Below are 69,426 nucleotides of genomic sequence, written 5' to 3' on the forward strand. Positions count from 1 at the left end.
TCTTGCATTTGGTGTCACCTCCTGCAAGGGTTTGCTTCCCTGCTGGAAGGGGAGGCTACGGAGCATCGTTGCAGTTGCTAGAGGCAACTACTCTGCAAAATCTTTTTATAAAATATATTTATCTAATTAGAAATCTTTTAACAACACTATGCCTGTAGGATCAAATATCCCATTGCTGCTGCACGGGGCGTTTGCTGTTTTGGTAGAGCAGGGAAACAGCGAACAGAGGGGCATGAAATGGCTGCTCCAACCCCACTAACATTAAAGCACCTTTTGCAATAAGATAAGGGAGACCTCAGACCTCTCTACTTTATTACTGGAAGAGAAGTACCGGGGAGGGGGAGGCCACAAACCTCTAATGGAGTCAGCGGCGTTGGCAGCGCCGGCGGAACAGCCTTGCAGCAGTGACATTTTCCAGTGAAACAAACCTGTTGTACAGAGAACAATTTTTAATTAACTCTGTATCTCGTGTGTCGGGAAACGTGAGCAAACTTCTCTATGACTTTACTTTTGGCTGCAAAGTATATTCCCGTTTTTATTCTCCAAGAATAGATCCAGGAGGTGAGTGGCAGGGAGGAGAGGGTTTCTAAATATGCGAGTGAAACTCGGTACAAAGCAAATTTTGCAAACACCTTACTTTTTCTTTTTTCTTTTTTTTCCCCAATCTTCTACTTTTCCCTGGTGGAGAGCACAGCCTATTAAGCATTAAAGGGCGCTGACAGAGCCGGGGAGGATGATGAAGGAGGGGTTGAAGCTTGCAGGACTGGGTGCTTGCTCGGCCCTGATGAAAAGCGGCGCCAGCCTCACCTGGGGGCTTCCTCCCTCTTGTCTTTTGTTTATTCCTATATAAACAAATATCCATGTCCTGAGGCTCTCCGAGCGCGGGGGTTTGTCCTGTGCTTGGCCGGGGATCCCGTCCCCTGCTCCGCCTCATCGGGGAGCCCAATCTGTTTGCTTGAGCACAAATCAGATCGCGCTCCTAAAATCCTAATAAGCACAAAGAAGGATCCAGAGGGATTGTTACAAACCAAGCCAGAATAATAATCTCATGCTGAATTTAGCTCATGGGCAAGAGGAGAGGCGGCTCTCGAATAATGGGCGCATCGAGGGAGCCAAAGGGCATCTAACCACGACGAGATGCGATCCTGTCCCGGGATGTGGGGCTGTGCTCGGCGCGGAGGAGCCCTGCGGATCGGAGCAGGGTTGGAGATGCCCAGAGTGGTTCGCAGGCTCGCCCTAAAACACCAGAGTCAAGGAAGTACTTTATGTATGGATGAATAATTGCTTTTCTGAGGCCAAGTCCTCCATTGAAGCTAATGGAAAATTTGTCATTGACTTCAATGGGATCGGCACTAGACCCATAACGAGAAAATAATAATGGTCTTGTCTGCTATGCAAAGCCAAAAAACGTGGGGAAAAAAAAAGCGAGACAGCATTCACAGCAGCCAAGCGCCTTCTGCGTGGATCTAGGAACACTGTACTCGGTGAATCATTTCTCTGTTAGATAGAGCATTTGTTCTGTACCTGATTTATCTCCAAGCAAATTCAGACTGCTCAGAATGGGTTTGCTCGTTATAATTTGTGCAGTGCCTATGGGCAAACTCCCGGTCTCTGCCGCTTCCCATGGTTCTTCCCACGGAGCCGTGGGCTGCCCGGCCCCCGCGGCTCGGCACGAGGGTGAGCGGAGGGCTGCAAACCCTGAGGGTGGATGGAGGGCTCCAACCCCGGGTGGGCAGAGGGCTCCAACCCCGGTGTGGACAGAGGGCTCCAACCCCGGGTGGACAGAGGGCTCCAACCCCGGGGTGGGCAGAGGGCTCCAACCCCGGTGTGGACAGAGGGCTCCAACCCCGGGTGGACAGAGGGCTCCAACCCCGGGTGGGCAGAGGGCTCCAACCCCAGTGTGGACAGAGGGCTCCAACCCCCGGGCGGGCAGAGGGCTCCAACCCCAGTGTGGACAGAGGGCTCCAACCCCCGGGCGGGCAGAGGGCTCCAACCCCAGTGTGGGCAGAGGGCTCCAACCCCAGCGTGGACAGAGGGCTCCAACCCCCGGGCGGGCAGAGGGCTCCAACCTCAGTGTGGGCAGAGGGCTCCAACCCCAGGGTGGACAGAGGGCTCCAATCCCGGTGTGGGCAGAGGGCTCCAACCTCAGTGTGGACAGAGGGCTCCAACCCCCAGGTGGGCAGAGGGCTCCAACCTCAGTGTGGACAGAGGGCTCCAACCCCAGTGTGGGCAGAGGGCTCCAACCCCAGGGTGGACAGAGGGCTCCAACCCCAGTGTGGGCAGAGGGCTCCAACCCCGGGTGAGCAGAGGGCTCCAACCCCAGTGTGGACAGAGGGCTCCAACCCCAGTGTGGACAGAGGGCTCCAACCCCAGGTGGACAGAGGGCTCCAACCTCAGGGTGGACAGAGGGCTCCAACCCCAGTGTGGACAGAGGGCTCCAACCCCAGTGTGGACAGAGGGCTCCAACCCCAGGTGGACAGAGGGCTCCAACCTCAGGGTGGACAGAGGGCTCCAACCCCAGTGTGGACAGAGGGCTCCAACCCCAGTGTGGACAGAGGGCTCCAACCCCAGGGCGGGCAGAGGGCTCCAACCCCGGGTGGACAGAGGGCTCCAACCCCCGGGCGGGCAGAGGGCTCCAACCCCAGTGTGGGCAGAGGGCTCCAACCCCAGGGCGGGCAGAGGGCTCCAACCCCGGGTGAGCAGAGGGCTCCAACCTCAGTGTGGGCAGAGGGCTCCAACCCCAAGTGTGGACAGAGGACTCCAACCCCAGGGCGGGCAGAGGGCTCCAACCCCAGTGTGGACAGAGGGCTCCAACCCCAGGGTGAGCAGAGGGCTCCAACCCCAGTGTGGACAGAGGACTCCAACCCCAGTGTGGACAGAGGGCTCCAACCTCAGTGTGGGCAGAGGGCTCCAACCCCAGGGTGGGCAGAGGGCTCCAACCCCAGTGTGGGCAGAGGGCTCCAACCCCGGGCGGGCAGAGGGCTCCAACCCCCGGGTGGGCAGAGGGCTCCAACCCCAGTGTGGGCAGAGGGCTCCAACCCCAGGGTGGGCAGAGGGCTCCAACCCCAGTGTGGGCAGAGGGCTCCAACCCCGGGCGGGCAGAGGGCTCCAACCCCAGTGTGGGCAGAGGGCTCCAACCCCGGGCGGGCAGAGGGCTCCAACCCCCGGGCGGGCAGAGGGCTCCAACCCCAGTGTGGACAGAGGGCTCCAACCCCAGTGTGGGCAGAGGGCTCCAACCCCAGTGTGGGCAGAGGGCTCCAACCCCGGGCGGGCAGGGGCTGGCAGGGGGCTCCAGCCCCACGCGCTGCGCAGGGGCCACACGGGCTCCCCTGGCTGCTGCCCCCGGCCGCGTCCCGCGCGGGGCCCGCTGGTCGCACGAGGCTGCCGCGGGTCTCGCCGCTGTTTCCAGAGGGCCCTGAGCAGCGCCCGTGGGACCCTGCGTTCGCTAAAGGCCTCCGGCTGCTTCCACAGGGGCTGCCGCTTACCCGGGAATTTCACTGAGGATCTCGCACCCGGCCTCCCCGTTCACCGCCCTGTTGTGCTCTCCCGTGCAGCCGCGCTCGGTTTTGCTGTGCGCTGTTAAACACACTCAGAATGGCCCCAGTGGCTGTTCCCGTTCCTGTAACCTGGGCGGTCTCAGGGTTGCCGCCCGCGCGGGATCCGTCCCGCGATCCCGAGGCCACGCGGACGCTCCGCTCCGCTCCGCTCCGCAGCGGGGTCACCCGGCTCCCCGCGCGCCAGCGCGGCGGCTCCGCGCGCGGCGGAGAGCGGGCCCGGCCCCGGCGGACCAGGGAAGCAGCCGGGAGTCGGGTTTAGCCACCCGGCCTCCATCGGCAGCACCCTGCACCGAGGGCGCCTTCTTGGAAATGCTCAAAAGCTGCAGGATATTAAAATGCGTGTTCCGTTGGGCTTTCCAGTTAATTTTTTTCTTTCTAACAAATAGGGCTCAGTTTTACCATTGTTCTCTTTTTTTTTTTTTTCTTTAAAGCAAAATTCAGCCATTCGGAGCCTCTGCTGAGATTTTTCTTTCATTACTTTATGGCAGATGAAAGTTAAGAGGTCCAATTACTAACATTTTATGATAGCGCGGAATATTATTAAAGCACTTAAGAGGTTATTAACACCTTTTATGTACCTCATTATTTAAAAGCCTGCCATATTTAATCATTTTAGCACCATTAAATTGGCATTAACAACAACCCTATGACTTACACCCAGAAATGTCACAATTTGACAACACTAATGCAGTGAAACATCTCCCAGCAACCTGGAAGCCCCAGGTGAACGGGAATGCTCTGGAAAACGGGCCGTTTGGAGCGGCGCTGCCCCGGGGTGGCTGCGGCTGGACGAGGGGCCGGGAGCAGCCCCGGACCCTGCGGATCCCCCGTCCCCTGCTGCGCGGTGCCGCTGCCGCCTGTACAGATTGTCCTCAGTGTGCGCCTCGTCTTGGGTCTTTTCCCCTCATTGTTAATCCCTTTGCTCTGGAGCCTTGAAGCTCAAATGCAGCGGAGCCTTTAGCGGTTCTGAACTTAACGGCAGCCTCTGCGCAGCGGCTCCCAGGACAGAGGGCAGCGCAGCGGGGCGGCCGCGCGGAGCATCGCGTTGGCCAGGCCACGGCCCTGGGTTTGCAGCCTCCTGATCACACTCCCCAACCCGCCAAAGGCCAGGGGGCTGCGTGGACCGGAGAAGAGCCGGGACCGTTGGGGCATCCCAGCTCACCATGGGAAGCCATGGGAGCAAAGTTCAATTTATAGGGGACTTTTACCACTAAAATATGGGCTGAATTGTGTGTGTTGTTTCTTTAAAGCCTACAAACAAATCCCTTGCCTGTAATCCTGATTTTTGCAGATGAGCATTGCTAATATAGTTTGGCTGTTTAAAACACATCCTCATACTCTGGCAACAGGGGCTCTCCAGCCAAACACAAAATTGGGCAAATCTGCTGCGTCCCTGCTCTGCCCTGACTTCCACGGTGTTCCCATCCGTTTGTTGGGATTGTCTAGCAGGAACATGGGAAAGGTCCCAAAGTCTGAAGCCGTAAGGGGCCTCCTGAGCTTCTCGCAGGCGCTGGCACTCACACGAGCGCCCGTGTCCAAACCCCCAGCAGGGCTCAGCACAGAGCAGATCCGTCCCGTGTGCTGGCCGGGAGCCACGGCCGCTGTCGGGGTGTTAGTTCAGCCGCCCGGGAGAGCAAACGCCCGTGTCTGCAACGCGGCCGGGCCAGGGCGCTGCTGCTAATGACACTGTCTGGCCACAAAACCCCCTGTTTGGGTTGATCACCCGCTTTTCCCTCCCGCCCTTGTCCTTCGGGGAAGCGTTAATGCCCCCCTGCCGTGCGGGCCGGCGCTGGCCTTGCTGTTGGGCTGCAGCTGGATCTGCAGTTGATGCCGGCGGGATGAATCCCGGAGCGTCGGTGCCCCGTGAGCCCCGGCCGGAGCAGCAGGAGGCCCTGCAGCTCCGTGGGGACCTTCCCGGCGGCTCCTCAGCGCCCGGGAGCCGTGACCTCGGCGCAGAGCCAACGCGTCCCGTCCGCGTCGCTGCACGGCGCTGTGGGGATGGCGCCTCCTCGGAGGACACGTCCGCATCATTCATCGCCCAGGCTGCAGACGGGGCGGCCGCGGTCCCCCCGCTGGAACAACCCCATCTCCCCCTTGGCAGCCCAGCAGAGAGGCCGGGGCAGCTCTCGGGGCACCTTCTCATCCCTACAGCTCGGTGCAGGCTCCGCGTTGCAGGTTAGGAGTTAGCCCTGGCTTTTAAGGTCTATTCCAACCCATTTAACTCCTGAGCTTTTTGTGAAAAACAAGATGGGAAATGTAAAAGCCTACACGAGCCCAGCTTCCGTGACTCCCCGAGTAAACAGGGAAGGCTGCAGCAAATTTGCAGCCAGGAGAGAGAAGAGCTGCTCTTTATGTAAACTCCCACTTTGCTCGGAGACAGCTGATCAGCAAAGAAAAAGCTTGCGTGGTGCTTGTTGCTGGGGTATTTTGTGCCGTTTTTTCCCTTTTTTTCCTGTTTCCTCACGCAGTATGATTCTTGAACAGCTACTGAAACAAGCAGGATTGGCTCATCATCCCTCTTTAATTCCACACCATGTCACTTTGGAAGGGAAATGGCTTGGTAAAAGCCAGAGAGTTCAGATACGATGCTGGCAGATCGTTATGAAATATTCACAAGACATTTAGTTTAACTTGGTGCTAATTGAACACTGACAGCATAAGTTACTCCTGCCTGCAGCAATAGTCTATCACGTTTAGGAGGTGAGATGCCTTCCCCTTCGGTGCTCCCCGGATCGGCGACGGGGAGGCAGCGGGGAGCGCCGGCCGGGACGGGCCCCGCGCAGGGAGGAATGTTCACTGGAAATAGGAAATATTTTCAGTATTTCAGAATATTTTCATAGGAAAATATTCAGTGTTATGGAAGGGGTGAGCTGAAGTGGGTGCAGGTGTCCCGGGACACCCTCCTCAGCCGGGGCGATAGAGGGAGACCCGGCAGTTCCGCTCCTGGCCTTCCCGATCCATCCCTGTCCCCACGGGAGGCGCTGGGCTGGGGAGGCCGCAGCGAGGGGGACGCGGTGACACGGAGGGACCTCGTTCCACACCTGCATCGCGGGCCACGTCACGGCGCTCAGCGCGGCTGAGGGCTCCAGGTCTTCCCGCAGACGGGTGCCGGGAAGGTGACGGTAACGCAAAACGTCCCCCGGCGCCACCGTAACCGACTGGGAAATTCCTATTGCTGCTGCCGCAGCGCATAGGGAGCGTCTGGGAGCTGCAGCCGCCGAAAGGACCAAAGCGGCTTGTGCAAACAGGGGGAAAACAGACCCATCCTCTCCAGAGCGCCCGTGGGAAACAACAGATGGACAAAGACAGCCATGGAAGACAAGGACACGTGTGCAGGGTTGCACGGGCAGCAGGCACGGCACGCCACAGCTCCCGCCTCGCTCCTCCCGTTCGTGCGGAGGTCACGGGGAAGGGGAATGGGTTTAAGAACAGCGGGACTTTTCTGAGATTGGAGAGGTGGACGGGGGGACTTGTCCGGACACACGGAGGGTGCCAGGTTAAAGGACAGGGATCGGGAAGGGATCTCGGCTCTGCTCGGCCATGAGAGGGCAAGGGGACAGCGCACGAGGGAAGGGCTGGAGATGCCTCGGGGAGCAGAAGGGAGAATTCCAGCTGCCTGAACGCGCAGGAAGGGCCACGCGGCAGAGACGCTGTGAGGAAAGGACCCAAAACACCAAGACTCGCATGGATGCAAGAGTGTAACAGAGCTGGAACCTGCACCTCCCCTGCCCTGGGCTGATGCGGAGGTGGAATCGGAGGAACCTGCTGGCAAAGCCCAGCCCGGCTGCAGCGAAGCCCTGGCCCTCAACGTCCCCTCAACGGCAAAGGACGCGAAACCAGACCGAGAAAGGGCTTCTTGGGCCCTGTCCGTGCCCTGCCCACGGCGCCATCGCCGAGCGTCGCCCTGCAGGCCCCGCTGCGTCGGGAGGAGGGGGCTGGACAAGGCCACAGCCCCGGGGGCTGCAGGAAACGCTCTGCGCCGGGAGCATCCCCATCCCGCATGGTGTCGGGAGCATCCCCATCCTGCGCGGCATCGGGAGCATCCCCGTCCTGCGCGGCGTCGGGAGCATCCCCGTCCCGCACGGCATCGGGAGCATCCCCGTCCCGCACGGCGCCGGGAGCATCCCCGTCCTCCGTGGCGTCGGGAGCATCCCCGTCCCGCGTGGCATCGGGAGCATCCCCGTCCTCTGCAGCGCCGGGAGCATCCCTGTCCCGCGCGGCGTCGGGAGCATCCCCGTCCCGCGTGGCATCCAGCCGGCTGCACCAGGAGCATCCCCATCCTCCGCAGCATCCAGCCGGCTGCGCCGGGCCGGCCCTTCAGGAGGAAAAACAAACGAGGCTTTGAAATTGTTTTACTTGATTCATTCCATTCTGGGCTAGAGCAAGGCAAATAGACAGTGGGAGGACTTCCCTGATAAAGTATTTCTTTCCAAAGCGGAGAATACCAGAAGATAACACAACAGCAAATTACTGCATATTTTAAACCCTTGTAGCTAAACATTCCGTTTTGGGGCTGCGCCAGGTATCTCGTGGTGCCAATGAAAATGGGATACAGATGTTCACTTGTTTGGATGGAGACACTGCAATAATTCATGCCTGCTACAAATTATATGAATACGTCGTGCTCGCAAAAGAATACCCCAACTTTTTTTTTTTTTTGTAATAAACTATATTCTCTCTACTTGTATTAAAGAAAATAAGGCCTGTGAAAAGTGTAAACCTCGCAGTCCAAACCGTTACTGCCGTTATAGGGAGAAAGGCCAAAGTGCTGAAGGCGCGAACGTGGCTGCGCATCAAACGGCGCCAGCGGGAGCCAAGCAGCGCCCGGGGCAGGTAGGACCGTGCTGACTGCAGGGTGTGAGCGCATTGTGATTGCCCTGGGCTTCAGGAGAGCAAAGGCTTGGGACATTGTGTCCGAGACAGAAATTTTACATGTAAGCTTTGAAGAGCCTGTTGTTTTATAAGAATTTAGGTGCTTTTGAACACTACCTCTGATTTTGAACTCGTGTGTGATGAAAATGGTCCCGCTGAAGACCACAGCAACAGAGCGTTCATGGATTTTGATCCGTGCATCTCGCTGTTACTAAAACAGCAGCTGCATCCGCCAAAGACACGCGGGGCTGGAGCGGCCGATCCCGTCGCACGGAGCCAGAGCAGCCGATCCCGTTGCACGGAGCCGGAGCGGCCGATCCCGTCGCACCGGGACAGAGAGGCCGATCCCGTCGCACGGAGCCAGAGCAGCCGATCCCGTCGCACCGGGACGGAGCCCGCACGCTCCCGGTGCCGCCCCCGCAGCAGGATCCCGCGCAGCCCCTCGGCCCAGGAGGGCGAGCGGGGCCGGCGCCTTCCCCGCTGCCGCCGCACTCGGAGCCGCCGGCCGCGGCGCTCCCAACGCGTCACCGCGTCACCGCGTCACCGCGCTCCCGGCCTGCGCTGCTGCTCCTGCTCCTCCTGCCATGCCCATGTTAAAGGGAATTTGTTCTTCTTGGTTCGCTTTAACAGCGGAGCCAGAACTAAAGCACAAATCAGACCTGCGGGGAGCTAGAACCAGTTGTGTGAATTCCTCAGGAGTGTGCAAAGTTCTCGCTCCCTGAATTTTCCTTTCTCCTTAATTTTGAGGGCATGATATGGGCTTGACAGAGCTGATACCATTTGGGATGTAATGACTTTTTCGGTTGGTTAATTTGGGAGGCATTTAACCTTTTCTCTCAAATTGTAGCTTGACTTCTAAATCAAAATCTCATTTTGAAACAAAAACCTGAAACATTTTTGATTCAGCAGTGCTTAAATGCAGTGTTTTGATTCCCCTGATATTTTTTCAACTGTTTTTCTTGGCTTAAAGCACTCGCCAGATTTTTTCCAACTTAATGAAAAGTTTTGGCATCCTGAAACGGCATCTTCTGCAGGACTGGCTGTCGACTGGAAATGTTTTGCCCTCGTGCTATTTACTACATCAGACTCTTCACATCAGACCGTGAACAGCAGCAGCGAGTGCCCTGTTGGGATCGTGGGTTTCAGTCTTGTTCAGCACGCCGACCATCCACAACGTTCCCATGGAAATGTGGATCCCAGTGTAGCAAATTTCAAGCAACAAGGCAATGGCATTTTGCAGATATCCCTCCTCTTCAAGTCCCTGGGCCACCAGGAGCTCACGGAGCGCAGCCGGGCACCGCGTTGGGCTCGCTCGTACCTGCTCACACCGTGTCGTTGCAGCAAATACGCGCGGCCCCATTGCTACTGCTTCAGCAGAGCTAGTCTCAGCCCGAAATAAAGGCAGGTTCTATTTTTTCTCCTGTGAGTATGTTCAAAACATGAATTTCCATGAGTTTCCAACATAAGACCCATATCTGCATGGTAAGTAGAGTCACTTTCACTTGCAAATGAGGTTGGATCTGCTAAAAAATCTGCTAATTTGCAGTAAAAATAGCATCCATCTTTGCTCTGCAAATATAGCCTATTTGAAAACTGTCCCATTTTCAGAACTGTAGCAGCTTGTAGAACGGGAGAAAGGGGAAGGAGGAAATACCTTGCATTCGAAGTCACTTTTCATTTCTCCAGGACTATTTCACACACCTTTAGTCATTATGCTGCATTTTGTGTTGTCACATTAATTTTCACAGCAACAGACTGATAGAAGCAGTGTGACTGCAGAGCAGAGTCTAGAGAAGCTGGGTTGATTGGGAGGGAGAAGGATTTTGTTCAGACATAAATATCTCCTGCCATACTGAGGGGAGTAGAAAAAAAAAAAAGAAAAAAAAAACGGCCAGCCAAAAAATTGCTTTTTTGTAAGAACGTTCTGTTTCTCCCTTTTTTTTTTAATCCACGCTCCAGTGTGAGCCCTAGAAGAAGGGGAACCAAGTGGCTTTTTAATGTGTTAGTGACACTGAACGCAGCAAGTGGGTGCGTGCAGGTGGGTGAAACAGCAACAAGCAGCAGGTGAAGAGGGCGAACACGTCTCCAGAAAATGGTATTAATGAAGTAAGTCCCATCAGGTGAGATCTTCTTGGAGGAAACTCTGCTTGGTTTCTTGTAGGTTGGGTGTTTGAAGGAAAGGCAGAGTCAGGCTCCAAAAAAATGAGTGCACGCACCAAAAAATCAGCAGCTCGACACATACAAAATAGGTGAGAGCTCCAGGTGCGGAGAGGAAGCCCAGGGTGTTTCCTCTCATCCTCGTCTCCCTTCACCCGATGAATGATGCAGAGAGACTGCACGAAAAGAGCAGGTATCGTCATATCTGCAGAGCAGGGCCAATCTGGGCGGTATTTTTAGCGGCTGCAGACTGGGTTGCTATAAGCGGATCTCTAGCACCGTTCCACCTCCAGGCTATTGGAAACCTACAGTAAGAGCAGGAGGAGAAGGGTTTCTTGCAGAATACTTTCCCATTTCACCTATTGGTGATGTACCCACATCTCCCTGCTTTGGAAATTCCTCTTTGGCCAATGCGGTGGCACTGAAGGCAGGCGGGGAAGCTCCCCTGTGCTCCCGGGGTTTCCTTGCAGCCGGGGCTGGGAGATGCTCCGGCTTCCAGGGATGAGGCGCTCGGGAGGGCATCGCGGGCGCTCGGCACTATGGAGCGTTTTGGCCGCAGCTCGTGGAGCGGAGCAGGAAGCTGAGGGCGCCCGGGGGGCCGCGGGAAGGTCATCTCCCCGTCGGAGCGGGGGCTGCAGCTCGGCGCCCGCGTCCAGGCAGCGCTGCCCCGCGGATTCAGCCAAGCACCGGCCGGAAAGTCCTCATGTCTACATGGTTTGCACAGCTCTTAAAAGGAGAAAAGCTAATTGCATATTCACCGTGGCACACACATCACCTAGCAGAAGTCCCTCATTCCTGGTGTGGTGGCTCTGCCGTCCACCCCGGCCGTGCTCAGCAACCTGCAGCCACAGGCTCAGGGACATGAATCAAGGGGAGCTTTTTGGTCCTTTTTAGCAGACAAGTTTTTTCAGTTTGAGGACATTCTTATTTTTTTAACAAAAGAACATGATACAGCTCTATATACCAGTTGGAAGCAACGTGGCTTGTGTCATGAATACTAATATGCATTTGACAGTATCCTATAAATTCAACACATTTTTGAAGAGCGCTAACAGGAGTTGTAGGAACTATACTTAAGAAATTCTTCCCCCGCTATTTTTTTCGGTTATAAGAGAAGGAAGCTGGCAAGAGTCTATATTTGTATCCAAAACAAATACGGCTGGGGTCAAGGCAAGACTTCTACTAGACCCGGCTCTACGGCACGTTCATTGATTTTGTCTCCACGAATCACCCCAGAGCTATAGGCAACAAAAGCCCAAGTTATGTAGATCTGATTTCTAGTTCGTTTGTTGTTCATTAGGAAGATTTTCTCTCTCTTATTTGCTGCACCCCTGCTGTTGCGTGTTCATTAGGAGAATGGAATGTATTCCAAATATTTCCTAGCTCTAGCAGGGCAGATGGTGGAAAGTAATTTTCCAAAACTCTTTTGGAAAAAAAAAACAAGAGGGTGGGGGGGAAACACCCAGATACCCCCAAGCTGCCCTCCCTCAACCCGCGTCAGGCGCGGAGAGCAGCCAGAGCCCGTTCCTGCCTCGCCGGTTGTACGCGGCGCTACGGCAGCGCGGCGGGAAGTGCGGATGAACGGGAACGCACGGGATGGCGTGTGGGATGTGAGCGTTCTCACAGGAAGCGGCGGCTGCGCGGAGCATCCAGCAACGCGGGGAACGCGAGGAGCCGCTTCCCGGCCCTGCTCCTCCGGCTGCCGCGTGGCCAAGGGGTCTCGGTGCCCAATTATCCCCTCTGGAATCAGGTGTCCTCTGGGTGATCTGCACCGCAGCATGTGTATGTGTAAAAAAATAAACGCAATCGTGTTTCTAATTAAAACGCGTAAGATAATACCAAGAGGAGGGAGGTGGAGGAAGGGAGGGAGCCCAGATGAAGTTTTTAATTGTTTTAATAGTGAGATTTGGTGCAGCGAGAACAGGGCATATTGGTTTCCTTGGAAACATTGGCGCCGTATTAGCTGTACAAAATCTAGCATAGAAGAGTTGCAGGAGAAGCCTTTAGGTTTTAACTAGTATTGCAGCTCCCTTCATCTGCAGGACCGGATCCACGCGTGGCCCCCGGAGCCCCCCCAAAAATGAGCGATTTCCATGTGTTCCCCCAAGGCCTGGGATTGGCCATTCCCCAAACTACCAGACTCATCCGAAAGCTAAAACGGCGACACGGGGACAGGGGCCCAGCGAACGCCACCGGGTTTGGGCAAGAAGCATCAAAACGGGGCTTGGTGGTGGGTCATTTGTGCAGCAGCGGCTGAGGCCGCGGGGCCCTGCACCGAGCGCGTGGGCGGGGGCTGCTGGAGGCGCCGCCGCGGGGACTCGGCGCTGGCGGGAGCCGCGCGGCCCCTTTAAGGCCCCGGCGCGGGAAGCGGCGCGGGCGCCTCCGCCGCGGGCGCGGGTCACGGCGCGGTCACGGCCCCCGCCGCGCCCCGCCCCGCCCACGTGCAGCTGCGGCCGCGCGCGCGCGCGCCCCGCCCCTCCTCGCGCTGATTGGCCGCCTCCCTGCCCCAGGGGGCGGGGCGGCGGCGGGCGCCCCGCTTCTGATTGGCCCGAGCGCGCGTGTCGCCTGCACGCGGAGGCCGGGGAACGCCCGCCCGTGACGTCAGCGCCGCCCCCCGCCTGCCCCGGGCGTCTTAAAGCGGCAGCGGCGGCTCCGCCGTCCCGGTCCCTGGCGGCGGCTCCTGCCTCGTGTCCGCTGCCGCCGTGTCCCGCCGGGCCGCGCTTCCCCTCCCACCGACCGCGGCTGGCCCGGCCTTCAGGCGTCCCGGAGGAAACGGGAGTGTCTGGTACCAAATGGTTACAACCACCCCTCAAAAAAAAAAAAAAAAAAAAAAAGGCAGAGGTTGGTCAGCAGAAAGTGGGAACGGTGTCTGGAAACGTTAGAGATGTGCCTGGGCTGGAGATAAATACAGAATTGCCATGGTCGCCATTGCTCTGCTGTGTTCTGGTGTACTGATTTAACATTAATCCGAAGATCAGTGCTGTGGAATAGTTGGTCTCTTTAAGGGACAACTGTTAATGGATCTTTGGGGAGTTTCTGAGTTTTTATGTTTCCCTAGATGGCCTCAAGGACTTGGTGAAGAAAACGGCTTGACTCTTAGGTTGCTCCTTGTGGTGTGGGTCTCCCTCATGACATTTGGTGAATTTACACTTAATGTTGCAGTAATGATGAGGCAGTTTTGCTCAAATCCATAACTAATGCTCAAGAGTTCGCAGGGAGGAATGAAAACAAAGATTCAACGTGGCTGCATAGGGAAATCACTGACTTTTGCTCCTGCAATGGGTGAAATTGTAGCACAGTCCTGGACGACCGAGCAGATTGATGTGTTTATCCACAGACTGCAACTAACTGGTGAAGCTCCTCTGCCTCCTTGCCCTGTGTGGGGAAACTGAGGCAGGGAGAATAAATAGCCTCAGTTTGCCCTAAACCAGGAGATGAGATGAGCTCTGACAGTGCTCAGACTCACCCCGTGACTACTCGAGGACGAACATAAGCAACGCTGAAAACAGGATGAACAATGACAAAAGGCAGGTGCCAAAATCTAGCGCAGTTTGTTCTGGAGTTGTCACGTTGGCCAAGTGCTTGTACAGAAGAAGCTCTGAGAAGCCGCAGTAGTTTGGAGAGCAGATAGAGTTATTACAAAGAACAGAATAAATCATTTAAAGTTAGCTGATGTGCTTTAATTTTTACAAGCCCATCTGGGATGATTTTAATTATTTGTTCTTGGTGGAAATCATGGTGGAAAAATGCTGATTGTTCCTAAAGTGCATGAGTAGCTCAGATGAAATTGGGATAGTGGTAAACAGCGCATTTTTAAACCAGCATCAACTTGCAAACGGTTCTTTTTTTTCAAGAAAGTTTTAGAAAGCAGGTAAACTTGCAGCAGCCTGCATGTGAAACTGGAGCCGTCCTCATCCACCAAAGCTCTGCGAACTTGTAAAAACTGCCCCTGGAACAGGCAGCCGATTCCCAGGGATATGCACCTATCCCTGCAGACTGATCTGGATCTGTGTGCGTTCGGCGGCCTGAGTGTGTCCCGTTTGGATGGACGCTCCTCCACGTGCAGCCATTTTGCCTATTTGCTGAGTGAAATTCCATGTTTTACAAAGAAGCGACAAACTCACTGGGCCAGAGAAAGGAGAGACTCTATAATCCATTAGCCAGGGAGCCAGGCTGCCACGCGGGAACAATGCGTTAGTGGAAGCGGCATTTACCTGCTTGAGGCCACTTAAGGGTGTACCATAAAGTCCATGCCTTAAGATACATCATTCTGAGCCAAACGCGGACCAAAATGAGGTTTCCTGCGTGCATGTGGCCTCTGGTGCAGCCGGGCTGAGCAGCGCGAGGGGACGCGTGAGCGCGAAGGGCCGTGCAATGGGACGGGTAAGCGCGGTGTGAGCGTGGAGGGACGCGCTCCATGGAGGGGACGCGCTGCGCGGTGTAAGCGTGAAGGGGACGCGCTCCGCGGAGGGACGCGCTCCGTGGTGTAAGCGTGGAGGGGACGCGCTCCGTGGAGGGGACACGCTCCGTGGAGGGACGCGCTGCGCGGTGTGAGCACGGAGGGCCACCCTCCATGGTGTAAGGCCAGGCGTGCGCTGATGGCCGGGCCTGGCTCCCAGGCTGTCGTGTCTTCTGCGAGCCCTCCTGGGGAGGGGGCTCCACTCTTCAGGTGTTCCCAAAATGGAAAAATTCTTCCAGTTTTTGTAGTGGTAAAAGCAGAGTGGCAGCGAAAGCCACCTGAACTGGCCCTTGTCACCGCAGCCTGTGCAGGCCTCAACTTCAGAGCGGCTCTTCTGGGGCCTCCGAGCCCAAGGCCTCCACGTTCCTGTGCAGGTAGACATATTTTTCTGTGTATTTTCATAAAATGTTCCTAAGAAATTTGCCTGGGGGCGGAAGGAGTTCAGCCTCGTATGAAACAGAATGAACCAGGCCAAAAGGGAGATAAAAATTACTACTCCCATTTCAGATGAGGCAACTGAGACTGAAAAATAGGATCGGAAATACTTCATTTCCAGCTTCAGAACAGATTTTTTTCAAGTGAATTTTGGTAAGCAACTTATGTTGAATTTTCCACCGGGCAGGGAAGGGCCCTGGGTCAGTGGACGACCCAGAGGCTTTTTCTCTGCCATCCCTCGTCCAGCAGGAATTCACATCCATCCAGCATTGGGAACCGCAAACTTCCTAGAGCCCTTTTCTATCTGTGATGCAAGATCCTTTTCTGTGTTTCTTTTGGATCGGTAATTGTTGGGAGTTACCATCTGTCAAGTGGCAGGGCGTAAAGATTAAACAACCTGGCAGTTGGTTGTACCCTCTCTCTAGGCATTTTCCATGGGGCTAGATGGGACCATGAGGAGCCTTAATTTAACGTCGCTCCGTAAATGTGCACATGGAAATAAATCCCATTTGCGGGGGGATAGAAACTCCAGTTAAACCTTGGTGCTGAGCGGCACCGTGCCCCACTCGAGGCTCCGTCTCCCGTGGTGGCCGCAGCTCCCTCACGGCTCGTCCCCTTCCCCAGTGGGGTCTGTGGGCACATGGGCCCACCCGGAGACTCTCCAACGCCTCCCAGCACGGACCCATCGGGATCGCCGGGAAACGCGCGCTTGGGAGATAACCAGGGCTCTCCTTATCTCCCAGGAACAGGATTCCCCAAGCATTGCAGCAGCTCCTCTGCACTGCTGCCGTTCAGCTGCCTTCAGCATTTCCAGCATAACCCCCCGATTTTCACAGCTTTATTTCCCAGGGAAAAGAAGGAACTGGGGAAGCGGAGGCCGCCTGGGAGGCCGCGGCGCCCGGGCCGCCCGTGCTGGCGGCTCGCTCCGGTCCCCGCGGCGTGCGGGGCGCGGGCACAGGGGCCCGGAGCCGCGCGGAAAGGCGGAAAAGGCAACGCGGGGACGGGGACGGGGCCGCGCCGCTGCCCCCCGCCTCAGGGCGCCCCGCGCCGCTGCCCCCGCCTCAGGGCGCCCCGCGCCGCCTCAGGGCGCCCCGCGCCGCCGCCCCCCGCCCCAGGTAGCCCCGCGCCGCCTCAGGGCGCCCCGCGCCGCCGCCCCCGCCCCAGGTAGCCCCGCGCCGCCTCAGGGCGCCGCGCGCTCCCCGCTCCGCGCCCCGCTCCGCCCCCGGCGGCGGCGGCGGGGCAGCCCCGTCTGGCGCTGACGTCACGGCCGCGGCGGCCGCGTCTCCGTGGCCTTGACGGAGCGCGGGGGGCGGGAGCGGGCGGGCTCGCCCAGCCCCGCCTGCCCGGGCCGCCGCCGCCGCCGCCGCTGCGGGGGGCGCTGCGCCCCGACACGCGCTCGCTCCGCTCCGCTTTTTTTTTTTTTCGCTTTTTTTTTTTAATTTCCTTTTTTTTTTTTTTCCTTCCCTCGGTCGCAGCTGCATTTCCCTCCCGCCGCCCGCGCCGAGGAGGAGCCGGCTGCGCCGCGCTGCCCCGGGAGCGGCCGCCGCGTCCTTTTGTGCCGCCGCTTCCCCGCCCGCCTTTTTTTTTTTAATTTTATTTTTTATTTTCCCCTCTTTTTTGTTGTCTTAAATGTATAACTTAATGGGTCTGAACAGCACGGCCGTAGCTCTTCAGCCCAATGTGTCCTGCACATGCAACTGCAAAAGGTCTTTGTTCCAGAGCATGGAGATCAGTAAGTACCCGCGTGTCCGTGTGCGTGACCCCCGCCGGGCGCGGAAAGTTCCCGCGTGTCCCGCGGCCCCGCGCGCGACCCCCGCGCCGCGGAGTGCGGGGCCCGAGCCGCATCGGCGCCTGCCTCGCACGGCGCTCCGCTTCCCTTCCCTTCCCTTCCCTTCCCTTCCCTTCCCTTCCCTTCCCTTCCCTTCCCTTCCCTTCCCTTCCCTTCCCTTCCCTTCCCTTCGGGTTCCCGCACCGCGCTCAGCGCCGGGAAACCCCAGCAGGTCCGTGCAAAATGGAAAGGGAAACTTGGGAAAGAGCCTGGTGCCCAGCACAGGGATGGGGCAGGAGGGAGCCCGCGGATCCGTCCGCTTCCAGCGCAGACCTCGTCCCGCTGCCTTCGCTAGGCTGCACACTGATACGTGTCTTGTATTTACCGCTCCTATCACTGATTTATCCGCGCATCCCGCACACGGCACCTGCGCCTCGGTGTTCCGGGCGGTTTTCCCGCTGTCCCCCTGGGCGCTCCAGGTGCCGTGTCCCGGAGCGACTCTGCCGCGCGCATCCCGGCCGCTCCGATGTGCTCATCCCCCGTTTCAGCATAAACCCCAGCCCCTTTGTACTGCCTGCACATTTAATCTTGATTTAATCTCATGCGTGTTCAGACAAAACTAAGCTGGATTTGCCTGATTTTTATTAACGCTACCGGTACTGAATAGACCATTATTCTTCCCTGAGTTTAGCAGGCCGGGCTAGACGCGCATAGCAGTCGCGGGTAGAAATGATGAAGATGCAGCTCCTTTTTGGGGGGCCAGCCTGTTAGCGGAGGGGAACTGTGTCCTGCAGAATTCGGAGGAGCAGAGACTTCACTTTTTGTCTGATCAAGGCTTGTGACTATGGTAAAAGTTGCAAATTAACATGTGTAATGCTTTTTGAAGGGGGGAAAAAAGCTTCTCTTCCAACTCTTGGCACAAGGTTTTGTGGGAACAACTCAGTGTTTTAATTTCTTTCCTTGTTCCTTTTTTTTTTCCTTAAATAGCTGTTTCCCCCTCCCGTTCCGTGTGCAGAGGTTGGTCGTGGGCAGGTGCCCGTCTGGGACGCGGCCGGTCGCGATGGGGATGGCAGAGGCCACAGGTGCCCTGCGGGATCCGGGTGCTGCTCCCGCCGGCTCCTGCCCGGAGGCTCCTTCGCAGCCTTTGCGCAGGGTCGAGTGGAGCCGCGCGGAGCGACCCCCTCGCTGCCCCCGTCGCGTGCCCCGTTTTGGGGGTTCTTGGAGTTGTGGCAGTGCTCGGGTGGCAGAGGGGGGCTCTGGTGGCGTTGCAGGGCCGGCTGTGTGGTCACCTCCTCCGGCTCAGCTCTGTAGGAGGGACGGAGTTGAGCTTCCCTGAGATAAATTCTCTTCACGTTTTTTTTTCCTCTTTTTTTCCCTTCATTTTTTCCTTCATTTTTATTCACCCTGTCTTCACGGGGCTTGGAGGGACCCCGAGCCGTGTCCGCCCGCTGTGCAGGGTGGCACCACCTCCCCTCCTCCCGGTGCCAGAGGCCAAAACGGGGCTTTTTGGGGGGCGGTTGCGGAGGGGACCCGTCCGCCGCGTTCGTGGCGCTCGGAGGGAGCCGCGAGGTCTGCGCCGCTCGGGCCGACCGTGAGAGCGGCTCTGCGGCCAAGGCCGGCGCTTCTAGGTTTTCACATTCCTTGGTTTAATAACAAACCAAACGCAGATGGCTCGGCCGCGGAGCCCGGCTCCTTTCCGCTTCAAACTGCTTTTTTGGCAGACGTGCTCCTTCCCTGACGCTGTCAGCAGCCATCGCCGAGCCGCGCAGGGAGGGGTTCTGCAGCGCGCGGATTTGCTCCCCGTTTTTCTCCTTTTTTCCTCCCCAGCTTTCCCACGCGGGCGAGCGCTCGTCGGGGGCTGCCGCGGGTGTTCAGTGAGCTCAGCGCGTGCACGCCGGCGTGTGCAGCCTGTGCTACCCCGGCCCGGCTGCACCGGCACCGGGGGTTCTGCCCGCGTCCTGGTGGGGCTGGCGGCCCCGCTGGGCTCGGCATCCTGCGGTGCTGCTCTGCGTCTGGGAATCGGGTGTTATTTCCCGCCTCGAGACGCTGAGTGTGTCCTAGTATTTTGCAGTCAGCGTTGCATGCAAGCGTTAAGGGACATGGAGGAGGAAATGGGAGGAAAAGTAGTCCAACTTTTTTTTTTTTTTTTTTCTCTTCCTTGCTCTGTGCTGCCGTCGCGCGCGGTCGCTCAGGGCCCCGCGACGTGCGCTGCAGCAGGCACCCCGGATCGCGGATATTGCAGCGTGGGGACTGGCGTGGCGGGCTCTGCGTTGGGCCGGCACGGCAGCACGTCTGCGGGAGGAAGTTCGGCCCAACAACCCCGTTCCTTTGGGTCGGGAAGGCGGTGGGAATCCTCCATCCCCTCCCCAGCAGCCCTGTGGTTTGCCCTGCCTGGCGTTAGGTTGTTAGAGCCCGAGCGTTCGAGGGCTGGCGTCGGGAAGTGTGAGGTTAAATAGCAACTGTCCTGCTTTCCTCAGAGCCCGGCGTTCCCAGGGCAGGGTCTGGGATCACCGGGACGCGTCTGGACTTGAGCGAGCGCCCGCTGAGCGCTCCGGGCGCGGGGAGCACCGCGGAGCGCCGGCCCCTCCGCTTCCCTCCTCGCGGCTGCTCCCTTTCCATGTAGGCTTCCAGGCTGGCAGTTGGTGGCCAGATGAGTCCAGTTTGAGAATGAATTTGTAAATGGAAGTTACAAATGGGTAGAGGTGAGGAGATGTCTCCGAGAGGAGCCCCAGGGTGCAGAGTGCCACTAGTAGTGATGAGAACCTCGCTCCTTTCCTGCGCACTCGGTGCACCGTCGTGTCGCTTGGTCGTGTTTCGGGTAATGGCATCCGCCGGGATTTGGTGACCCTAAGTGAAGGGACCTTGCCGGTGTTTGGGACACAGGCTCGGTCACAGCCTCCCGCCCTGCCGTAGGGCACAAGGTCCGTGAGTGGCCGTGGGCAGCCCGCGAGCGCGGGACATCGCGGGACATGGTGGGACATGGTGGGACATCGCGGGACGGCGTCCCGGCGCCGGGGGAAGGAGACCTGCAGCAGCTGGAGCGTCGCATGCGGCCGTAGACCCGGTGCGTGAGCACCTCTGTGCTCCGAAAAGCTTTCGGTGCTAAAAACCGGGTTATTTTGTGTGCGCAGGCATTACTGAAAGTTGCACTGATTTCATAATGTAAGAAAATAGCTTAAAATGAACTCATTAATGAAGTAATTGGAAACGAGAGAGAGGTGTATGGTTTTTTGTTTCTTTTTATTCCTTTTTTTTTTTTTAAGCAGATACATTTCAACTGTAGAAGTTTATCATCCAAATCAGAGGATTTGGGGAGCTGTTGAGAGTAAAGAGAGCTTTGATGATTTGGCAAGGAGTACAGCTTCCACGGCAGCACTTTGATCTGCATTTTAAATGCTTCTTTGTAATGACAGTTTCACAATTTCTTTTTTTTTTTTTTTTTCCCTCATTTTAAGGCAGTTTTGCAGAGGTATGTTTTAAGAGAAAATAGTAACAGCAGACATTCTTCTTGTCTGCTTCGGAGCCAGCTAGAACTTGTAGTTCATCCCAGATCTTTTGGCTAGTGTGGTAAATTTATGATTACACCAAAGAGGAAATTAGTAGAGATGTTAAATATTATCAAAGCTTTGCGAGTCCCTTGAAATGTCTCCAGTGTGAAAGCAGAGCTTGCGTTAGCATTTCTGCTGCAGTGTGCTCTGCAGATCACCTCAACATTCACCTCATATCGCGGGTTCCTGCTCTTCCCCCTAGGAAGGGCTGTGCTCGTGTTTAGCACGTGCATCCTCGTAGCCTTGCACTGCCCTGCTGAGACCGGGAGTCCAGGGGTGCTTCAGCAGCTTCCAAACACGACCAGCTCCTGCTTCCAGCGCGCGCTCCCGCCGGGGAGAGGGAGAGGGAGAGCGTCGAGACGGGAAAGAGCGTCGTCGCCGCGGGGTTTCGCAGGCCGCAGCGCTTGGTCGGTGCTTGCTAAGGTGGCAGCTCATGCAATACCTGCTTTTTCCGCAAGTAATCAGGCTTTATATTTCTGGTTGATGTAAGACTAGGCTTATGCTCCTTCTAGAATGCCGTGATTTTAAAATTATTTTCTATGCAAACGCACCATTGTTTATATATGTTACCATTGTCACAGGTAGCGTTTCGTGGAGATATGTGACACGTGTAGCATTTCATAGAGAGATCTGGGACGTCGTCTGACACTCACCTTGCAAGTTGTCGGTGCTGGTGGATGTTCACGGTGTTCGGATCGCTTGTGCCTCTCGTGGGGCCTTCAGCCTCACACATCTCCTCAACAAAACGGCTCTGCCTGGCTGGTTTTTGCTTGCAGTGTGTGTTCCAAGGTGCGTGGTTAGAGTGGGAAGCGCTTTGCACGTGTGAGCGCCGTGCCCTGCCGTACGCGCGGGCCGCGGCGCCGCTCTGCTGCTGCGGGTGCAGCGGGATGGCCCGCGTGCGCCAGCCAGCAAAGCGGAGCTCCACCTGGGACAACGGGGAGCGACCAACCCCGGGCGTGGACATACCGAGAATGGAAAGCGATACCTGCACAAAAATCGTTACAGCTTCTCAAAAATATATGCAGGACGTGGTTTGGGGACTTTTTTTTTTTTCCATGTCTTCACTCTGTCCAATATGTCAAGTAGCTGGTTTGTTGCTCTAGCCCCCTGCAAACGATTGTCAGTAATAATTCTGTAAAACTGTGAATCAACTCTGCATGACTTTGTGCAAATAGGCTGAGTAATTTCTTTGTTCTTTTCTTCTTACTTTGTAATTGGAGTCTGTAAAAGCCCAAAGGTTTGGTCTTGTGGAAAGCATGATTCATTTATTGGTGTCTGTGCCGACTAGTTATCTTTCAGTAATTCCAGAGTGCTGCTACAAGCCAAGAGTGATTCATACATGGCTAAGTGCACAAACAAATGGGGTCATGGCCATCTGCAGCAACTTTTCTAATCTATTTATGGTATCGGAGAAAGAAGTGGGTGTATTAAAGATGATGGAATAGGTGTCAATTACATTAGTGAATATAACCAGTTAAGTAACACTAACCATTACTCAAAAACCACATCTGCTCATTGCTGAAGATCCTGCAGTAGGTCCAGTTTAGATGCTAACCCAGGCCTGATAATGCAGAATGGTTAAGTGCCGAGTTTTTCCTCTTAAGGAACTTGCCATGGTAACCGCTATGCTCGTCCCTTCTGCCTGCCGCAAGATTTAGACTCTAACTAAATGTGTGAGTGTTTGGAGCAGTGAATTCCTGCTCTTTCCTGTTGCAGACCTCAGTCACTATATCCTTTGCATGCAGAAATTGGACAAAAACTCGCCCGGCATTTGCATTCTGGGCAGAATGGCTGTGCAACACCTGGTAGATACGGTGGTGGTTGGGTGACCACGGTGCATCTTTTGAAATTCCTTTCCCTGCCTGTATCCCGTTTTACTAGTTGTGAGAGCTAATTTTGTTTCCCCTTTGCAGTTTGGTAACAGAAGCTCTTCTGGCTGCACCCGCTTCACGGTGGCTTCAGCGAGAGCCTGGGCTTTGGGGGAAGCAGAGGTCGCATCGGCCGTGCTCACGGGCGGGCAGCGTGACCCCAGGAGCGGTGGCACTTCAGTGCGGGGCCTCAGCGTGGGGCGGGAAGGCGTTGAGGCGGTCAAGAGGAAGAGCAAAGCCCAGCAGTAGGGTCACAAAGTACTTGTGGGGCTTTTCGGTGCGGCTGCTCTGGAGGGCTCGCCGAGGAGCCTTAGTGCCCGTCCAGGAGCTCCTGGGGACGGTCAGAAGTTGAGGGTCGTGTTGCACTTGTAGAGCATGTGATGGTCTTGGAGGGCGCCTTGCGCTCACGTGTGCGAGCTGGAGGCAGGAGCGGAACCGCTGCTCGGCCGTGGCCACGCGTCCCTGAGCCCTGCGAGACTCGTGCGGTTGCTGCTCTGCTGTGTTCCGTGTCTAAAGGAGCAACGAAGCACAAAGTTCGTGGACTTAAATTTCTGTAAGTTGAATTTAAGCATCATTGCTGGCCAAAAATATGGAAGAACTTGGCAACATTGTCACTGTTGCGCTTTTATTGAGGATTTGCAAGCTCTGCCCGTTGTGCTGCGTGTGCGCCCGCGGAGGGAAGGCGGCCCCAGACAGCAGGCGAAACGCTCTTCGAGGGGGAAGCGACCCAGACTTTGCCCAAAGGACTGATGAGCCTCTTCTGATGTCTGAACAGATTTCTTCTTCTGGCCTTGCTTTATTTAAGTCAACAGATTGTGTAAGCCACATGTGAGGTTTACCTGCAGGGCGAGTGGGAAGGGAGCAGTGCCGTTTGGAAGAGCTCCCACGAGACGTCCAACCGCCGAGCCCGGGGACGGGTGCTCCGAAGGGGCGTCCTGCAGCCGCGGCCTCCTCGCGCCGCTCCGTCCGCGCGGGGCAGCTGGGCCCTGCGCTGCCCGGGGCCCACGCGCCAACACGGCGACCCGCTGCCCTGAGCGAGCGCGCAGACCTCACCTGGAACAGCTTCGTTTGAGTGTTCCTGCTGTTGGTCACCGCAGCAGCAGTGACGTCCCCACAGAGGGAGTCATGTCCCAACGTCCCCGCGCGCGGCGCTGGGGTGCGCGGCACCGCGTGCTCCGGGCCCCTCGCAGAGGTGCTGCTGGTGGCTCCTGCTCGTTCGTGGAGGTGAGGCCTGGCTGGTGTCTCCAGGGAAGACCCTGAGGCAGCAGCTGGGGTGAAATCCTGAGTTTGGGGCTTCCCAAGACCGGACTCGTTCCAGATTCTTAGTGCACGCTTTAGCCTTATACCCATGTTGGGATTTCTTGGGCACTTTGTGAGGAGTAGCACGGTGGAACTTGGTTCATCAGGAACTGGAGATCATCAGTGTCTTCAGTGCTTGCTCCTGAGGTGCGGGAAGTTGGTGTCCGTGAAGGCTGCGCTCTCCGCTGCCTGCTGGAGGAGCAGGCCCCACTCGTCCCCCTGTGTCTCTGTGTTTTTAGTTTGTTTGTGATTTTCCTCCACTCTTATTCCACCGTGCCGCATGCAGTCTCTCAGCTTCGATAACTTAGTCCAGCTTATATAAATAGGCTTGTCCGTACTGAGCTCTGAAAGCACTTTGTGAAGTTTTATACCTTTAGGATACTTAAGGGACAACATGATTTACCAACACCTGCTGCACGCAGTTCAGAATAAGAATTATCTTAAATTGTGGTGATTATAATACAATAAAGAAGAACCTCTCTTTTATTGTTACACTGGCACTACCGTAATGGGAATTTGCTTGAGTTCGAGGGTGCATTTGGCCCCAGAGTTGGCACAGGAGCCGTAGGTGCCGCACGCTGCGAGCGGGGCACTGCACGGACTGGGGGTTACAGACGTCTCCTGCTGCGCCGACGGCTTTTAATCCTCACAATTCCCATGGGCTTTCCTGATAAAGACCTCCCAACGTCCACTGCCCTGCCATCCAGGCCTGACCTGTAAGGAACAATAACCGTATAATGGACAGCCTCGATTTAATACATGCGCTGTGTGCTTTTTATTAGTGCAGTTAAAAAAAAAAAAAGGAAAAAATATGACTGCCTTTATTTAATTTAAGTTCTGAGAGTAGCTCATTCAAATCTGAAGGGCGGATGCTCGAGCGGGTTTAATTCAGCCCCGCGTGGGTTAACAGGGGCCTGCAGATGTTGAGGAATTTCTCTCTTGACTTGACCGTGGGGTTTTGCTGCTCTCCAGCCCACAAGAGCACTCCAGGCTCAGCAGGTTTCTGGTTTTGGAGGCGCTTTGTGTTGCCTCCTATTCTTCTTGTTTGCAGTAGGAAGGATCCCACCGTATGCTGCAGCCGCGTGCCTGCCCTGCTTGTGCTTCCAGGGACGTGCAGACCTCTGTTAAACCCCTACTAAATGAGGCAAAAAGGTCTTTAAAAGAGCGGGTTTCGAGTGGGAGAAATGCTTTTTGTAGCGCGGGGGCAAGAGAGGGGGCTTAAATACGAGCTTAATTTGAGTGTTGTGAAAATAGGTGCAGTTGGGTTTGTTGCATGGTGAATTTTATGGCTTCTGAGCTTAACGTCCTCGTGCAATGCCGTATGCCGAGCAGCGGTGCTGAGGGCCTGAGTCCGTGTGCCGGTGCTCGGAGCAGCCTTTACCGCGTGCAGCCGCCCCGGTCAGAGGGAGGCCGCAGTCTTGGTTGCCCCTTGGCCACGCGTGCCAGCCCCGGCACAGCCGCCCCGGTCAGAGGGAGGCCGCAGCCTTGGTTGCCCCTTGGCCGCGCTCCCTGTGCCCGCAGGTGCCGCGCGTTCCCCTCGTGCCGCACGTGAAGGACTCCAGCTCCTGCCGCTGCGCGTGCCGAGGCCGCCGCGCTGCGCCCGGCCGGCTCCGTGCGGCTGCTCTGGCAGAGGTAAGTTAGCAGCTGTGGGTGTTTCTGGGCGCCTGGAGGCTGCTTCACCCCCTCGGAACCAGCCGCGGGTGTCGTGGGCCCGGGCGCCAGCCCTGCCGGAGCCCGCGGAAGCGAAGGACAGCGTGTCTTGACCTCGCATCCTCCAGCTAATTCAGATGGGCTTTCCTGTTTCTATATTTAAAGCCTTTCCATTCTCCTGTCTGGAGAGATGGAGCATGACAAGTTGCTCTTCCACTTCTTGAGAGCTGCCTCCTCGAGACGCTTTTCCCACAGAAAATTGGGGAAATCAGAAGAATCGTTTTTATTTGGTGGATCTGCAAGTGGCCAGGACTTGGGCAGTTTGCGCTTGTTTATAGAAGATTTGCAAGGAGGAGAAGCAAAATCTCCATTGCTTTCTTAAATGTCTTAGCCAACATAAAGAAGGAAAGCATGGTGGAAAAGCTGAGCTATGATTTGTTTCGCCTTCCAAACTATCCCTTTTGAATTGTCCAAACAGCATTTCAGAGAAAATTTCTGCTCTTCTCTGCATCATCTTACTTCCAGTGTTATAATTCTATATAATCACTTTTCTTTCTCCAAAAGAATAGGGCATGATTTTTTTCCTTTCTATATAGGCGGAGGAAGGGATGCGTTCCAGATGTTGCTGGGATGCACTCCCCTCCCCTGCTCGGTGGCTCTCGGTGAATAGACAGGATTGCAGATCCTTGGCAACAGAGACGCCGTGCCCAGCAGCGCGTCCTGCCCGCGACGCGGTGCCCGGGAGCCCCGCGTGGCGCCAAGGGCCCTGCCGAGACCCCCGTGCAGCCGCTCCGCGGAGCGGGGTCCATCACAGGGAGCTGCCGTGCCAAGAGCTGGGCTCGTTGTCGCTGCCGCCGCCGCGTTCTGCCCTTGGCGACCGCAGCAGAGGCGATGCCGGTGCTCGCCGGGGAGCTGAGCGCGTGTGCTGGGGTCGGGGCGGCCGGGGGAATCGATTTGCAGTACGTCCCAACGTGCTCCTCTAAATCAGGGTCACTTAAAATCACTGAGTTGACTCTGAGCCTTCAGACCCCAAGTTACGCAGCTGCCACGGTGATTTACGGGGCTCCTCCGCCCCTTAATCTTCTCCTAGGGTGAACAAGTTGCTTATCTCTGCCCTCTCGGGTGCTTGGGAAAGTCCCTGTTAAGCCTGGCTCAAGAGGAATGATGTGTTAATACAACCTCCTCAACTGCCTCCCTGGGTGCCGGGCGCAGCCGCCGGCACTTTGGTGTCTCCAATCACTGGGAACCCGGGTTGCTCTTGGGGTAAAGGCCACGTTTATCGGCTGATAGGACTTTGGCAATGGCTGTGGCAGGTACTAATTAGTACCAATTAGCTGTTATCAGCGACAGACAGCTCTTACATGCCTCATCATCAAAAAGAAAGGAGGGAAGAAGGACGCTGCGGCCGCGCGCCCGCTCGTGGAGCAGCGGCTGCGGGGTCTGCAGGAGCTGCCTTCCTCCCGGGGACGCGGGCTGGTCGGTCCTGCCGGCAGTGCTGCCTGCGGAGCCGCGGCCTGCTGAGAATGCCTTGTCTTGCTCCTGATTGTGTTTTGTTTCCTTACAGTCTGTGTCTCACTTAAATTCCTCTGCTGGAATGTCAGCTGGATTTTAGTGGGAGGCTTCGGCCTGGGGTTGTCTTGTTAAACGCCCCGTGATGTCTCCCTGCTTGCTTGGGACAGGGTTTAATGAAAGTTCTGTGTTTCGTTGCGGTCTGGCAGCTCATGTTTGCAGAGATGACCATGTTTGAAAGGACATTAGCCCACGAGTGTCTTGCCTTGAAGCGCCCAATGTCCCACGAGGTGATGGAAAAGCACCTGGAAGAGGCAGGGACATGTGAGGGTGCTTTGCAGCATCCCAGAAGCTTGGTGACCTTGCAGGACTTCAGTGGTCCAAAGAGCCGTGTGGGAATGGGGCATGGCCAGGAGGGACAAGGGACCGTGTGTGTTCCGACGTGGAAGGAGCTTGGGGGCTGCTCGCGGGGGTGGCTGGGCTGCCTTGGAGGGCGCCCGGTTCTCCTGGGCGTTGCGGAGGTCTCTCCGGAGGTGCGGGTGTCTCCGTGCTCGGCCGTGGCGGGGCCCTGGGGACGAGCGGCCGCTCCGGAGCGGCTCGTGTGGCTCTGCTCTGCTCGCCCTTCCTGCACGGGTCTCTTGGGTCGCACCTTTCTAGGTGAGCTGGGCGAGGGAAGCGTTTCCGGAGCTGTCACGATGTAGTCGCGAGGGCCGATCGCGGGACTGTAGCTGCTGTTGGTCTCTTGACGAAACGGGCTGCAAATTGCATGGCCCTGCCGGCAGTGAACGCACTGGTGCCTTTCCGTCCACTGAGAGCAGCAGGTGTTTGGTCTTTAGGGTATGGAAAGATGCACAGTGACATCTAATACTGCAAATCTGGGTGGTTTCCATCTTCCGGTGTCTGTCTGCACGTTGGGAATCCGGGATGGGATTGTTGTTCAGCAAAGGCTGAACGTCCTGTGGAGCGTGCAGGCTCTTCCACGTGCCCTTGCTCTGCTGAACTAGCGAGCAGCTCTCCATGAGCAGAGGCTTTGGCTGTGTTTTCTGGAGCAGTTAGGCAACCTGCTTGCGTTCAGGCAGTGGCAGTCAGACTCCTGCTGCGCTGGGCAGGGTCTGCCCTGCTCCGGCGCCGGCAAAACCCGGCCGCGGTGGCCGTGTTGGAGCAGGCGGCTGGGTCTGAGCTGAGCCTGCTTGCAGAAGACCCTTGGCTTTTGTGTATTTATTGTCACCATAACATTTGTGGATCTCTGTGGGTTTAGAATTGACTTGGAGAGTACCCGAGAAGTAAGGCCTCTGAGCAAAATGTGGCCTGCCCAAACCGGCCGGGGAAGAGCCCACTATTAGGAAGTGCTGAATAAATTATTTTAATAAATGGCTAATCAATTGTTACAGAGCTCAAGAAGTCAATAGAGCTCATGACCTTTCCCTATGACCGCCCTCAGATCTTTAATAAGCCTGTGATACCTACAAATTCCTTATTAGGCTTTTATCAAGCATTTGTTTAAAAAAAAAAAACCCTTAATCTAAAGTGAGATAGAAAAGAATTACTTTAGTAGCTTTATTTAAAGACCAGGGTGGCCCCGACGGCGGCGGGGCTGCTCGCTGCAGTCCGCAGGGAAGGCCGGTGCGGGTAAGTGATTTATTTTATGTTAATGCAGTAATAGCTCTACCTCCGGGTCTGCTCCTCAGGAGGTTCCTGTGAATCAGCCCCAGCTTTTCCTCGGCCTGCTTCCCTGCTCCCATCCGCCCTCCTGGGGATTTGGGAAGCCAGTGAACAGGGTTGGCCCTGGCTTTGCTGCTCTTGCAGCTTTGCCTGGACTTCCCCGTGCTGTTTCGTGTGTGCCCTTATCCTTCAGAGAGAGAGAACAAGAGATTCAAGTGAAAACTTGTGCTTTTCTTAGAGTGTAGACAGCAGAAAATTAAATACAGTATTTCTTGAGAGGGAGCTGTGCCCTGCTGTCTCCAGTCACTCGCTCCTTTGTCACAAACTTGTACTCGGGCGGGTTTTGTCGTTGTTTCCCGTTTTGGTGGTTGTGCTGCTAACTGCGCAGCGCAGCGCGGTGCAGAGCCGTGTTTGCAGACCTCGCCGAGGGAAGCGGCGCGCGGAGGCGCAGGGAGCCCTGCTGGGCTGCTCAGAGCTGCTGTCAGACCCAGCTCCCTGTGTCCGGTGGCTTTTGGTCTCCCCTTGGTGTCTGGGTCCTCATCTGCAGCTCTGGCTTGGGCTGATGTTAGCAGGAATCCGTGTATCTGCCGAGCGTTTTATTCGGCAGCTTCCCAGCGTTGTCCGGGGGTTGCAGAGGGACAGGAGCCCTTTCCAAAGGATGCTGGTGAACCTGGGGTTCTCCATCCCCTCCCAGCTACACAGCCCATCCGCTGCTGAGAAATTCGGCTTGCCCAGCGGGAGATTTGGGGGCAGAAGGGAGGAATCCGGAGCGTGACCAAGAAGGTGGGTTTGCCAGTCCTGACAAGGGCACGATGCCCACGGGAGCGTGCGGGAGCTCCCTGCCGCGGCGCCGGGCTCCTGTGCCCACGGCTAGGGCAGCCTGGCGCCAGGGACGTGTTGGTTCACACAGCCCCAGGGGCGCGAGGGGCAGCACCAGCCAAGCCCTGCGCTGGCATCGCCGGGCGATCCCCGGCTGCCTCTGCGGGTGTGGAGACGAAGAGCTCTCCAAACTGCACGCCGGGCCGGGAGCACCGCCGCGGCAAGGCGGCTCCAAGGGGGGCTCGCAGGCCTCTGGTTACTTATTCCCCTCGTGGTTTTTAACCTGCTCTCTCTTCCCAATTCCTCTTCTTGGTGACTCCTGAATGTCCCCATTTGGACCTTGTCTGCAATCCCCATGAGCTGGCATGTGAATTGCTGGGCTCTTTGAAAGGGACTCAGTTCTGCCGAGTCTCATCTCCTGCCAAATGAGGAGCAGGCAGCTGAGTGCCAGACAGGAGTTTGGATAGTCCTGTCCTCAAAGCGGAGAGCAAAGCTAGAAATGTGCAGCAGTTTCTGTTGGGTTTTAGTGCCGACACTCCTGCTCTTGGAAGAACGTAGCTGGGGGACAGGGTGTATAGGGTGGAGAGGTGCTGCCTTCACCACAGAGCAGTTCCACTGATTCTGGGGAAGATGCATTCGTGGCGTTCATTGAAATAAACGGGCAGGGTAGAGGGTTTGCACAAAGCAAAATTCACAAGACAAAAAATGTGACTAGAAGAACGTGCAGTGTCTGATTTCGGTTTCTACTGATGTCATGTGTCCGAGCTGACACACAGACCTCACTTGTTTCCTAGAAGCCGGGTCAGGCTCAGGGCAACGCTCTACCTGGAAAATGCCCATATACATATTCCTTTATTTCATTGTTGTGAGTTTGGGTATTTGGTTATATTAGCTCAAATTGGTTTGTTTCCATAGCTGCATGCTGCTGCTAAAGTCTCATTGTAGGATCTGTCAGTCTTCCTGTGCACGCGTACCAAAAATAGTCTCCATGCAACTGCTCCAAGAGCGAAGCTGCTCGAGTGGCAGGTGCTGCTCCGCAAGCGCGCGGCGCCCGGCCGGGGCTCGGCCCGGCTCCCTGCAGCGCCCGACTGCCGTCCCCGGCTCCGTGGGCTGCTCTGGGCAGGCTGGCCCTGCAAATCGGGGCATCCTGGGAAGAAATTGCTGTGGGAGAAACTGCATTGTGGAGGTGGAATATGGGGGCGATGGAGAGAGGGGGGAGAAGAAACTCCATGTCCTTGAGTGTTCTTTGGGTAGAAGGGGGAGATGGAGATGGCGCACGTGTCGTCAGGAAGCGAAGTGAGGAACGGAGCTCCTCTCATCTTCTGAGTTCAGCGTATTCAGGCAGCTAATATTGCACCTCTCATTAGGCTGTGGGCTTTTAATGGCTACAGAAACTCTATTAGCGGCTTGGGCTTTTTGCTTTGCCTATCCCTCTGCTGCAGGAACCTGTGAAGGACCCACGTAGGAGCCGCAGACTTCAGTAACGCAAAGGAAGAAACTTTTCTGTAATCCACGAGGCGCTTCCTGTTCACAGCAGTTGTCAGGAGTCCCATGGTGACCGGTTGTCACAGCCAGGAAATGCTGCTAATTCCGCCCGTTCCTGGAGCGGTGCTGCAGCGGGAGCAGGGCCCGTCACCCACGGGGAGCTCTTATTTCATCGTGTTGCAGGGGTGCTTTGGAAAACTGCTTTGGGATTTCTTTTCTTTTTAACCAGTTCTTTGGTGGTTGCTTGCCATCAGTTCTAGCATTTCTTTAGGGTATTTTCATTTTAGGGTATTTCTTTAGGATATCTGCTGAGTGTTTTTGTGCCTGGAGCACCTGCGTTTCGGAGGCGCAAAGGGGCTTGTCTGGGGTCGCCCGAGAAGGGCCAGGCTCGTCCCTGATGTCACTAGGCTTGTGTGAGAGGGACCGTTTTCACGTGTCCCCTTTGAACTGAGCTGAACGGTGAAAGCAAAATGAAAAGGTTTTACACAAGGCAGCGCATTGCTTGCGCTCGCTGCGTTGGCAGTGCCCGCTGAGGGGACACGTGAGCCGCTCGCGGTTGGGAACATGAAGAGGGCACGTGCAGTATACATGGAGGCAAAGGGACCTCCAGGGCCGTCCAGGCTCCGCGTGTGACGCGGGAAGGGCCGGCGTCCTCTCCGCGCGGGGGTCTCCTCAGGGCGCCGCGGCGGAGGGAGCGCCGCCGTCCCGGCCCCGCGCGTCGCGTCGCGTCGCCTCAGCGCGGCCGCGTGTGGCCGCACAATGCGGCCCTTCACCCGCCCTCAGACGCCCGGTCTAGACGCTCTCGCTGCCTTTTGTTGGGAAGGTCAGAGGTGGGCGAGCGTTGCCAGCTCGCGCTCCCTCCACGGCGGGGAGCCCCCCGCTCCTCCAGCACGCTCAGATTTACAGCCATCCCCCGACAGGATCGCGGGCCGGGGCGCCCCGGCTCCGGCTCTCGCAGGCCCAGCTGACACGGTCTGAATAACCCCCTTTTAGCCCGTGCCAATAAGTCTGGAGCAAACTGCCAAGAAGCACCCGGGCCCGAGCGGCGGAGCGGGGCGCGTGGAGCGCATGTGCTGCTCCCTCGAATTTTAGCACACGAGATGTTCCAGTCACGGGGTTTTGTTAAAAATATAATAGTGATATTTTAAAGGTTTTCGGCAGATATAAAGCAAATAAGTCCCCTAGCAACAAAGGAAAGATTCATGCCTTTTTTATGCAGACCTTTTGTCATGCAGCACTTAGATTTTTTTTTTCTTTTCTTTTTTTAAATCAAAGATGAGTTTTGCTGAAGGAGCATTCTTTCTTGGTGGCTTTCAGCTGTGCTCGGAGATGGAAGTGAAGCTTTGATGTGCATCGTTCTGTTCCCGTCCCCTCGCTGCCCGCCCGGCCCTGCACCTTCGGCTGCCCTGCGACCCCGTCTGTGCCGCTGTCACGGGGGCAGCTCCTCGCTCACCTTCTCGGGGTGGCAGGAGCCGAGCGAGAGGGAACTGTTAAATAAATAAGTCGGTAGCAAGTTTCTCGCACCGTTTTCTTTTTTTTTTTTTCTGGCAAAAAAGACCTAACAGAAAATTGGCAGGCTCCTGCTTTTTATTACTGAATTAAAATCTATTAAATAATAGCAGCGAGCCAAAACCTGCAGCCCTTATTAGGCAGCCCTCTCGGAGAAATGAAGTGATGCTGGGTCTGGCTCGCTGCTGCGCTTGGTGTGCTGCGTGTGTGCATGATGTGCGAGGAGCGAGCGTGTGGGGCTCAAACAGGGCTCTTGAACAGGAATAACGCTGGCAGCTGTTTGTGCACGAGCCGTGGGCTGTGCTGTGCGTGGCTCTTGCCAGCGAGCGTGGCGGAGGAAGTTCACGTAAACGGCGGGGCTGCTTTGGCAGGTTCGAGGCCTGGGCGCTGTTAAGCCGAAGCGATGACATTTTTACAAAGGCAGCCTCTGTCTCATGGTTTCCATCTCCGGGCACGGAGGAGGGGAACCCGGCGCACTAGTCTCGTCCCACTGTGGTCCTGACATCCCGCAGGGAGCAGGGTTGGAACGTGCAGCTCTGAAATGCTGCTGTGGGAATGGGTGGGAGCCGTTAAAACTGCGAGTTTCACCCCCTTCCCCTCCAGGACTCGGTGTTTCCAAGGTCTTGCCAAGGAGTCTTGCTTCTGAATTGCTTCTCATGTCACCAGAAACCGTGACAGGGCAAACATGCAGCGTTATTAAAACTGAATCTTCACCCGGGACTTTCTTTTAGCAGTATGGCCACTATTGAGAGTTGCGTGCGGATGGAGACCGTGCGGTATCATGTGCTTCCCCCTCCGTGCTCTCTCATCCGTGGGTTGCTTCCGTGCTCAGGGACGCCGTGTTCCTCGGTTTGCTCTCCCGGTGTCCAGCGCGGAGGGTCCCCGCGGTGCCTCCTTCCTGCAGACACCAGAGTGCACAAAGTGCCTCTTGGGCCCCGCTTTGCTCCTTGCCAGGGAAAACCTGGCGCTCGTGTGAGCGGGTCGTTCTGCAGGTGGGTGTTGACCGCAGCTAACAACGCGCTCTTAAGAGACTTCCCTCGGGACCGCCAGCGCCGGGCACGCACGGCCCAGAACGGCTCTGCGGCACCTGGACGGAGCGAGCAGAGGCCAATTCCCCTGCACGGGCTGTGCTGTGTTTAGCGGTGCCGTTTACGGGGGCGTGGGGGGAGTCATGTTAAATTAAACTCTTCATAAGGGAAAAACGCATCCAGCCCCATTCTTTACTGCTCATTTTAGTAATTTCTTCCAGATAACCTACACATCTGTGTCAGCGCAATTAGAACAGAAATTCTGTCTAATGAACAGTTGTAGCCCTTGGGCTATTGCGGAATGAGCAGTGAAGTTGGAAACAGTCTTATTAAAATAATAATTAAGAAACAAGGGTGGGGAGGCAGAGCGAGGTGCAAATGAGATGCTGGTGGGATGCTACGGGGCGAGGAGCAGAGATAAACTGTAGTAAACCCTGCTGTGAACTTGCAGCGCTCCCTCCGCGCGCGGCTCCCCGCCACAGCCACCATATGATGCGGTTTGAATAGACGCTCTGTGGGCCTCTGACCTCCCCCTTCCGCCAGGGGCTTCTCGTCTTTCAATCTCACAATAAAATCTTTAAGTCAGAATTGCGTTTTGTGATAACCGGGTGCTCGTTAGGTTACCTGTCCCTAATCCAGCCAGAGTGCAGATTTGTCTCCGCTCGCTCATGGGCGTCGTTAGTTGGTCCTGTTAAGCTACAGCACCAATTTTTGCCTGTATTTCAGGAGATTTGGGCTTTCTGATAACCTGAGTTTTCTCTGCTATTAGCTGCACTTATATCTGCTTTTGTTTTTTTCCAGAAAACTGTCCCCTCTCGGTAAAAAATGCTATACACACACACAGTTTGCCTTAACTTTTCTTTCCTCCCCTCCCGAGGAGGGACAGTGACTCCAGGTTGAGCTGTGTCGTTGCTGGAGGCGACCAGCTCCTCTTATGTGAGGGTGTATTTTATTCACTTTAAGTCTGGAGCTTGCAAGGGTAAATGCAGCTTTTCTTAGAAGCAGAAAAAAAATCCGTTTGGCTGTTAACCCCTTGCGTTCTAGCAGTGTCTTACTTAAGTCATCAACTTGTATCATGGTAAATCAATTAACAGCTGAGCGCTCGCTTCCTAAAGCTTGCTCCTATTTAGAAATGCATGTGCTGCATGAAGATAGCTACGTCTCATTAACAAAACAAAACAAAAAGCCAATGCCAAACAAATCCCGCTGGAATGACATATTGGAATGATTTTAGTGGGATTTCTATCTATGGGCTGTGGGTTGGATTTTTTTTTTCTTTCCTTTTTAAATGTTGGTTGTGAACCAGAGTGATTACTTATCATTTTCATTTTAACTCCATCTGACAAATCGTTTTAGATGGAGAAAGCAATACTGCATCTTTAAATGGCCACTCTGTCAGCGCATCTTGCAGGGCTTTAAATGCCCTTTGTTATCGCAGTCTAGACAGGACGCAGGCGGAATATTTGATATGTTATAAGGCAAAGATTTGACAAGGTTGAATTAATTTACCAGCTTACTTAAAGCTGGATTTCAGAACGTTTTTTCTTACAAACTTGCCTTTCTCTCTCTCTCTCTATATATATACATATGTATACATGTTGTTCTTTTTTTCCTTTTTTCCTTTTCACCCCCCCGCGTTAGCACAGTGTGTTTTGACTGTTTAGACTCGGAGAGGAGACATTAGCTTACTGCAGCCTGCAGTACTTTAATTGCCCTTTTTATGACTGTCTAGACATCATGCAGATGCATGTTTGTGGTGAGAAGACATTTCCCCCTCTGGTTATACGATAGTCTGAAACCTTTACATTCCCTATCTTCTTACCCCCTCTGTCTTGGAATGCGCTTTACTCCCTCCATCCCTGCGAAATCACTTATTTTCCCCCTTGTTTTACTTATGCACGTATTTATTTACTTATTTTTCAGGGTGCTCAGTCCCCGTTTCTCGCCCTGGTTTTTCAGCACGTTCCTGGGCCGTCGCCGGTGTTTTCGGGGGGACGGCGCCTGCGGAGCCGCCGTGCTGCGGGTGCCGCCGTCCCGCGCCGCGCGCCCGGCCCGCATCCCCCTGCGGTACCGCTGCGGGCTGGCAGGCCGGGTTTAAGAATGAAAATATCAGCCCGGTTTGAATGGGCCGGGAGTTTTAGTTATGCAAATCGGACGCATTAATTAACCCCGTTGCTATAGCTGCCGCTTTATTGTTAAATGCGGTGAAAAGGGGACAAGCTGTGTTGGCGGATAATCCCGCTCGGAGCGCTGCCCCCTCCGCCGTGCCCCCGACCCGGCTCATGGTGCCGAGGCAGCTGCCGGGCTCCGCGGGACGCGGCAGAGGACCCGGGAGGTCACCCCGGCGCCGGGCCGGGACACGGAGCGTGCGGCGCCCGCCCTGCCCGGGCCGTGGATTTTCCATGGATTGTCCTTGCCGGCACCAGGAGCTGGGCGCCGCGAGCTTGTCCTGCATGGGCTGCAGCGAGGGAAGCCTGCGGGAGCCCCAGAACATCTCCGTTTTTAAAATCATCCTAGGCAAAAGCTTCTCGGTTTTTCAGATGGGGAGAAATATCACTTATTTTTGGGCTTGAAAGCAAACAGGTGCAAAATGCACCATGAAAGAGAAACCTTCCAGAATAATATTTGCTCCAGAATTCTTTAAATCCTTCCTGGGGCTGTTGCTACAACTGAGGTGCAAGTTTATTACCCTCTCCTCTAATTTTATCACACCCGGGACATTTTTATTCACCTTGCCCTCATTTTTCTTGACCTGAGTATACGTGCATTTCTATCTGTGTGTGTGTATATATGTGTATAAACACACACATAATAATAATACAGTATCTGTGTAAATGTGGGGGGTATGTGGCCGCAAGCACGGATTCTCGTTTTCTCCCATCTGGCGACGTTCAGGCCTCTCTGAGAACCCCAGTATAGTGGGGAGCAAAGGACAGCCCCACGGCTGGGCACGCGTGTGCGTTTTGCCCTCTTCTGCAGTGCGTGATTCTGTCTATCACTAAGATTTTACTTTTTTCCACAGAAGTATCTTGCCTTGTGAAGTGTGACCACTGTTACGAGCAGAAAGCTGCAATAAATGTGTGTAAGATAGGGGTGCTTGCGAATGGAAAGGAGAGGTGTCCCGCTGCTCAGGCCCTGCACGCGGCTGAGGAAATCCGGTGTCAGTTTATAGCCCTGTCACGACTCTGCTTGTGGCTTTGCTGCTCTTGCTCAATCCGTGTTTCAACACCCGTCTGCTCCCAAGTTTCTGCCGCTGTCTGGGGTGCCCGGGGCGCCGCGGGTCCTGCGAGCCCTGGAGGAGCCGCGGCCTTCCCGTGATCCCGGGGCTCTCCGGGGGCAGTCGCGTGTGGCCGTTCCCATCCTTAGGATGGACGGTCCCGCGTGTGCGGCAGGATGGGGCTCCCGGTGCCGCTCCGAACGCGAAGGGGCCTTTGGGCGCTGCCTGCTGCGCGAGGCAGAGGGTGCGGGAGCTCCCGGCTCGGGCAGGGGACAGTCCCCGGCTGGCAGGAGGCCCCGCTCCGTCACGGGGTTTCCTGGCCTTGTGCTCTGCTCCACCCCGTCCTGCGTGGGGCTGGGGAGCTCAGCGCGTGTAGAGCCCTGCGGGCACCAGGCTCCGAGCACGGCCTTGCAGGAAGGGCTCCCCGCATGGGGAGTCCTTGGGGACCCGTTTGGGCCTCGACCCTATGTGTCCTACCTGTCCCCTGCCCGCCACACTGGCCACAGTCAGCGCCCACGTCCTGGAGACCAGCACTGCAGCCAGGTGGGAATGGGCCGATAAATGGTTTTCCGTGGATAATGTGGAAATGGAAACGTTCCAGGGGCAAACAGGGTGGAGGAAAGAAGAAAAGGGAGGGTGGATGGGAAGGAAGTCCAGTAAAACCGTCGCACGCAGCACACAGCCGCGGGAGGCTACGGCCCCGTGCGCGCCGCTGCCTCGGTTCATAGCCGGAAACCCGAGTCTCCGGCATTCCCGGAGCCGTTCCCGCCAGTGCCATGGAGCCCAATGGGCCGGTCTCCACCTCGCGGCTTCCTAGGTGAGGAAGGGGCGCCGCTGACGTGTTCGTATGTGCGTAGCACGAGTACAGCATCCTGCACCTGCGGGACGTACAGAGCTAACGCTGCTGCGATTCCATGAGCCTGGCGACGAATCCAGCGAATTCCTCGGAGCCCCTTCGGCAGCAGGCGGGAGCGCGTGGCGCGATGGAGACTCCTGGAGCTGGGCGCTACGAGCCCTGCAAGTGCGAGGCAGCTCCCATTGCAGTGAGAGATAGGGCGTAAAAGAAGTGGGAATTGGAAACCCAATCCATTTAATTGCTATTAGCTTTCTGGAGAGGTGGCAAAGCCCTCCCTGGATGGAGTGTTTGCTCTCCATGGAGCGGCCCTGACTGGCAATTTGTCTGTCGAAACAGATGTGGGCAGCAACAAACATCTATTTCTATAACTAGAAACAAATTTGGTAATTGCCTCTTTCAACAGGACTTGCTCAAGCAGGAAATGAAATTCCTAAATGGCAGTTAGCAAAAGTATTTATAGCTAAGTTCATAAATGAGACATGCTCTCTTTGTCATGAGGTTCTGGTGGCTGGAAGGAAAAAATCCTCTATGGCAGCAAGCCACATATTGATTAGAAATGTTCCCAGGGTATTAGAAAATATTTTATGTATTAATGTGTTTATTTTTGCTAGCCCCCGAGAAACAAAAGCTCTTTGGTCTTTCAGAGTCAGTTGGCTGTGCTTGAGTCTGATATTGGACGCTTTTTTTAGCTGATTTTGGTCGAGTCGGTCTGATTTGTGCCGTCACGATAGAAAATAAGGCCTGTAACTCGGCGTCCCCCTCGGGATGGCCACGTTGGAGGCATGGCCGGGTGGGACATCCCGGTCGAACCCCTCGCTGGAGCGGGCGCCCAGCGCAGGCCCCGTTGGGCTCCTGTCTCCAGGGAACGTGGACGGGGAGGCTGGAGCGCCGCGAAACCCCCGGCCCCTCGCAGCGGGTCGGCCTCGCGCCTCTGCGGCCCTGGTGAGATGGAGAGCCCTGCTTATCCCTAGCTTGGCATGGGGCCAGGAGGGTTTCTCCACGTTTTCTAGTGAGCAAGTGAATTTACCTATCTTTTAAGTGCAAAATCAAAATTGCTTTATTCTTCGGGTTTGATTTTACTGGCCTTACCCTTGGGAATAACTTCAAAAGCACCATATTCCTTCCAGTAATTTCAGTAGGTTTTGATCAAGTTTACTGTGCATAAAATGTTTCCCTAAAATACTGGAGGGGGTGTGGGAAGGAGAGAAATGGGCACAAAAAGGAAGGGAAAAGGTTGGCGTATACAAGTTCTTGAAAGTGTCCCGGTATCCTAAAGAATCTCTTTAGTTCTCCTGTGGCTCATGGAGCTGGTTAATGTCTTGAGGACTTTCTTTGAACAGGTTATCGCACTTGGCAGGTCTCTGTTCAAAGCAAGGTGTCCTGGCTGAAGGACTCGCTGGCTGTAGCTTTAGTGGTTTGGTTTCTGTGTGAGTGCTGAGTGCTCCCAGGCTGCTCCTTCCTTTGCCTTTGAGCACAACTCCCGCTCCTCATGCGGCAGTCAAAGCCCTGCAAGCCTGGGAAAGCCTCCTAACAAAAACAGGAGCAGCCGGGTGATTGTGTTGTGATAGTGTTGCAAGGATTAACTAAGAAATTTTCAAGGACTATCCAAACTGACACTTGCAAAATTCTAGCCATGAAATGAGACTATTTCCTTTAAAACAAAAATAACAACAAAAAAGCAGGTGGGAGGCACAGGGCTAAGCCATCATTTGCCACTGACTCAGAGGATATGATGCCCGATTACCCAGAGTGATAAATGAAGAAAATGAACTATATTAAAAGCACAGTTTTGGTCCAAGAATTCACACTATGAACAGAACTTCTTGAGGTCCCATCACCCAGTCCCTAGCAACGACTTTTCTCAAACTAGCTCCTTTATGAGTCTCACTGCAAGCTGTTCTCAACGCCAGTGCTGCAGTTTTCCGGCTGGGATCAGTAAATCACATGGTGCTGCTTCTGCTTTGTACATCCCAACCGGCCATGGTGAGTCTGGAAATGTAATTTAGCTGTTAACCGCCCTGATGATGCACGAAGCAGAACTGAATCCAACTGGCTCTTCCCAGCTCCCTGCTCTCTTGTCACGGGCCTGATCCTCCTCTCCTTGCTGCCTTAGTTCTGCAGCTCTAGCTTCAAGATATTGCTGATCGGTGCCTGCCTGGCAATACCAGGACCCTGTTCTGTGTCTATGTGCAGTACTTTCTGTGCTGTCTTATGAACAAAAGCAGTTGTTGACGGTCTAACAGGCCGTTCATTTGTGGTTATGGAGGTATTTAGCAGATAAATATAACAGATAAACACATGCATAGATACTGGAGTAATGACTTTGCTTGGTTTGATTGTTTCTAAGATGACCTAAGAGACAAATGACAGAAGTTGAGTAATCTGCCATCTTCAGTCCTTTGTTCTTTCATCTCCTCTTCCCCATGCAGCCTCTGAGAGCAAGAACACTAGCCTCTTTAACAAGTGGAGCTTGGCATCTGGAGGATGAAATAGCTTCTGTAAACCAGGAGCAATGCTCCATGCTGCACCCTCTTTGGCAACCCTTGGATTCCAGCTGTTGCCTGAAGCTGTTTTGGTTCTTGCTTAAATTAGAGCAGTTGGAGCGCAAGGCTCAGCCTAATGGGCCATCCCCTTTCCAAGCGGGCCTGGGAAGGGCAGGCCGGCGCGGGCCGTGTCCATCACCCCGCGTCGCGGCCGTGCCGGGGTGTTCCTCAGTGTGCGAGCAGGGAAGGGCGAGGGGCTGCCGCTGCTGGGGTGCTCCCGGCGCGGGCCCTGGCGCCTCCGGCTGCCGCGGGGTCTTGCGGAGCCCAGCGCCAGGCGGCCGGTTGCTGGAGAGCTCATTTCCTGCTGAAAGCCCCGCTCCGAAGGGTGGCTGCTCACATGGCTCTGCTCGGATCCACATTCCTTTGCTTTGAGTAGAGAACATGAGGCCCCCTGCTTGGCTACCCTGCTTAACCCACATCCTTTTACGGAGGCTCTGAGTGTCTGGCGTAGCCGTGGCCCTTCGGCTGGGTTCAGTTCTGTTGAGTTTAACCCTCGGCTCCTTCCAGGGACACGCGTGTTGGCCTGGCCCGTTCCCAAGCCGTGAGGGGTCACAGCCGGCGCGCGCGGGCGCCAGCCCTTGGGGCCAGCGTGGGTTCCAAAGCAGCCCCAGGAGCGGCGCGCGTCGGGCCTGCTCCGTGGATGTCCCCGATGGCCGTTGGTTTAGCAGTGTGCCAGCTCCTGGCCTCTCTGGTTCTCCTCCGCTGTGCGTCGGTGTGTGTGAGGTGAGACCGTGTGGGCTGCTTTCTGCTTCATTTTCGGGGAGCGATCGGGACTTGTTTCGTGGCTTTAATGATGGGGTCGTGCGAGGCGGTGGTAGGTTCTGAGCTGTCCGTGACAAGGACTGTCCTTGCACGTCTCCCTGTTCCCGCTGGTGCCTGTGGGCACTAGCGCGGCTGACGCAGGAGCGCTCCGAGACGGAGCGGGGACAGGAGAGAGGTTGCTCAGGCCTGTCAGGCGGCTGACAGGAGGGATACGGGTGTCGCTGCTCCTCCTTCCCACTAACCCACTTCCCGGGGCTCCCACAGCCCTGCTGCTGCCTTCGGCCAGAGATGTGGGTGCTGAGAACTGCTGAAAGTCAGAGCCGTCACGTCTCGGCCACGGCCGCGTCTCCACCTGCCCGTTGGCAGTGCGTTTCGTGCGAGCACCGAGGCACCGGTCCCTCGGAAAACTGCTGGCTCGTGCTCTTCTCAGTGTGCCTGTCAGACACGGCAGAACCTCCAGACACTGGCTGACAGGGGTGCTTGCTGTAGGATATTAGTGAAGCAGGCCAGATTTCGGCTGCTAAGAGACATTTACTGCAGCCGGGGTAGCGGAGCAGCCCGTCCTTCCCCCTATGCCAAGAGTCTTTTTTCGTTTGCTCTCACAGGAACTGCACCAGCTCGCTAAGAAACCTTTAACATCAGGGCCTGATGCTCTCCTCAGCATCCTTGTGTGTCCTTGCCTGGCTTCCCGCAAAGCTTGGAAATGCAGAATTTGGAAAATGGCAGATTGGAAGGGTTATGGACACTTGTCATCCTCAAGCCTCAAATTCTTGCCCAAACCCATCTCACTTGGGCTTAATTGATCTGTCCTTCCCTCTCTCCTGGTTATTGTTGAATAACCTCATCTGCACATTCCCAAGCAAAAAGTAGCTGTACCTGTACCCTTAATTGTTTGAGATCCTTTTTTATGTAACTAGTGCACTGCCATCAAGCGCTGCAAGGAACCTCTTCAAGCAAAAGATGCCCAAGGGTGGGGGTGGATGAAAAGATTAGAAAATTGGGATGGAAGGAAAATGTAGTCAGGTATGTGCACAGCTCTGCTGCGTTTGCTTTGAGTCACGTTGCAAGGGCAGCGCTGTGGATATCGGAGGTGTTAATGGAAAATCAGAGAAACGGTGCGTGATGAAAGTACTCACCATGGATTTGCAAACGCTTTTTATTAATTTATCCAGTTAATTTTGTCATGCCTGGAGAAACCGTGTGTGTGTGTGTGAAGAGACCTTCCTGTCTGAGACCGGAGCAGGGAGGACTGCAGGAGCAGGGAGCATCCCATGCGTTTCCAGATTCCCGAGGATGCTGGAAGAAGCCGAGATGCGCGGCACGGATCCTTCATGGATTTCGTGTAATCCGTGCGTGGCGGTGGCTCCACGTCCTTCCCGCGCGCGGCCTCCACGCAGAGCACCCGGCCGCTCCGTGCCGTGGCGGGGAGCGGGGTCCCCCCGAGGGTGACTCGGAGCCGAGGTCCGTTCCCGTCTGAATGTCCCCGGGAAGCGCCGCTCCGTCCCGCACGCGGGGCCGGTGCCCGGGCTGCTCACCCGGCCGCTCTGCGGTGCCCGCGGTGAGGCCGGCTGGTGATCCTGCCCTCCCCACGGCACCGCCCCGCGAGGCATCTCCCATGGTGAGCTCTGCTCCGCTGCTAACCCCCCTTGGCCTCCCAGAGACCTTAACTTTATCGTTCCCCTCTGCCAACCGCGTATACTTGTGGAGTCACTTAATCCTAAGGCTAAGGTGGAGCAGTTCTTTGTGTTTGGGGCTTTTTCCTTGGTATGCACGCTCAAACTCTTGCTGTTTGAAGCCGTTCTTAGCCTGCGTCTTCTGGAGGCTGGAAGGATGCTATTCAAGCTTGCACGAGACCCGGCTGCATGGCTTTGTGTTCAACAAGCAGGTTTTCCCAAGTGCCCGGTTGGGCAGCGGGAGGAATCGCTGCGCGGTGCTGGCCCCTTCGGGACCCGTGCGGCCAGGCCCAAGAGCTGTTTTAGGTGCGTCGAACCCAGCGGTGAAGGCACGGTACTCGGGGGAGTTCCTTGGCTATTCCATTAGGCATTTACAGTGTGTTTCCCTGGGAAGCTGAGTGACATTTAATTAAATGTAGTCCCTATGTATAGTGGAAAATGGACGGTTTTTAGCTTTTCATACCGTTGAGTTGCAGAATGGCCTTCCAGCCTGGAAGGGGACTCTGTGTTATCCCAGATTCTAGATATTTGTTGTTGTTGTTATTTTTTAACAAGACAGCCCTTTCACTGGTGTGGAATAAATCCAGTGGCCAGATAAAGCAACGCAAGGAACCTGGCCACACAAAGCAAAGATGCTTGTGATTCGGGGGAGGAAAGCTGTTACCGCAGCTCTCTGAGACGTTTGGAATAGTAAAACCTGCCTTGGTTTTATTTCTCAAGCCCTTTTGTCTTTCAGTCTCATGAGTTCTTACTCACTTCCCTTTGGATCTTTCTAATATTCAAACTACCATCGGTTTCTAGATGGGGGGAAGCCAGCAGGGCTACAACCACAGTCCAGCTTTATTTTCCGCCTGCCTTTTCCCTGAACTCTGATTCCAGAGCAGTTGGGGCAACTCCGGAGATCTCCAGCAGGAATCAACCCCTGCAGCCGCCCCGGGGCTGAGTGCCAGGGCTTTTCCCTGCTCCGTGGTGGGGGCCTTTGGGGAGGTCGGCCCCCAACAACCCGTACGGGACGCGCTGGTCCGCAGGGCCCTGCCGTTGTCCCGAGGAGGGAGCGCTGCTCCGGCTGCTCCCGTATCGCACCCGTCTCGGTCCGTGCGAGCGGAACGCTCCTTCCACGCAGCCGGGAGCGGGCGGCGCGGAACGCTGCTCCCGCGCGCCGGCCGGGGATGGGTTACAGGCAAATTACACATCCTGATTGCGCCTTAGCCCCGCTTTAGCGCTCCTTTGTGTGCGGAGCGGCGCTGGGAAGCCGCTCGGGATTACGGCGTGTCGCCGCCTCCCTCCACCCGCGCGGGATGAGCCGGGATGAGCCGGGATGAGCCTGCGGGCCGGGAGGCTCTGCCCCAGGAAAGGGGCTGGGAGCTCCCTGCCTTTTTCCTTTCTTTCAGGTGATAAAGCCAGTCAGGCCGTGGTTTGCTTGGGATTTCATTTTATCCTGGAATAACAAAATGAAATCTTTTCCTTTGGAAAAAAAACAGTGTCTCTAATCTTGACAGCTGCAAAAACGTCTCAGTTTTGTTTCGAGGTGGGAGAGCTGGAGCTCGCTGCCTCGGTTTCCCTTCCCGTCCAGGATGGAGTCACTTGCGAGTGCTTAGATGAACACAGGAGGAGCAGAGTATTCAGCGGGGTTTTCTTTGGTTTGTTTATTCTTTTTCTCACCGCATCAGACTTAATTTTTAGCACAATTTGCTGGAGCCTTTATGGTGACCCGTGTTTGTGTGGTTTGTTTCGTTTTTTAGGACTTGTAGCTAATACGGCCACGATCGCTCAGCTAGCCGTTACCTCCTGAGTAGTTTCGCTTCTCCTCCTCTTCCCTTCCCACATGATGGACAATCCCTACATACATATATAGATCATGAATCACAGAGAACTGTTTTGACCTGCAGATGCGTGTTATACCCACCGAAAGCAGAAGTCGTCGTGGTTAAGACCCTGTCTGAAAGCTCTTCTGTCTGCCTGTAAATCACAGCTCTGCTACCCGTCACTATTTCTGCAAAACTCAGGTGGATTTTTTGATACTTACCAGTGCTTTGGAGCATTCATGTTCAGTAGCAATGCTCCGGGTGGAGGGAAGAGCTTTAATAAAGTTTTTAGCGAGCCTTTTATGAACTGCAGTAATGGCTGTTAAAAGTAAGGAAATATATTTTAAATGCATGGTCGCCCTCGCTCCCCTGCGGCAGTCCTGGACCTTGTGCATATGCAGGAGGTGAATTCTCAGCATTTAACAGTATAAATATTGACCAAATAGTGCTTGCTCCCTGCAAAAATACTAATAAATTCTGAATCTGCAGCTCTCGGGCGTTTCATTCTTAAAAGATCTGAAAGGCCCCAAGAAGTTCTCAGAGTTGCTCCTTTCTGCAGCTGCTTCCTCCGGGCTGTGGATCTGGGATCCCGGCTGCCAGCCGCGGTGCCGGGACGTTTCCTCGGCCTCTGCGGACGCGGCACGTGCCCAGGGGCTCCGGTTTTCCTGATTCCAGGCGCTCTCGAGCCGTGTTGGGGTAGCGCCCGGCAGCAGCGCGGCAGGACGCGAGGAGGGGACGGGTGGACTCGGGTTTTGGGGTCGCTGCCCTCGGTGCGCAGAGCCGCGACGCCGGCGCCGGGGGGGCCTCCCGCGCCACCGAGCGCCGTCACCCGCCGGGAAACCCTTCTCCAAGGCCGCGGCGGTTGGAACCGGCAACGAGGAGGAAGCGGAAGAATGGGACGTGACAAGCGATTTGACTTGATCACGAATATCCAGTTTCAGGATGGTGAGAATCTGGGGGGAAAAATGCTTAGTTGCAAAACAGCTGCATGCGTGCCTGCCGTCTCCAAAAGTTGCAGCGTCTAGACAGAAAATACAGAAAAGCAGGTTGTGTCACTTAAATGTGATGTCTGAACCTGTTAGTTTGAAACGTATTCTGGAGTAAAAATTATGCAAAATTAAATTAGTGTGACCTTACTTTGCATTTGGAGGCTGAATTTGCCCATCTTGTAAAGCCTAGCGCATTTATAACACTTCCCTTGGGGAAAATTACGGAGAGAAATGGAATGAGGTCTCTTCTAATTGAAAAGTGACAATGATTAGGAAGCCAAACACGGAATGTGTTGAGTGGGTTTTTTTTTCCTTGTTTTGGTGTGTGTGTTTGTGCGTGTGTGTTTTAGGAATACCAGTGGAATTATAAATTATGTGCTTTGCAGTTTGGCTTGTTTTTCATTCCCCAAAGGCTTTTTATTAGCATAGCAGCTGAATTGCGCTTGTATAATAACATATTAACTCAAAGTTTGGGATTTTTAATGATCTTTCTTCATTAGTTGCCTGAGCTGCTTGGATGAAATCTTACCAAGTACATCCAGCTTTCCAGTGTGCGTTTGTATTTTTTTTTTCTCCCATCTGAAAACGAAGCCCGTGAAGACAAGTTAAAACAGAAGGAGAGCTGGCAGAAACTGCTACCTCGAGAGGCTGCGAGTCTCTCAACTTGGAAAGCCCAAGTCACGCGTGGGCGCTGGGTTTGCTCTTCTCCTCCGCCAAAGGCCGGAGCGGGCAGCGCGGTGGGAGAGCGCTCGGCTCGGCTCGGCTCGGCCCGGCTCGGCCCGGGGAGCTGCGGGCCGTACCGCTCGTCCCAGGCGGAACTCCAGGCCCTTCCCGAGCCAGCTCGGCTCCCTCTGGAGCAGAGGGCAGAGGTTCCTGGTGGCTCCCACCAGCTGGACCCGGAGTCTGGAGGTGCCACTGAGCCGCGACCTGGATTTCGGCGGCTGCAAACACAGTGCACCACAGTGAGTTACCCCTTCCAGCCCCGCTCCCCGTCCCGCGCGTTGCGCTGTGCTGTGCTGCGCTGCAGCGCACGTTTCCTTCCCCATGCAGGAACACCAGGACCGTGCCCGTTGCGTACGGAAAAGCCAGAATGGAAATGCAGGAAGCCCATGAGTTTGTATCGCGCAGATGCATTTCAGCAAACTCACTTAGCAGAATGTTAATTTACTGATTAATTGTCCTCTCTCCACCCAACGCGGTCAGATATTAAAATTGCTCTTCTATTTATAATTCTAATGCGCTCGCTGCAACGTCAGACTAGATCGTGCACTGAAGTGCCCTGGTTCAGTGCTGAAGCGGGCAGCAGAGCCCAGCTCGCCCGGCGGGACGAGGCCGGAGCGCCCGGAGCCGGGGCGGGAGGGGAGGTCTGTGCTGCAGCACCCGCCGCTGCGGCTGCTCTGAGGTTAATGCTCCGGTTAACTCACCCCGGAGCTGGAATACACAGAGCTGCGCCAGGACGGACAGGACATCAGGACGCTGTCCTGGGGCCCAGCAGGATTCCGGCCTTTTGCCCGGTCCCACTCACTACACATCTGTAGGCGTGTAGGAAATTTATCCGAGGTGTTTTTTTAAAAAGGGAGCTATTTTAAAAGATGGGAGTTCTTGGTATGCATCCCCCGCCCCGTCCCTGCGGGTGGACGGGAAAGGCGAGTGCCCAGCGCTGGGCACAGCTCTCCCGGCGCTGGCGCGTTCAACGGTTTAACGTGGCGCTCGTCCTGAGCAAGGAGCTCTCCTTTCTGTCCAGCGAAGCCCTGTTCTTTTTTCTGCAGAAATGCCACCTCTTTTTAGGAAAAAGGAAGCTCTGCGTCACAGCATCCTCTTCCTGCGGCGTCGCCGTGCTGCGGCCGAGCACATGTTGCGTTTCATCGGGGGCTAAACTGACTCATTCTTAAAATCCGTGATTTTTTTTTAATCATTTCCCCATCCTCTCCCCTGTGATGACTTGTGATGACTCCTTCAAGGAGCAGCCTCCACACCTTGTATATATATATATACATGTGTGTGTGTGTGGGTATCTCTGTGTATTTGCTTTTATTTTAGTTTTCTCCCCAAGCCGTCCCCTCACAGCAGCACCCGCATCCATGCTGTGTTTGCTGGGGTAGACGCAGGGGTGCCCCTTTGGGAAGGTGCTTTAGCTGAAATCCCCTTGCGCCATTCGCTCTCACTCCAGCTTTTCCGGCCCGGATGCAGCTTTGCAGCGCAGAGGCCGTGAGCGAATGCGCTCCAAGCCCAGAAGGACTTACTCATAGGCCTGGCTTTAAGTGCTGGATAATGTTCCTGCTTTCAAGGCATCCTTCTGCCTTTGAAGGTGGCGGGCAGAGCTGGTTAAGTGCGCTGGGATCTTTTGGGATGATGGGAAATGGGCTTGTCCTGCAGCAGAAATAGCTGCTGTTTAGCAGAACTAACTCCAAGGTAACTGGCAGCACTTACCAGCTGGACTGTTTTCTTGACATTTATTTGCTTTTCCTGGCACTTAAATGCCACCTGCCAGGAGAAAACTTTCCATGAAAAAGAAAAAACCCTCCTGACTCAGCGCAATCCGTGCCATCCCGCGCGGGCAGCGCGATGCTGCCCTTTGGAGGCCCGTACGAGCCCCCCGGCCCGTGCGCGTGTTCGTGTGCGGGGATGCAACGCGGAGGGCAGCAGCCGCGCTGGCTCCGCACGGCTCTGCACCCGCGCTGTGGCTGCCCTGCTGAGGAGCGACGTGGGCTGGCGGCGGCAGCGCGGCCGGGCACCGCGTCGGGGCAGCCGCCCAGGGAGCCGGAGCCGTTTGGGCAGTGGTGCTGAACTCGGGGAAGCATTTACACCGCTTTTGCAGCCTGTCTCCAGCACTCGACTTTATTTAGCCCCCATGATGTATGAGGAACTGTTTCCTCAGTTTTTAGGAGCTGCTTCGTGCTGCCAAGTGTCTCTGGAGCTAAGCGGAGGGCCTGTTGTTTGCTGGTTCCGTCTGTTTGGAGGGGTTTGGGGGTTCTCCTCGAGGGCGGTCGAAGCCATTCGCGCTGCCCCTGTGAGCGGGTGGGAGGGAGCCCTGAGCTGGGCCTGGGCTCTGGTGGTGCTGGGGCTGCAGGACTGAGTAGATCAGGCTGCTCGTCGAGGAACACGAGCTCTCCGCTCGGCTCCCGTGTCCCTTCAGCGGTCCTGGGCCTCCGAGAAGAGGTGACGTTTGCTTGGTGCCCCACAGCAGACCCCAAAGGACGGAGAGCAGCAGTGGGAAGGGCACTGCTAAAGCTCAGCACGCGCTTTGGGAGGTTGTTTCGTTAAGAGCAATCGTGCACGGCCCGCAGCTCCCCGTGCCAACGTGGCGCTTGGCACCAACACGGGACCGGCCTCTCGCCTGGCTCTGGAGGCATCCAGCAAACGGGATGCAGAAGGCAGCAGGCTGAGCAGGGGTTCAGAAAAATGGTGTGCTTTGTAGATCCTATTTAAAGATTCCTCCCCAAGGGCAGCTCATTCTGTGATACTGAAGAAACGAATTAACTATTTATTTATTTATTTATGTGTTTAGTAGTAGCTGGGTTCAAAGCACGCAGAGCCCACGTGCATATGCCTGAGAACTTTACACATGGGGGACGAGGCAGCTGCGCCGCGCTGTTGGCTTTGTGACCAAATTCGTTTGCCTTGTTCTTAATTAAGCGGTGCTTCCTCAGGTGGCTCAAAGTCTGTCTGTCTCTCTTGCAGCGGAGTTGGAGTTTGTACAGATAATCATAATCGTGGTGGTGATGATGGTGATGGTGGTCGTGATCACGTGTCTGCTGAACCACTACAAACTCTCTGCACGATCCTTCATCAGCCGGCACAGCCAAGGCAGGAGGAGAGACGAGAATCTGTCATCAGTAAGTGACACCCTGGTCTTCTAATCTGTGTTTTACTGTGCGGTTTGCCAAGGGATGCAAAGTTGGAGATACATTAGAGTTGGAGGCATCGATCTCAGTTGCATCTGTCCGTGTGTCCCTCGGCACCATGTGAAGAGACACCCTCCAAATAGTGTTTTCAGTTTCTTTTCTTTACGGATCCTTTTTGGCAATGCCTCTGGCTCCTTATGGTGATAAAGGGTATTATTACCTGGACACCATAACCCTGTCTTTGCCCTGAGGTAGTTTGGACTTTCCATCGGTGTCACCCTGGGAGCCCCCGTGGCTGTTCCCTGGTCCCTGGCAGTGCTCGCTGCTGCGGCCGCGCACACGAGGCTGCCTGTGGTGTGCCCTGTTCACGAGGGCTGGGATGCCAATTCCTTGGGTTTATAGTCAGCGTGGTGGGGTCCTTTGGCGGCCTCGGTTGGACAGTCCCAAAGGGCTACGTTAAAATTCACCTCCTGACTTCAAGGGAATAGGACATAGGGAAAGACCTTCTCTGGTTTTCTCCACTGGTGAAATCGTGCTGCCGTTAGAGCAGTGGAGAATGCCAGGAAACGCTGTCAGCCAGACTAGCAGAAATCTCTCCAAGGTAACGCTCGAGTGGTTCGCGGCAGAGCGCAGCTTCCTGCTTCATTAGAACCCACAGGAGAGGTGCATTAATTGTGCCCTTCGAGGGGAGCCTCTCCGGCCTCGTGACAGATCCTGCTCCTCGCAGAGCTGCAGTGTTCCCGCACATGCTGCAGCTCAGAGTGAGTTACCAGAACCTGTAGAGAAAAGAGAATTTCCTTGGAGGGCAAACATGTGCTACTCACTGCTGTCTACATGACTCTGTCTTCCAGCACAGGGTTATCTTGTACTGATACATTTTTTAGCATTCACCCTGAAGGATCTGAAAGCTCTTTAAATGATATGGCTTCTTCAAGGTCATTGCTTCTCATTCCTGCTCTCATTTGTAGACTCCCACTGCAGGCTGAACACATCAGTAGTTGTTTGCTTTGTTCCATCTGGGGCTGTGTTCCCTTGTATTATATCCGTGCCTGCTACAAGAAATAGATCAAACAGTGCGACTGTTTTCTTCAAAAAAAAAAATTGACAGTCTGTCGTTTTGTCAAGGTCCCTTACGGGGTACTGTGTGCCAAAGGGAATGCACCCCATGGGGCAGGAGGGCCGTGGAGACTCCAGAAGGCGAAGAGCTCGGAGCGGGATGAGCGCTCCGGGCCTTCCCGCCAGCACCTGCTTGTTTGGGAGCCCGGAGCCAAACACCAGCTCGTGCCTGAGCTCCCTTCGGCATTCCCAAACTTCCCTTTCTGTAGTCGCACGCCTCTGCTTCCAGGGGTAGCGAATGTGAGCACATGAGCACATCTGCTCAACACTCAAAAGCCAGAAGTTGTTTAGAGACTGTTGCGTAGTATTTTCAGCCCAAAGTAAACAGGACTGGGGACCCATTGATTACTTGGGTTCCTTAATTTCTTCGAGAAAACCTTCTTTATTTTACAATACCTATATATATTTTACAATACCTATATATATTTTCTTACTTTTTTTTTCTTAAAAAGGCTAACGCGGAAAGAGAATAGAAAATTGCATGGAGGCCGAACAGAAATTTGAAGTTGAAATGAAATTTAGTGCATTATTTTATTTATTTATCTTAAGATCTCGCCAAGCCAGTCTTACACCCAGCCATTCGTTCAGGCACAGACAGTACAGCAGCCAAGATGTGGCACTTCTCGGCCCGCAGGAACATCAGTAACTGCAGTAGCTTTAGAGCAGGCGGCCGCCGCGCGTCTGTCGGAGCTCCGTGCGGCCCCGGGTTCCGTCTCTGCGGCGAGCGGGGCTCGTGCAGCGCCGGTTCCCCCTCCTCAGCGCCCTCCTCCTCGCCCTGCTCCCTCTTGCTCCACGCGCAGTGTCGTCAAGTCCTGCCGCGCTCTCCTCGTGGCCCAGGAGCCCTCCTGGAGGGACAGGGGAGCCCTCGGTTGAACTCGTTACTGCTTCACGTCATCCATTAAACTTGCACTGAACTGTTCTTGGTCTTTTTGTTTTTAATCCCAGTCTTCATCCTGCTGTCGTGACCAGAGAGAGGCACTGGGGCTGCATGCACGTTCTTCATCTTTTAAAATATTAAAGTAGTTCATCCCATGGTCAGAAGGCTCCCACGTCTGCATTAGTTGTCCTTTTCTGTTGTTGTAGCTCAAAAATTACAAGTGAAGGAGAAATTCATTTCCCAGAGGTCTCTTTAATGTGGTTCCTGCTTGCGAGGAAATCTTGTATTATTGGATGTGTGTCTCTGTAGCCATCTCTTTGCTCTGTCTAAGCTGTCATTTTAAAATAGGTACCTTTGTTTTTGCAGAAGGGGGATTCGTCAAGAAAGGCTACTCAGACCCCCTTTTTTGCAACAAAATGTGTGCTGTTCGTGTGGCTTTGGGACAGTGAGAACCTCAAACTGTCTTCCTTGTGCGCCTCCTCCCCCTGAAATAAAGGAAACAGTTCAAGTACAATTTCCAAAAATACCTTTGTCCCACAAAATGGAAAATATAAGCCTATCCAAAGGCTTTCAGACTTAGTTTTATTATTTGGTTTACACTAAAAATTCTCTGACATTACCAAAACAAGTGGTTCTATAAAAGTCAAAGATTGATCTTTAAAACTAAATTTAAAAGTGTAGTTTTTGAAGCAAGTTGTGCAATAGTTGGAAGTTTTCAAAGCCATTGCTGCTCATTGCACATCAGAATCTCAGCTTTTCAAAAAGAATCGTAGCTTTCTGGATGCAGTGGAGATTAAGGCAGGCCCGAAGCTCTGCAGAAGGGGAGTGCGAGGAGGGTCAGGCTGGGCTCAGGGCTTTGCCGAGCGGCGGGGTGAGGTGACAGTGTCGTGACCAAAACACAAAGGCTAAAAATACGTTCGTTTTCCATCTGGGAGCCTTTACCCACCTTTGGCAACTGCTTTGTGGCACCTGGAGTGCCATGGCAGCCTTTCTGAGCTGGACGTGGCCGTTCCTCGGGCGGGCTGCGCGGTGCTCGCGTGACCCTGGGGTGACAGACGCTGGCGCGAGCGTCCTGCGCGCGGCCGGGGCAGGGCCTGTGCGCGGGGCCGCGGGGCGTTCCTGGAGCCCGGCCCTGACGTCTCGGCGGAAACGCTTAGGAACGGGTGAGCAGATCCAGCTCGGGCAGACGCTGCCTTGGGGATGGCTCCGCTGTCTTCTGCTGACAGCTCCAAGCACCCCGTTTTCACGGCATCTCTGCAGTTTTCTGTCCTTGCACCCACGTGCAGCCCAGAGCCCCAGCCCCACGTCAGGGTCGTGCAAATGGGGGCTCTACAAAGCCGAGCTCCTCTCTGAGCCAGAGAGGGCTTCTCCTTGCACCCGCGGGGTGTTTGGGCGCAGGCCGCGCGGGGAGCAGATGCCGAAGCGCTTCCCGCTGGGATGTGCGGCGTCCCCTTCGCCTCCCGTTGTGGAGGGCCCTGTGCAGCAGCACCGGCGCGCGACGCAGGGGTTAAAGGCTGGGTTTTCATCTGACAGATGCACTTACTCTGGGGTCCTTTTAGCTGCGGGGGGAATTTTACTGTAGACTATCCATACAGGCAAGAAATACATATAAAATGGACTAGACTAAACAGTTGATGGCTGTGTAAACAGTTGCATATTCAAGTCTCAAGGTCTGTATAAAATACGGGCATTGTATTGTTAGGCTGCCAGACGCTTTGGTGGGATGGATATGCAGTGTAAAACTAAAACAGTGGATTCATTAGCTTTAGCTGGAAAGTCTGCCATTACCATAACACTTAACCTCTGCTGTTCCAAGATGTTCCCTAAAAAACACAGAGAAGTGAATCTGGGCCATCTCATTTCCATTTAAATCACTGTTTTCTTTGCACTAGCAAGAGGGCCGTCTTGAGGTTTATGTGCAGAGCTGGGCTCCAGAAGCAGGAATGTGATCGGATCCTCTCCATATCTGATAGTGCCAGGGAGAAGCCATCCGCAAGCTGGGGGAGACGCGGGCGAAGGGGCCGCGGGGAGGGACGGGGGTTAACTGGGGATTTTCATGGCGTCTGCGTCACCTTGGGCTGTCCAAGGAGCTCTCGCCGCGGAGCCGCGTGTTCGCCCCGTCCTGCGGGCCCTGCGTCCTGCTCCGTGTGTGCCCGGGATGCGCTCGGGGCCCTCGGCACTGCTGCGAGCGGAGCAGCCGCTCGGCCGCTTCCCCTTACCGCCCGCGAAGGGTTCCCGGCCTTCGTCAACGTTTACCCTTGTGCCCGTCTACCCGCACAGGGCTAGACGTGCCTGTGACACCCGGGCTGGGTACAGGCGCGCGCTCTCGTGGCTTTATCACCTGATCAGCAGTGTCTGGCCTGCGGCTTTGGGTGCAGAGCGCGTCGGGCTCCGCGAGCGCGTCGGGCCGCAGCGCCCGGCCCGGCTGCGGCAGGAGGCGGCGTTTCCATGGCAGGAAGGTTTGCAGTGCCCTGCTGCACGGGGGAGGCCGCTGGGACGGCCTCTGGATAGAAGACCCCGTTGAAGGGAGGGAAAGGGGGTGCTGTGCCCTGCAGGTGGGTGTTTGCGGCCACTGCCCAGCTGGAGGTTCACCCGCAGGGACCGGGAGGTGGCGGCTGTCGCAGGGCCCAACCGCGGCCTTGCGGCTCCTTCCCCCCAGCCTCGTCTCCAGGAACAGAGCTGCTGTGTATATGTGAATATTAGCAATATTTAAATACTTCAGCTCCTACGGCACAAGTTAGAGGTGAACTGTGCAAGTTCAGAACATCCCCAGCGAATGAAAAGAGCCCTTGTTTGGGTGCTTGTTTTAATCAGGACTTGCGGGCTGCTCTCGGGCTGGCGGGTTTGCAGCGCGCGGTTGTCGAAGCCGTGTCCCGACAGCAGCATCAGGGCTGATGGCGGCAGCGTGAGGAAGGCTCGGAGCCACCCAGACTCTTCTAAGCCAAGGGCTTAACTTTTGGGGGAAGAAATCCTGCAGAACCATCCTCTGCTCTATTGCTATATATTATCTTTTATAGCCAAATCGAAATAACGTCAAAATCCTGAGTGCTCTCATGTTATCTGTATTTTCTCATGGTGTTTTTGCGTGAGAATGTGGGTGTGTGGGGGGGAAGCTTGTTTTTTTATTTTTTAATCTTGTCATTGTTTCACATGGGGTTTTCTGGTGTCTAGTGAATCACCAGCAGCTCGTGGATCACAAACTGAACGATATTGCTGTGGCATGCGGGAGCCAGAGCGAACACCGCGCTGGGTGGGCGGCCGTGGGAGGGGGAAGGACTACAAATAAGCGAGTGTAATTTGCTTGTGTCACTCTCATCATTCATTCTGCGAGCGATTTATTAAATATGTACGGAGGGAAAGCTGGAGGGAACGCCTGATTGCAGGAGTTGCTCCCGGTGCTGAGAAGCGGAGCTGTCAGGAGAGCGGCCGGCACTGCCGTCCCCGCGCGGGTCGGTGCAGAACGTGAGGACGTTGGTGCCGCTGCTCGTGGGGCCTGTTCTGACCTCTCCTCTCCTCCCATGCAGGAAGGAAGCCTGTGGCCTTCAGAAAGCACCGTGTCGGGGAGCGGGCTAGCAGAGGTGAGGGCGAAGCCGGGGCCGCGCGGTGCGCGCTGCCCGTGCCCGCGGGCGGCCGCCGCGGCCCCTTCTCACGCGCGCTCCTTGTCCCCCTCTCAGCAGCAGATGTACGCGCCGCGGGGCAGCGAGCGGCTCGCCGTGCCCTCCTTCCTGCAGCGCGAGCGCTTCAGCCGCTTCCAGCCCACCTACCCCTACCTGCAGCACGAGATCGACCTGCCGCCCACCATCTCGCTGTCGGACGGCGAGGAGCCGCCGCCGTACCAGGGCCCGTGCACGCTGCAGCTGCGCGACCCCGAGCAGCAGATGGAGCTCAACAGGGAGTCGGTGCGGGCGCCCCCCAACAGAACCATCTTCGACAGCGACTTGATGGATAACTCGGTGTACGGGGGGCCCTGTCCCCCCAGCAGTAACTCTGGCATCAGCGCCACCTGCTACGGCAGCAACGGGCGCATGGAGGGGCCGCCGCCGACGTACAGCGAGGTGATCGGCCACTACCCCGGCTCCGCGTTCTACCAGCACCAGCAGCACGGCAGCGCCGTGCCCCCCATCCTCGAGGGCAGCCGGCTGCAGCAGCCCCCGCTCGGCCTGGAGAGCACGGCCGCCTGGAACAAGGACAAGGAGAAGCAGAAAGGGCACCCCTTTTAGACAGATACACGTGTGCGTGTGCAAGAAACAGGAGAAAAACAGAACGCAAACGAAACACTCTGCACTTCTCGTTAAAAAGAGCGAGAGTTGAGGAAGACGAGCAAAGAAAAAGAAAACACGCCCTTCCCCATCTCTCCGTGTATAAATATTTACTTGTTATGTCTGGTCTGAATGCACAAGCCTACAAAGCTTGCAGAAACATTTCTTTATGGAGCTGTGTCTAGACGTTTAAAAAGGAAAAAAAAATCAACCGTAGTCTTTTTATTTTTTATTTTTCGTTTGTTTCTAGTTGAGCTGTGTGTGAATGCTTTTTTTTTGTTGTTGTTGTTTGATTATTTCACTTAACTTTAAAGACAAAATATTTGCACAAAAAAGTTTTTGTTTAAAGATCTGCAATATAAATATATAAATATATATTAAAAATAAGAGAAAGTGTATGTGTAAGGAGCAGGAGTATTTTTGTATTAGAAGAGGCCTATTCAAAAAAAAAAGTTGTTTTCTGAACTAGAAGAAAAATGGCAATTTTTTGAGTGCCAACTCAAAAAGTGTGTATTACATTGTAAAAAAAAAAACAAAAAAAAAACAAAACAAAAAAAACAAAAGCAGGGGTTTAGAGTTATTTATATAAATGTTGAAATTTTGCACTATTTTTTAATATAAATATGTCAGTGCTTGTGTTGGTCAAAGCCTCTATCATGTCTACCATGACCTGTTAAGGGATTGTGTGTGGAGGTGAAGAACAAACCCGCTGGAGGGGCCGGGACGCGCGGCGCTCGGGGACCCCGCGGCCCCCCTGCGTCCCCGCCACGCGCCAGGCGTCCGTGCGCGTCCGCGCGTCCCCGGTAGCGTCGCCGGGTAAAGGGTGACACAAAGTCACTGCTTCTGCGAGTCAGCCGTGGCAGAAGCAAACACAAATTACTTGATTTTTTTTTTTTTTTTTTTTGGACAACCTCTAACTTTTTGGAGGGGGGTGGTGGGGATGAGAATAAACTTCTGTCTCTGAAGGAACAAAGTGTTTTTTGGTTTCTTTCTTTCTGTGTTAAACGGAAGGGCCCTGTTTGGAGGTAAAGCGGTGGTCAAGGAGGTTAATGCGAGTTAGTGGTACCTTCCCCCTAGCCTGCCTTTCAACGCGCTTTAAATGTCTCATGGAAAGTGCAAGCTGGAAAGCGTGTTGCTCACGAAAGCCATTTTCATTTTATTTCCAAGTCCCAAAATTTTACTTGGAATAAAAAAGTGCAGTCATGTCTCATAAAATACCTGCAGTCTGGTCGGCTGCCTCTGGTCCTTATTTTTCCCTTTTTGTCCTGGGTAAGGAGGTATAGAGTCCAGTAGGTGGGAGTGAATCTGCTCCTGTGCTGATGAGAGGCTGCAGAAACGCGCTCAGTGCTTTGGAAGCAAAACCCCTTTACCTCCTTGAGGAATTCCTGGTCCGGAGCCCGTGGCCCCATGCCGGGCGATGCCCCCTCCCGCCCTCTGGATTTTGTGCGTCTTTAATTTATCTCTGTTTCGGAAGCGTTTTTGTCTTACTCCGCTATTGTTTACATTTTTATATCGCGTCGGTGTCCGATAGGTGTTCTGCCCTTGCAGTGAATTTGTATGTGACAGAATGGGCGAGTGAGAAATTTTGAGAGAGAGAGAGAGAAAAAAAATCCTAAGGGGAAAAGCTGTTGTGGGCGCCCGGGGCGATCCCCGCCTGCAGGGCCGGGCGGGCAGGGGAGCTGCCATTCCGTGTCTGCAGGATGCTATCTAGTAGAGTGACATAAACGAAAGATATAAAGGCAATAAATATTGTTTTTAAGCAACTTTTGTATTACTTGAAGATAAAATAACAAACATGAGAACAGTTTGAAGTTCTGACCATTTGAACAATATTTATATGTATTTTAAAGAAGACGATGAATAGCTGAACCTGAAGCTTGGTCGTTGTTTTGGGGTTTGGGGTTTTTTTTGCTTTTTTTTTTTAAAAAATGCCTAGAAATAGTCCTGTACCTTCTCAATCTCCAAACCGCTTTTCCACACTCTTGAAATCTTCATAGCTTTATAGTCGTGTAACCTAAATTTTTGATGACCATCAAAAAAAAAGAAAAGCCACAAAAAAAACCTCGAATCTAGTTTGTCATGAAAGGTACAAAACTGGGGAATTTATACGAGTCTTTTTGTTTCTTTTTTTGTTTTCAAACAAAGTAAAAATGTATCTTTCCTTTATGTAACATGTCTATTTAGTGCCTTACTAAAGCAGCAGTAACGGTACCCTTTGCAAGAGGGGCACCGGGGCCCGTCCTCGGCGCCCTCGTGACCAGCGTCCCCGGCCCCGCGTGCCTCGCCGTGCCCGGCGCTCCCGGCCGCCGTGGCCGCCCTCGCGCTTCCGTGCGGCAACTTGAACTTGTACCTTTATGCACATCGCCTACGCGTAGGTAGGAAACTGTGGTGGATGTTGTAAATGAGATGCCAACCAAAAGACAGACTGAAATATAATATCTGCTGCCCTCTTGAGCCAAAACGCGTGAATAGTGTCGCTGGGTTTTGTTGGGGGAAGGTTGTCGGGGAGGGTATGTGTGGGGGCTGCTCTGTGATTTAATACGTTTGTTTGCTACAAAAAAAAGAAAAAAAAATGTTACCTCAGCAGGTTTTGGAAGCCGGGACGGGATGGTCGATACGGAGGTGTCGCCTGGACCGGAGGTTGTTAAGTGGCTCGAGTGTCTTGTCGCGTGGGGGCAAAGCCCCTCGAGAAATCGGAAGGGTGGTTTGAAAAGGCACCCGCTCCCGTGGGCTCGTGGAGCAGGCCTTGGAAAAAAGTAGTGCAATTACAACTGATTCTTTGACGTCCTCAGAATTTCAGCCGATTCTCTTGCTTCCCCGTCACCTCCCGGTGTGAACTCGGTTTCACCAGCACCATCCCCGCCGGCGCGCAGGCCCTGGGTCGGGAGCCCCAGCTCCGGTCGCGCAGCCCCCGCAGCAGCAGCGCCGCGGGGACACGAGGGCTCCCCGGGGAGGCCCCGGCGCCTCCGGGAGCCCCGCGGGGCCGCCCGGCCGCGGAGCCCACGTGTCACCTCGTCCCTGCCGCTGCTTTAACCCCTCCGCGTTGCAGTCCGGAAAACTTCCATAGATTTCTCAAGTTCTGAATGGGTGTCTAGAAATAACGGTCTATTCTTTTTTATATATATATTATTATTATTATTGTTATTGTTATTATTATTATTACTATTTAAATGTTACCTTTATTTTGCCTCGGGGTCCGTCTCTCCCCAGCTCCGTCTCCCGCGTTGCCGCCAAGGCAGAGGATTTGCTTTGCACACATTGCTCGTGTATCGGCGCGTTTCCCTTCGGCCTTCGTGCGGGTGACGAGCGGATGGTCCTCCCGGGGGACTCGGCTCCTGCCACATGGAGACAGAGAGAGGGTCAGGCCCTTTAGGAATCACTTATTTATAATCAAAAGCAGAGGAAACGAGACATTGCGAACGCTTAGCAACCTCTTGTCCTAGCCTGCCTTTTTGCTCCAAGTTTTAAGTCATGTTAGCTTTAAAAGGGGTGGTTAATTCTATGGATTTTTTCTTCTCTTACGGTATGGCAAGCAACATGCTCAAAGTGCCGCCAAAACTGAATGACCTGGAATGTGAACGGGACTTTTTCAGTAAGGATGGCAAGGAAGAAAGGGTTTTATTTGGTTCTGACACTGGCAAAACTAAGTTCCCTTTGCAACCCTTGATTTCAGTGGTTTGGAAATTCAGCTTTACTAATCCAGTGCATTGTTTGCATAAGTGTTGCAAAATTCATTCTATCTTAAGTGGGGGCATAAGGAAAACCAGTTGCTTTCTCAAGAATCACCCTTTTGTATGTGTATAAAACTATAAAATTGCACTAACTAACTGTTCTACTCAAAAATCAACAAATAAAAGCCCAACATTTTTACTAAGGGTTGGAAAAAGACTGAATCCAGATGTGTAGCATTAACAGTGCTAGGCAAGAACAGAATGAATTTTTAATCTCTTCTGTCTCTGTATAGCTCAGAGATTTTCTATGTACAACACAAAGCTACATAAAGAGAAAGTTTTCCAGAAACTACGCTTCAGATTTTCGCTGTACTATAGAAGCTCATGAAGGACAACATTAAAGTCCAAATTTGTCTGCCTTATAGTCACATTTCATTGTATTAATATTTTCTTAAACTTCCAGTTGCATTGCTTTGGCTTTGGAGTTTGTTATAGGCAGTCCTGTATCCTGAGTTCTGTTCAAGTTTAAACTTATGTAAACTATCGACAGCACATGCAATGCAGTACTTATCTATATTTTGCTGTTTTAGTATGAATATGTACTCTGATGCCAATTTACAAAAATCTGTTGTAAACGCTTATTGTGTAACAGTAACCAATAGTGGCAATTATATGTCATTCTAAAAGCTGCAATACTTATACAATAAATTTTACAATACTTTGGAAAATTTGCCTTCACCTTTTGCTTTGTTACTCAAAATCGGAGTTTGGCAACACAATGTAATTTTAAAAGGTCTTCCTATTTTTTTAAAATATTGGAAAATGAATATTTGTGTGTTTTCCCCCCTATGCTGTTGAGTTGCCTTCCAGATAACAGGCCGACGTGTGTACTGCCACACGTGTGTTTTCCCGTGGAGCTGTAGCTGGTTCCCGGTGTACCTGCATGCTTGAGCCATGTGTGCGTGTGTGCGAGGACAGTTACGTTTCCTTCTGAGTGGATCGGGTGTCACAGCTTTAATTCCTGACGAAGCATCCCTGTTTTGCACCAATCTAGACAACCCTCGCGGTCCTGCTTTTCAGACGAGAGCACCACTGATGGCCGGAAGGTCTTAACTTGAATAATCATCACTCAACGAGAACTGTGTAGATTGACTCAAACCCTGAGCACAGATCGGGAGTGTGACTTCTTTTTCTCTTCCTGAAACTGTGGTCAAACTGCAATGATCACATTAAAATGATTGAAAACTTAATTGCTTGCGGGGCTTTTCTTTGTGTATTTCGGGAGGGTTTCCTGTAGCTTTACCTGTGCGGGAGAGGCCCTGGGAGCCCTGGTCGCTCTGGAGTCAGGAGGAGCCCAAATCCCGCCTTCCGCCTCCTGTCCCTGCATCGAGCCGCTCGTCTCCCAGTTGCGGTTTATTCTGTGGAATTCCCGGTTTCCTCTCTGCGTCGCTGCTGGAAAGAGAGCGCCGGGCGCTGCCGTGCTCAAAGGCAGCTGGATGCGAGCCAAGGGCTTGGATGTCTCCATGGTGGGAATCCGGCTCCCTCTAAAGCCGATGCCCGGCTCCGGGCCTGCTGCTCCCGCTGGGAAGCGCCTGTGCCCGCGCGGCCCTGGGTACCCCCTGGACCCGGAGCACTCCCGGTCCCCTCGGGCAGCGATCCGGCAGCGGGAACGCGGCTCCAGAGACGGCGCTGGCCACGTCTGGAGCCGTCGCAGTCCTGGAGCTGCCCTCGAGCCTCCTGCACGGGCTGCTCCGTTCTGTCACGTTTGGTGCCTTTCAGGACATTCAGGAAACACCGGCTTTAGCCAGGAAGGCTGTTTTCCTCCCGAGTGTGTCCTAGGTGAGCAGAAACTGCTGCATCGTTTTAGGGAGGAACTCGCCTGCTTTCCCCTCCGTGTTTGGAGCTCAAATCCTCGACGCGTTTGCAGTGAAGGGTGACGCGCTGTCCCCGGAGCAGGGAGCTCGGGGGCCGGACTGCGCTTCTCCGTCGGGCAGAGCTTCCCAGGGCTTCCAGCGGGATTCAGGAGGAGGAAGGACCTCGGGCAGATCCGCGCTGGGGCCGAGGGAGCAGAACCAGCGCTTCGTCCCGAGCGCCCGGAGCGAAGGGGAAGGCCAAGGTCGTGTTTCTGCAGGAGGCGACCACGGGCACGAGGAGGAGGTGCCGCCGAGGGAGGTTTCCTGCCGGGAAACCCGAACGCTGTCCTTGCCATGGAGGAAACGCGGGATCGTGCGCAGGGGCCAGGGCTCGCGGTGCCGGCGGGCTCAGCGCTGCGAGGGCTGCGCGGCGCCAACGGGCTTCGCATCGCTGCTCGCCAAAGGACCTTCTCATCTCACACAGCTGAAAACCCCACTGGAACCAGCCTCTTCCCACAGAAAATGGGCACCCGCATGAAACCACATTTTCCAAAGGGGATTTCTTTTTTTTTAATGGAATAAAAAAACCCAAACGCCGCCAGCTCAGTGCGTGGGAATGGGGAGAGAAGCGCTGTTACTAAGCTACCTTTCTGCAGCGAATAAGGTGATCTGGGGACACTGCAGCATGGCTCATTGGCAAAAGATTACTTTTAACTTAAAAAAAAAAAGAAACAATTTTAATTATGACTTTGGAAGCCACAAGTGGCACAGCCTTTGGTTTTGGGCAGCCTTGAGCACATCTGAACGGCCTTAGGAGCAGGGCGGTCGGTGCCGCGGCCGGCGTTGGCCCCCGGCCGGGAGGCTGCCGGGTCCCGGGGCCTGTCCGGGCCCGGAGCAGGTGCCGCTGCGCTGGGGTTTGTTCTTCTAAAGGGACACGGGCAGCCGTTCGCATTGCTGCAATATGAAACAGGAGCGCGTAACGGGGCTCCTTGCCAAGGGAAAGGGCCAGACAGGAGAAAACGAGCAGGAATTCCTGCCTCATGCTCTGGGACACGGCTGGGCTGGGAAACTGCTGCTCACGGGCTGCATCCCGCAAGATGTGGAGGGACAGAAGAGGTTGTTCTCTGCAAGGGGCCGGCACGGGGCTCCCTGCTCGGCCAGGTGAGACCACGAGCCCAGGACCCAGGAGACCAACGTGGACATCTCCCGGGTGGGCCGTGGGTTCACTGTCCACTATCCGTGGGAGTGGATCTGCGGGGGGGATTTTCCTCTTCTTCTGTGGGTGGAAGCCAAAGTCCTCAAAGTGGCTCTCGGGGTCCATTTTCTGTCACCCGGATTAGCGAGACGGAGGCTGCTGTGACGGAGGGAGGCAGTCGCCGGCTCCCTGCGCAGCGCAGCGCCCGGGCGGCCTGTTGTCGGCTAAGATTAAAGGTGCCGTAATGAAATTCAGAGCCCTAACCAAATAAACTGATGGCTCTGGACTGCGTGGAGGAGAGGCGACTGGAGACACTTGACACAAAGCGCTTGGCAGTGCAGAAACGCGGGGGAGCAGCGATGGCCGGTCGGGATTCGTTAGTGTCAGCTCGTGGTGGGTGCTCGTCTCGCCCCGGCACGCAGGCCTGGCTCCTGGGTCCAGTGCACACGTGTTCCTTGAGACTGCTCGTTAGCAGCAGCAATAAATCACAGGCACGGCCGCTAGCGGGGAGTCTTGGATGCCGGGCAAAAAGCAGCTCCTTGGAGGATTCAGCTCTTGCAAACTCCAGCAACCTGGACGTGGAGCAACTAGCTCCGTGCGGCTTGGTGAAGGTGCATTCGATTAAGAGGGTGACTCTGAAATGCAAACCTGTCGCTCTGCCGCTCATGTGCATTCCTAATAAGCAGCCTGGTGAAAAGAGAGAGGGGTGACTCAAGTATAAGAGGCCTCTCACACCATCCCTTCCCAAGGAGGGCACTGTGCCAGGGGAAGAGGCTTTGCACCCTGCTTGTACCATTTCCTTCCCACCGTGGTCTCACTCGTGCCATAAATGAGGGGGAAAAAGAGGGCTTTTGCACGTCTTTGTCTTTATTCCCTCATGTTGATTTTTATTTATTTGTTATTGAAGTGCCTTGCCCTGGTAAGAGCCAGAGCAGTGGGTTGCCTGGGACGTCGTGCTCGGTGCCCCATGGCTGCAGCACTGGCCTCTCCCGGCCGGGATGGTTGGCTGCTTCCTGGCCCACGGTCTCTCCAGGAATGACCCAGGGGAGCAGAACTCGTCTACACCACTGAAACACTCATTTGTCCTGCTTGCAAGTTTGGCCCAGGTGTTGAGTCTTGTGTTTCCTGATGAGGCAGGTGCTACTGGGCCCTTTAAAAGGCCCCTAAGGTGAACAGCTGAGTCCTTCTGTGGAGCTCCAGCAGTGTGGTGTCACCAGCACGGGATGGGCTGTGAGTTGTGCTCCTTTGCTCTGTCTCTGATAGTTATGGATTTTGGTACCAGGAGCAGTTAGTTACCTCTTTCAAGAGCTGCTTGTGTTATTTTAGGACTTGAGTCTGTTGCGATGCATAGGAATAAGGCAGCCAAAGCCTGTCAGCAGCTCGCTGGGCTTCTGTTAACCCTTTCCAGGCCTGGCTTTGCTGTGCGTGTCCCCATAAGCAGCCGTGGGAGCGCGCATGGTGCCTGCTGCCCTCAGGCCTGGTCGCGGAGGGGTGAGGTCAGAGCAGGCCCCACCGCAGCAGGAGAGCGAGTCCGGGCCGACCCGCCGAGGAGGTGGCCGCGCGCCCCGGCTCCCGGCGCAGCAGGGACACCGAGCGCTCCCCTTCCCGGGAGCTTGAGGGGGGAGCTCCCCTGCTCCCGGAGCATGGTAATATTCCAGAGAAACCCTCCGTGTGGGGAGGAGTGCGTCCTGAACAACTGGATCAAAGAAGTAGTGCTGGCACCAGAGAGCATCATCGAGGCTCCCCGGGGCTCCGTGGAGGCCCCCCAGGAAGGGAAACTCCACGGAAGCAGAGCAGCTTCCTGGCCTCTGCGAGGCTTGCTCCGTGTCCGGGTGCTAGGAAACACCCTGCTCCAGGGACCTTCTGCCATCGAGTAAGGTCTTCACAGGCCGAGTCATGAGTAATTGAGGCTATTAGTGAGTAATCGCTGAAATAAAATGTGAGCCTGGAGAGCGGGCGTCTCCGTTCAGTGTCGGTCTATGAGCAGTCGCCCTGCTCTGGTGCCCAGCGCCGTGCCCGCCGCGCTGCCACCATGGATGATCCCACCCAAGGGCTGCCTGCGGCGGCTGCTCCCCATGGCACAAGGCCGTGTCCGTTGCTCACTTCCTATTTTGTCCTTCTGCTCCCGCAGGGATCCTGGGCTCTGCAGGAGCTGGCCATGAGCCGGAGAGCCAAGGTCCGGCCTTCCAGCGTTTCCAGGTGGCCGTTTCCTTCTCTTCCTAGTCTGACTGCTTTCAAACTCTCTCAGCTTCTCCTTGACAAACAAGAGCTAATGGAGAACATTTGGATGAGGAAATAGCTGGGTTTTCCGGTCCCATCGTTGGCCCTGTCTGGGTGCCCAGCAGTGAACGATCTGGGAATTTCCCATGGCTGCAAAGCCTGAGCTGCCTTCCCTGGAAACCCTCCTGCCGTCCCCGGCCTTGGCTGCGATGCAGGGCGGCAGTACAGGACTTGAGTGGAATCAGAATTGCCTTTTAATTGTAAACATTTGTCCAGAAATTAATGTTTCTGAACTAATGTTTCTCCCCAGCCAATGCGTTTGGAAAAAAATGGCTCTTGCTAATTGATTTTTACCATATAATGGGAGAGGTACATGCAGAAAGATCATCCGCACGTAATTGAAAATCCCCCTTTCAGCAGGTACCCGCAGAGCCGCTCAAGCGACGTGTTTGCTCTGGCAGTTATTGCCCAGGAGTCACGTGGCTGGCTGGAGCGGGGTCGTTTTCATTTGTTTAACATGGTTTTTGTTCCCATTTTTGTTGTTTTTTGGAGCTGAACTGTCAAAAGTCACTAGGAAGGTCTGATAGCCACATGGAGGCTGCTATGGATGGCTTTCCCGTTTGTCTGGAATGGTTTGTGTGATGGGAATCGCACCTCTGTGGTGTGTCACGATGCCCCCATTTACCCCAGTTTGTAAAACAGCTTCAAGGCCCTTGAGCAGCTGCCTGGTGGCTCCTGGTCCACTGGATGCAGTTCCAAACCCTCGGCTGTCCCTTGCCAAAGTAAACACCATGAATCCCCAGCAATGCAGCACAGAAGAGAAATGATGGAACGGAGCAGGGGCAGCACCTGGAGTGTGAGTGAGTGGTGATGCTGCAAGGGCAGCTACGTGCAGCTCTTCTGTGCACCCGGGAACAGCCAGCGGCTGCTTCCAGCCATTGGGAAGAGCTTTACAGCGGTTTCCCTGGGCTGCTTCGGCCTCCCCTGCAGCCGGTGCACCCACAGGTAATCAAGGTTTGTACTGAAGTAATTTTGCTTTGGAGCTTCTCTTGAGAATCAGGTAATCTGTTTTTTACTTTAATTATTTTTTTTAATAAAGCTGCATAACAAAGGATTTGCTCTTCCCAATGATACTGAGTATAATGTGCTTGCAATAATTAATGCCACTAATAACGTAGGATTGGAATTTTGCCGTAATTATATCATTAAGATACATTTCATGCATTTAATTGTTTTTGTAAAATGACAGCTTAGCTTTCCTGCCTTGCATTTCCTATTTCCTGATTCAATTGCTTTGCATGAAAGGGCAACCTTCTAGTGATGGTCTTCACAGCTTTTTCTTTCCAGAGGAAATCAAGTGGTTTGGGGTTAGATCTGCCAATACATTTCAGGTTAGTAAAGTTTTCTGTGCTGCTTTTCAGTGTTGGTGGTGAACAGATGCACTGAACTTGCTTCCACTTTTCCCTGGATCTCATGAAAAACAGGAAGAAGAAAAGAACCATGGAAGTACGGGCTCAAGGAAGCAGGTCAGTGCTGGGCGACCCTGAGCAAAGGAGCTTTCTCATCATGAAGCAACATCCAAGGATTGTTTGATTATTAATTAAGTTGGCCTGGCTACTTATTAATTAAACCTGTTGATTAGGTAGTGTGTTAATGATGCAGCTTGTTAATTACGTAGCTCTGGGTGGACCAGAGCGTCCAGCCGCACCGTGACAGCCCCAGGAGCCCCGTGCCTGGACGTGGCCACAGATCCCCGCGGGCAGCGAGGACAGGAACCCGCTGGGGCTGCCTGTCCGGGGCCTCTTAGCCCTGTGTGAGAGGCCTCCTGCTCTTGCCATCCACAACAAAGCTCCTGAGCAGGCCAGCAGGAAGGAATTCTACTAGTTGACATAATTTTTTACCAAGATGAGAAAGCTTTGAGAGGCAATAACCAGCCTGAGAGCCTTGGGGCTCCTCTGCCTCCCCAGCACCGCTGCAGGCAGCAGGAGCCACGTGTGTTTCCAGTAAGTTGTCCTGGTGCTGGAAACAGAAATATCGGAACAAATTTGTCCCAACTGTGAAGTTTTAAAGCCTCACACCACTACGTGGGTGTTGGAAACTGAGCGCTGTGGTCAGGGAAGCACTGCGGCTCCTGGTGCTTTCCGGGGCTCTATAGCCATAGGGATATTTCATAGCAAATGATACATTTTCTCTCACTTGCTTTTGGTATTAGGCTGATTTAGAAATGCAGTAGGCCTTTGTAAAGTTAGCATGAAAGCTCAGGTGAGCCATCAGTGCGTCTTGCTCTGTATGCATCGAAGCGCCGGGTTTACGCACTGAAAACAGTTTCCTTTAAGTGCTTCGTATGTAGAAGCCCTGGGCTGGGTGCCACGGGCCGGCCCCGCTCCGCCGCCGTCGGGACGGGTCTCGGGGGGTGACGCGGTTGGGACGCAGGTTCCCCCGGCGCAGCCGGGGCCGCGACGCCTGCCCTAAAACAGAACGGGACGAGGCAATAAACGTGAAAGCTCCGAGACAGCCTTGTGCTGTCTGCTTGCTACGCGCCAGCATCAGATCGTCAGGAGTGATACAGTGATTTCTGGGTCAATTTTTCTTTGAACAGTTTGCTGAAAGGCCAGTGCTTGCTGCCAGAAAGCTTCTAATGCCGTCGGGTTTGTTCCTTAGCCAATGTCATTCCCCAGGCAAGCTGGAAGTAAAACCATTCCCAATCACTAAAAAAGTTTCTGAAAAGCACGGGGGGAAAAGGGGAGCGTTAATGAGCAAAACATCCAGTGTTAGCAGAAGCGCTGCATTCCCTCAAGTCAACATCTTAAACCACTTTTTTTTTTTGAATATTCATTTTTACCTAGCTTTTCCCATCTCTATAATTAATTCGTCACAAATGCACTGAAAGCATTTCTGGTGGTGTGACGGAGGCTAGAGGCAGAGGTTTGCCTAGTCTCGTTTGAAGAAAAAAAACTAGCTATCAAATAACTCTAAAGCAGTAAAACTTTGCAGGTCTCGTCCTGCTCTCATTAAAGAATGGAGAACAATATTTGGCCGTGGACAGAGTTAGAGCTGCTGAAGAGTTGTTATATGGGTTTATTCTTGGTTAATCCATGGCCTTCCGTGCCTGACAGCAGCCAGATAGCAAGTCCCTGCCAACGTGTCCATGAGGGACGTGCAGGGACGTCTGCCTCGCTCCGTGCTGCCGTCTTCCTCCTCCAGCAGCGGTCAGGTGGGGAATGAAAGTCTCAGAGGTTTCTGCCTTTGTCTTTCTACCTCCAAAGAAATTGCTGCGAGTGAGGGATAGCAGAGCCTGGTAGGACCCTATGACAATTTTTTAAAATGAAACCGTAAAAATGCCTCATGACAGTCCCCGCTTGAGCAGGATCTAGGCGATCTCTAGAGGTCCCTCCCATCCTCAGCCCTTCTGTGGTTCTGCGAGTGCCTCGTTTAGGTTGCTGGGAATAGGTTTTGATGGGAGAAGGATCAGACTTGTCTTTGCAACCATGACTCACCCCAAGTAGCACCAGTTCAGTAAGTCTATCCATGTAAATAAGTCTTCACTGATATGACTAATGATGGCAGATTCTGTCCCTAAGTCAATACAAGAAACTCTCTCAGGCTCAGGAGAAAGCAGCATGACTCAGATCAAGCTTTATAAATAAAATTTTTAAATCTCAAGTTATAATGTGCCATTTGGCTCCTACTAAAGTTGGTCTGAAAAGGCTGTGCTGAATAATAAAAAAGATCAAGCTTTTGATGTTAAGTTGCATGTTCAAGCATAAAATCCAGCCTTGATGATGGAGCTTAGCCTGGCTTTTTTCACTCCGGCAGACACTAAACAAGACCCTTACACGATTTCACGTTTAGAGGAAATGTCTGTGAATTATTTAAAAAAAAAAAAAAAAAAAAAAAGATAAGTAATTAGGAAACACCTGGCCAAACTGAAGGCAACAGAAGTGATTCCAATCAAAGGTAGTTCGTTGAAAGCTTTTCATCTTGACTCCAGCAGAAACGGCAAACTTAGCACTTAAAAGAAAAAAAAAAAAAAGAAAAATGCAGCTTTCTGATGAAGTGTTAAAATGGCAGACAGTGAAAAGTGCACATACATACATCCAGCAAAAGAGGCTAAATAGATTAAGAGGATAAAATACTGGGCTGAGCATGTGTGGAGGTGCGTGCCAAGGGCCTGGTGGTAGGGCCAGTGTTTTGACACTGTCATGGTGCTTTTGATGGAATTCCCAGAAGCGACGTGGTTCCAGGAATGACACGCTGTTGGAAAGGCCGGCTGCCGGATGAGGCAGCGTTTGCCTTGGCCGCGCCGGGACACGTGTCCCGCGGCCCCTCCTCACGTGGCGGCGCGGGGACGGCCGGGCCGCGTCCTGTGGTACCTCCTCGCGTGGCGGCGCGGGGACGGCCGGGCCGTGTCCCGCAGCCCCTGGGCCGGGCCGCGCGCGGGGGTCACTGCTGCCTCCGTCAGCTGCGACGCTTGCGGCAGCCCCGAGCGTCGCCCGGTTGTCGATCCTCTCCGGAAGCGTCACTGAAGCCAAGCGCGGGATAACGGGATACCCCATCGGGGCGTTTGGATGCTCCCTTTCAGGGGCTGCTGTTTCTCCTGGCATGGCTTTCTGGAGATCTTTGCCCACATTTAGTGAACACCAGTGGTTTGGAGACTCTGTTAAAAGAAATCCCCAAATTGTTTGGGTGCTTCCCTTGGCTCCTGGTATTGGAAGGACTTTGATGTGGTCCTTAAGGGGTCATGTTTTCTCATGATATTTGGGCTGTTGTGACCTCTGTTAAAAATGGTCCTGCAGTGTTTTTTCATCCTGGCTGATTGACAGATATCTAGTTTCTTCGAGCTCCATGGCCCTTCTTTCATGGCACTTGTGCCCAGTACAGTTAAAGGCTGCAGGATCATCTCTGCACTCTGTGGGCTCC

The 69,426-nt window shown here is 54.5% G+C and overlaps 1 protein-coding gene across 1 annotated transcript; it reads left to right on the top strand.

The window, feature by feature from the left end:
- Window positions 1-16,916: 16,916 nt before the first annotated feature.
- Window positions 16,917-55,528, top strand: PMEPA1 (prostate transmembrane protein, androgen induced 1). The gene is made up of 4 exons (XM_088528147.1): window positions 16,917-17,212; window positions 49,152-49,306; window positions 54,833-54,886; window positions 54,983-55,528. The coding sequence occupies exons 1-4, from the start codon at window positions 17,110-17,112 to the stop codon at window positions 55,526-55,528; spliced, it is 858 nt and encodes a 285-aa protein (XP_088384273.1). The 5' UTR covers window positions 16,917-17,109.
- The last annotated feature ends 13,898 nt before the right edge of the window (window positions 55,529-69,426 follow it).

This window comes from Tinamus guttatus, unplaced genomic scaffold (assembly GCF_059628265.1).
Source record: "Tinamus guttatus ecotype Peru unplaced genomic scaffold, ASM5962826v1 Tinamus_guttatus_pri_ptg000027l, whole genome shotgun sequence".
Taxonomy (NCBI): Eukaryota; Metazoa; Chordata; class Aves; order Tinamiformes; family Tinamidae; genus Tinamus; species Tinamus guttatus.

Bases quoted from the DNA above. Each gene is read 5' to 3' on its own strand.
- PMEPA1 (XM_088528147.1), top strand. From the start codon at position 17,110: ATGTATAACTTAATGGGTCTGAACAGCACGGCCGTAGCTCTTCAGCCC. The intron at 17,213-49,151 runs GTAAGTACCCGC...TCTCTCTTGCAG, and splicing joins GTTCCAGAGCATGGAGATCA to CGGAGTTGGAGTTTGTACAG. The intron at 54,887-54,982 runs GTGAGGGCGAAG...TCCCCCTCTCAG, and splicing joins CGGGGAGCGGGCTAGCAGAG to CAGCAGATGTACGCGCCGCG.